We start from the raw sequence: 72,089 nt of genomic DNA, 5'->3' as shown, positions 1-72,089 counted from the left end.
GAAAGGGGGGCAGGGGCAACAAACCAACAATACAGGACTGGCAAGAGAGGCTGTGGCAATATAATAGACCATTGTGGGCAGAAGGAAGAGGCAGTGGTAGTACAACCATACATGCCAACAAACCCGTTTCAGCGAGGAAATGTCCAATGTTTTTAAGCTCAAATGGGCTTTATTTGATCTGTCTCCTGTCTACAATCTCCTCTTTTTCAATGTAACTCAAAGGGGAAAATCAATACCCCAGTTTTTTTTTCAAAATCTCCCTCTTACCAAGTTCAAAATGTTCGCAAGTATGGTACATTGAATCATGGTAGGCAGGAGGAATTGGGGTAGGGACATGGACTCGGATAACAGAGGACAGGAGGGACATGGAGAGGTGCACCAAACTGACCATACAGGGCAGGCATCAGGGTTTGCAGCAGCACAATACACCACACAGCACATGCGGGACAGGAGTGCAGCACAACAATCCATAGAAAGCAATAGGGAGGGGACAGGACCATGCACATGGAAAACAGAGAACAGATGGGAAAGAGGCAATGGTAGCTAGCTGACCATAATGGACAGACAGGAGAGAAAGCTGCAGCATAACAGACCATAAAGGGCAGGAGGGACGGATCAGGGGCATTACAATGGAACAGACAAGCAAGGAGGGAGGGAATAGGGGGTCTGGACATGGAAACAGAGGGCTGGGGGCAAGGTGGCAGGGCAGGAGCAGCAAGATGACCATGGAGGTCAGGCAGGATGGGCACTAGAAACAAGACACACCATGGAGCGCAACAATGAGACTATGGTGGCATAAACACAGACCATGGAGGGAAGGTGGGAGGGGGTCAGGGGCAGCTAGCTGACCACACAGGGAAGGTGGGAGGGGCCATGGCAGCACAGAAGACCATGCATGGCAAGCGGGAGGGTTAGTGGCAGCACAATGGCTATGATGGGCAAGAAGGAGGGTGCAGGGGCATGCACAAAGGACCATGGAGGATAGAAGGGAGGGTCAGGACCTGGGCACAGACAAGAGAGTTCAGGGGAAGGGGCCTCACAACAGACCGCGTGGGCAGGCAGGAGGAGCAGTTGCAGCACAACAGATCAGGGAGGGCAGAAGGGTATGGCAGTAAAATGGACCATGGAGGACAGGAGGAAGGGGATAGGGGCATGGCATGTGAAAAGGCAGGGTGGAGGTGGCAGGGTCAGGTTACAGTCATCTGACAATGCTAGGCAGGTGGGAGGGGAGTGGCAGCTCAACAGAACACTCAGAGTAGATAGGAGTGGCAGGTCCATGGAACATAGTGGGCAAAAAGGATGGAGCAGGGGCATGCACAAAGACATCGGAGGGCAGGGGGAAGGAGAATAGGGTCAGCAAGCTAAGCACAGAGGCTAAGCAGGAGGTCAATGATGGGCCATAGAATTGGGCAATGGAGGGCAGGAGGAGTGGACTGGTACATCATGCTAAATGGAGGGCAGTGGCAGCACATCAGACCATGCATGGCATTAGGGAGGAGGCTGGTCCATGGATTCAGGCAACAGAGGATAGGGAGGAGGTGGATGGGGCAGCAAGCTAGCTGTTCAGAGAAGGTGGGTATTAGGAACTTTATTGTTTTTAAAATGTGTGTCTGTGCGAACTACTGAAAATATGAACAAGTATGCAGTTTAATCTCACTTTTATTCAGGAAGAAGAGGACGTTTGTGACTGTGACTCCGGGCTCACTTGGCAGAAACACCCCCTGACCCTCCACCCCCATTGCAAAATGTAATGCCCGTGAAAAGGGTAGGTGGACGCAGTGTTATATAGAACATAGTCCTTAGAGCACGATTGAAAATGAAAACTAGATGTAGTATATGGTATAAACTATGCACCAAAAAGTGTGATATAAGATGAGCCGGGGCGTGAAATATAATATGCAATACATTGTGCGCAATGACAGATTCATTGGAGAGCGCGAGAAAGCACAGGCACTAGCGCGTGCTATGCAATATGCGCCTTGGAGTGTAATATGCACAGGGCAGTGTTGTGTAACATAACTAGTCTCTAAAGTTGTAATATAAAATATGTGCTGGGGAGTGTAACGTTGCATATGCACTGTGACAAAGATATGGATCCCAGATTGTAATATATATGGCATAGCGCTGTGCATTATAACATACACATCGAGGAAGGCACGTTAGATGGGGCAATATAACTCGTGCGAAGGCAATTGTGGCATGACATATTCATGGGGTGGTGTTACAGTGCACATGGGCTAGAGAGTGTCATAGGATACGCACTAGCTGGTGGAATACAACACAGAGGTGTGAGGCAATTGGCGGGCACTGGTGGGTGTAACACAGCATTGGGTTCAGCCAGGAGCACGCTGTGACTCTCAAATGAGGTTCATCTCCTTTCCAGAGAGTAAAATAAAAAGTATTACACATCCGGCGGTGGATGTGTTTTTTATTAACCGTGAGGGGGGTTTCTTGCATAGTTTGGTCGAATTTTTGTCGAATCCCTTTTGAATGGCTTGGTGTGCGTGTATATTAAATGTGCCCGTCAATAGCTACCCACGTTTGTATAAATAAACGACAAGGGTGTCTACTTGGAGAGTACCCACCGGCGGGGGCGCCGGGATTAGGAAAGGTAGGGCGTCAGACACGTCAGAGCTTCACTAGCGGTGTAAATACATTCCATGTGGATTCATTCTATGCATAGTCGCCTTTTAATGAATATCACACAAATCGTCATGGTGATAGGTACATACGGTTTGTGCAGCATGTCCTAGGTGTTTCTATAAATATATATATTTTTAAAATAATAAAAAACAAAGGCCGGCCCCGGGGGATGGGGTCCCCAGAGCCAAAAGTGGCCTGAGGAGGGGGGCAACGCAGCCCCCTCCTAAATAATTTAAATTAAAAAAAGGCCATGACCCGGGGGTTGGGGTCCCCGGGGCCGATTAAGGCCTTGGGAGGGCCAAATTTATTTTTTTCAACAAAAAAAATTAGGGTGCAGGCCCTGGGGGATCGGGTCCACAGGGCCAGTAAATTAGAAAAAGAAGGGGGGCCACACAGCCCTACTTCTTAAAAAAATAAAATAAATATAAGACCGGCATCGCGCTGGAGGCCACGCCCCCTCCTTGCAGCACTCTGCAAACGCGCCCCCTGGCCAGTTGTAAGTTGGGGAATTAATTCCCCTTCAATACTGAGGGTCCCTGAGGGCCAACTAGCCCAACAGGTATCTCCAGTGTGCGCCAGGGAGCTGTATTGCAGACAGGTGTTCTGAGGCCACGCCCCTTTTTACACCTCTATGCAACGCAGCTCTGTGGCACTTACTGGAGGTACCTAGTGGGCTAGTTTGACCCTAGGGACCCTTAGGATTCAAGGGGACTTAATCTCTCAACTTAGAACGGCCACAGGGCGCGTTTACACAGTGGTGAAGGGAGGGGACGGGGCCTGAGGTGACGTGTGCAAACAAGCCCTGTGGCGCGTTTTAAGTTGGGGAAATAATTCCCTTTCAATTCTGAGGGACCCTGGTGGCCAACTAGCCCACCATGGGCTTCCAGTAAGTGCCACTGCTCTGTGTTGCAGAGAGGTGGTGCAGGCCGTGCCCCTTTTTACACCTCTCTGCAATGGCGCTTACTGGACGTACCTAGTGGGCTATTTTTCCCTAGGGATCCTCAGGATTCAAGGGGACTTAATCTGCCAACTTAAAAAACGGCCACAGTGCATGTTTACACAGTGGGGAAGGAAGGGGACGGGGCCTGAGGTGACGTGTGCAAACACGCCCTATGGCGCGTTTTAAGTTGGGGAAATAATTCCCCTTCAATCCTGAGGGCCCCTGGGGGCTAACTAGCCCACCAGGTGCTTCCAGTAAGCGCCACTGAGCTGCGTTGCAGAGAGGTGGTCCAGGCCGGGCCACTTTTTACACCTCTCTGCAACGCAGCTCTGTGGCGCACACTGGAGGTACCTAGTGGGCTAGTTGGACCCTAGGGACCCTCAGGATTCAAATGAACTTAATCTCCCAACTAAAAACTGCCACAGGGCGTGTTTACACAGTGGTGAAGGGAGGGGACGGGGCCTGAGTTAACGTATGCAAACAAGCCCTGTGGCGCGTTTTAAGTTGGGGAAATAATTCCCCTTCAATCCTGAGGGCCCCTGGGGGCTAACTAGCCCACCAGGTGCTTCCAGTAAGCACCACTGAGCTGCGTTGCAGAGAGGTGGTCCAGGCCGTGCCACTTTTTACACCTCTCTGCAACGCAGCTCTGTGGCGCATACTGGAGGTACCTAGTGGGCTAGTTGGACCCTAGGGATCCTCAGGATTCAAATGAACTTAATCTCCCAACTAAAAACGGCCACAGGGCGTGTTTACACATTGGTGAAGGGAGGGGATGGGGCCTGAGTTAACGTGTGCAAACAAGCCCTGTGGCGCGTTTTAAGTTGGGGAAATAATTCCCCTTCAATCCTGATGGACCCTGGGGGCCAATTAGCACACCAGGTGCTTCCAGTAAGCACCACACCGCTGCGTTGCAGAGAGGTGGTCTAGGCCGTGCCCCTTTTTACATCTCTCTGCAACGCAGCTCTGTGGAGCTTACTGGAGGTACCTAGTGGTCTAGTTGGACCCTAGGGACCCTCAGGATTCAAGGGGACTTAATCTTCCAACTTAAAACGGTCACAGGGCGTGTTTACACAGTGGGGAAGTGAGGGGGCGGGACCTGAGGTGACGTGTGCAAACACGCCATGTGGCGCGTTTTAAGAGGTAGTTTAAATCCCCTGCCCTATTATATACTAGGGGCTTACAGAGGAGGTCATGCTGATCACAGGGGGACCCCAACGCATAGTGTTCCCTAGTGTATATAGGTGTTTTCACTGTATACTGAGTGTCTTTAACATAGCACTGACTGGTGATGTAATATGTGACGTCATCAGCAGTGCATTGCGGGCGCACGAGTTATAGTTAGCTGAACTAACTATAACGGGGGAATTTCAATGCTGATGTACGAGTGAAAAGTCCAGCTAACTATAACGCCCCTGAAACCTATGGTTTTTTCAGTGAATATATATATATATATAAATCAGTAAACAAAGTCGGGTCCTTCCGGGATCAATCCCTCGTCAGGTGGTGCGTTTACCGGCGAACCCAAAGCCGGTTGCATTAATGTCCGATCACAAAAGATAACGTACTCTCAGAGGTCAACTCTTTATTTCTTCAACAATCGCTACGCGTTTCGACACCAAATGTGTCTTGCTCACACGATGTTTGAAACTTCACTGAACGTGCATTTATACAGACATGTAAAAATAGAGGAAGTACTTCCACGTTTCCTAACACAAGATACCTATATGGCAGCCATTTTGGAACAGGTACCGGCCTCGTATTGTCACACATTGTATCGCTATTACAATGGCGTTTTGTAACTAATATTAGAGTAGATACTACTGTTGTTAGTGCCAGAGACATATTACTTGAATAAAACTAAGATAGAATACAGTTTATGCACTGAGTCTGGCACCGGGTGTACAATACATGTAGTAAACCCGAATTCAAGTTACCAAAACTCTATGAGTTACTGACACAGATTATCGCTGTACCCCACATTAGTATATATGAACAAAACATTCCAATTTTAAAATGGACTAGTGCCATTAGCATGTATGTACACATTAATATATACATAGTATCAAACGTATACCTATTGAAATACATGATACATTCGTTTACAGTTCTGTACACATCATTAGCTCGCAATTGACTGATCCTAGGGCCGTCATTCCTGAATAAATGGCTGAAAAATAGGATTGTATATATCTGGACTAGTGCCCATACATCACCATTGCCATGTATTAGTGAAGGAAACTACTTCTAGATACCAGCTGGTAAAATTGATTCCAAATTATACTTCCCACGTGATACCACAACATGGTTGCACTACAAAGGATTCCAAGTGTAATAAGTCTCAATTCCATGATACTAAAAAATAATTATGGAAGACAAATTAAACGGAAAAAGTTTGTGTGAAAATTATATATATATATAGAATCAAGGAGTGAAGTTCTTATCTTATTGGACGTGCAGTGGCAATCCTGGTGAAGAAAAGGGTAGGGAGCCCGTGCCGTGTCTTGAAAAGTGAAGGGTCCCTTCCTTTCCTCCTATACAATAAGAAAAAGAAGAAAGACAGTTAAAATCGAAGACAGTTCAAAATAGTAATCAATATTACAGTAATATTAAACAGTCTAGGTTAACATGAAGGAGAAATGACTGATAAAGGACACAGCTTTAGTCATCATATAGATGAGTTGCCAATTCCTCGTCAAGGTTGTGTCCCCCTGGAAATCTAGTTTCCAATTCCATTATCCATTTGGATTCCCTCTTTCTCAGGGACAATTCCCTGTTACCTCCTCTTTTTCCTACATTAACCTGTTCTATGGCAAAGTATTTGAGGAGGGAGTTGTTGGAATGATGTTTTTCATGAAAGTGTCGTGCAATGGGATAGTTATGGTCTAAATTTGTAATTGCTCTCAGATGTTCCTGAATTCGTTTCTTCACCATGCAGGTTGTCCTCCCTACATACCTGAGTTTGCATGGACATTCAAGTACATAAATTACAAAACTGGTGTTACAAGTCAGAAACTATGTTATGATCTCATTTTGTCTTGACCTCCCAATTTCAAAGTCTTTGACCATGTGGCTAGATTTACATGCTCTGCAATGTCCGCATGGGTAGAAGCCTTTAAGATTAAACAGGTTTCTATTAGGGGTTTCTGTAATATCCCCTTTCATCAGCATGTCTTTCAAGTTTTTGAAGCACGTCCCCATAGCAGTGCCCCACACCTGTTTGTAAAGCTCCCCATTAAACAAAAAGATGTTATTAGTGAGGCATACCTTCATCATATCAGCTAACATCTTCGTATGTTCAAGATAGCAGATGTTTCTTGCCTTTGTATAAATAAACGACAAGGGTGTCTACTTGGAGAGTACCCACCGGCGGGGGCGCCGGGATTAGGAAAGGTAGGGCGTCAGACACGTCAGAGCTTCACTAGCGGTGTAAATACATTCCATGTGGATTCATTCTATGCATAGTCGCCTTTTAATGAATATCACACAAATCGTCTTGGTGATAGGTACATACGGTTTGTCCAGCATGTCCTAGGTGTTTCTATAAATATATATATTTTTAAAATAATAAAAAACAAAGGCCGGCCCCGGGGGATGGGGTCCCCAGAGCCAAAAGTGGCCTGAGGAGGGGGGCAACGCAGCCCCCTCCTAAAGAATTTAAATTAAAAAAAGGCCATGACCCGGGGGTTGGGGTCCCCGGGGCCGATTAAGGCCTTGGGAGGGCCAAATTTATTTTTTTCAACAAAAAAAATTAGGGTGCAGGCCCTGGGGGATCGGGTCCACAGGGCCAGTAAATTAGAAAAAGAAGGGGGGCCACACAGCCCTACTTCTTAAAAAAATAAAATAAATATAAGACCGGCATCGCGCTGGAGGCCACGCCCCCTCCTTGCAGCACTCTGCAAACGCGCCCCCTGGCCAGTTGTAAGTTGGGGAATTAATTCCCCTTCAATACTGAGGGTCCCTGAGGGCCAACTAGCCCAACAGGTATCTCCAGTGTGCGCCAGGGAGCTGTATTGCAGACAGGTGTTCTGAGGCCACGCCCCTTTTTACACCTCTATGCAACGCAGCTCTGTGGCACTTACTGGAGGTACCTAGTGGGCTAGTTTGACCCTAGGGACCCTTAGGATTCAAGGGGACTTAATCTCTCAACTTAGAACGGCCACAGGGCGCGTTTACACAGTGGTGAAGGGAGGGGACGGGGCCTGAGGTGACGTGTGCAAACAAGCCCTGTGGCGCGTTTTAAGTTGGGGAAATAATTCCCTTTCAATTCTGAGGGACCCTGGTGGCCAACTAGCCCACCATGGGCTTCCAGTAAGTGCCACTGCTCTGTGTTGCAGAGAGGTGGTGCAGGCCGTGCCCCTTTTTACACCTCTCTGCAATGGCGCTTACTGGACGTACCTAGTGGGCTATTTTTCCCTAGAGATCCTCAGGATTCAAGGGGACTTAATCTGCCAACTTAAAAAACGGCCACAGTGCATGTTTACACAGTGGGGAAGGAAGGGGACGGGGCCTGAGGTGACGTGTGCAAACACGCCCTATGGCGCGTTTTAAGTTGGGGAAATAATTCCCCTTCAATCCTGAGGGCCCCTGGGGGCTAACTAGCCCACCAGGTGCTTCCAGTAAGCGCCACTGAGCTGCGTTGCAGAGAGGTGGTCCAGGCCGGGCCACTTTTTACACCTCTCTGCAACGCAGCTCTGTGGCGCACACTGGAGGTACCTAGTGGGCTAGTTGGACCCTAGGGACCCTCAGGATTCAAATGAACTTAATCTCCCAACTAAAAACTGCCACAGGGCGTGTTTTCACAGTGGTGAAGGGAGGGGACGGGGCCTGAGTTAACGTATGCAAACAAGCCCTGTGGCGCGTTTTAAGTTGGGGAAATAATTCCCCTTCAATCCTGAGGGCCCCTGGGGGCTAACTAGCCCACCAGGTGCTTCCAGTAAGCACCACTGAGCTGCGTTGCAGAGAGGTGGTCCAGGCCGTGCCACTTTTTACACCTCTCTGCAACGCAGCTCTGTGGCGCATACTGGAGGTACCTAGTGGGCTAGTTGGACCCTGGGGATCCTCAGGATTCAAATGAACTTAATCTCCCAACTAAAAACGGCCACAGGGCGTGTTTACACAGTGGTGAAGGGAGGGGATGGGGCCTGAGTTAACGTGTGCAAACAAGCCCTGTGGCGCGTTTTAAGTTGGGGAAATAATTCCCCTTCAATCCTGATGGACCCTGGGAGCCAATTAGCACACCAGGTGCTTCCAGTAAGCACCACACCGCTGCGTTGCAGAGAGGTGGTCTAGGCCGTGCCCCTTTTTACATCTCTCTGCAACGCAGCTCTGTGGAGCTTACTGGAGGTACCTAGTGGTCTAGTTGGACCCTAGGGACCCTCAGGATTCAAGGGGACTTAATCTCCCAACTTAAAACGGTCACAGGGCGTGTTTACACAGTGGGGAAGTGAGGGGGCGGGACCTGAGGTGACGTGTGCAAACACGCCATGTGGCGCGTTTTAAGAGGTAGTTTAAATCCCCTGCCCTATTATATACTAGGGGCTTACAGAGGAGGTCATGCTGATCACAGGGGGACCCCAACGCATAGTGTTCCCTAGTGTATATAGGTGTTTTCACTGTATACTGAGTGTCTTTAACATAGCACTGACTGGTGATGTAATATGTGACGTCATCAGCAGTGCATTGCGGGCGCACGAGTTATAGTTAGCTGAACTAACTATAACGGGGGAATTTCAATGCTGATGTACGAGTGAAAAGTCCAGCTAACTATAACGCCCCTGAAACCTATGGTTTTTTCAGTGAATATATATATATATATATATCAGTAAACAAAGTCGGGTCCTTCCGGGATCAATCCCTCGTCAGGTGGTGCGTTTACCGGCGAACCCAAAGCCGGTTGCATTAATGTCCGATCACAAAAGATAACGTACTCTCAGAGGTCAACTCTTTATTTCTTCAACAATCGCTACGCGTTTCGACACCAAATGTGTCTTGCTCACACGATGTTTGAAACTTCACTGAACGTGCATTTATACAGACATGTAAAAATAGAGGAAGTACTTCCACGTTTCCTAACACAAGATACCTATATGGCAGCCATTTTGGAACAGGTACCGGCCTCGTATTGTCACACATTGTATCGCTATTACAATGGCGTTTTGTAACTAATATTAGAGTAGATACTACTGTTGTTAGTGCCAGAGACATATTACTTGAATAAAACTAAGATAGAATACAGTTTATGCACTGAGTCTGGCACCGGGTGTACAATACATGTAGTAAACCCGAATTCAAGTTACCAAAACTTTATGAGTTACTGACACAGATTATCGCTGTGCCCCACATTAGTATATATGAACAAAACATTCCAATTTTAAAATGGACTAGTGCCATTAGCATGTATGTACACATTAATATATACATAGTATCAAACGTATACCTATTGAAATACATGATACATTCGTTTACAGTTCTGTACACATCATTAGCTCGCAATTGACTGATCCTAGGGCCGTCATTCCTGAATAAATGGCTGAAAAATAGGATTGTATATATCTGGACTAGTGCCCATACATCACCATTGCCATGTATTAGTGAAGGAAACTACTTCTAGATACCAGCTGGTAAAATTGATTCCAAATTATACTTCCCACGTGATACCACAACATGGTTGCACTACAAAGGATTCCAAGTGTAATAAGTCTCAATTCCATGATACTAAAAAATAATTATGGAAGACAAATTAAACGGAAAAAGTTTGTGTGAAAATTATATATATATATAGAATCAAGGAGTGAAGTTCTTATCTTATTGGACGTGCAGTGGCAATCCTGGTGAAGAAAAGGGTAGGGAGCCCGTGCCGTGTCTTGAAAAGTGAAGGGTCCCTTCCTTTCCTCCTATACAATAAGAAAAAGAAGAAAGACAGTTAAAATCGAAGACAGTTCAAAATAGTAATCAATATTACAGTAATATTAAACAGTCTAGGTTAACATGAAGGAGAAATGACTGATAAAGGACACGGCTTTAGTCATCATATAGATGAGTTGCCAATTCCTCGTCAAGGTTGTGTCCCCCTGGAAATCTAGTTTCCAATTCCATTATCCATTTGGATTCCCTCTTTCTCAGGGACAATTCCCTGTTACCTCCTCTTTTTCCTACATTAACCTGTTCTATGGCAAAGTATTTGAGGAGGGAGTTGTTGGAATGATGTTTTTCATGAAAGTGTCGTGCAATGGGATAGTTATGGTCTAAATTTGTAATTGCTCTCAGATGTTCCTGAATTCGTTTCTTCACCATGCAGGTTGTACTCCCTACATACCTGAGTTTGCATGGACATTCAAGTACATAAATTACAAAACTGGTGTTACAAGTCAGAAACTATGTTATGATCTCATTTTGTCTTGACCTCCCAATTTCAAAGTCTTTGACCATGTGGCTAGATTTACATGCTCTGCAATGTCCGCATGGGTAGAAGCCTTTAAGATTAAATAGGTTTCTATTAGGGGTTTCTGTAATATCCCCTTTCATCAGCATGTCTTTCAAGTTTTTGAAGCACGTCCCCATAGCAGTGCCCCACACCTGTTTGTAAAGCTCCCCATTAAACAAAAAGATGTTATTAGTGAGGCATACCTTCATCATATCAGCTAACATCTTCGTATGTTCAAGATAGCAGATGTTTCTTGCCTTTAAAAAGTGAACACAGGCTTCTATACCCTGGTTGTGATCAATGATAGTATAAAGTGAATTCACATCCAGGGTAATCAATATGAATTCCTCATCCCATGTTATGTCTGCAATTTTGTTAAGGAAATCCTTCGTATCCCTAACATGTGATGGTAATTGGACAACATATTCCCTTAAGAAAAAATCCACATATTTTGACATGTTCTCATTGACATTACCCAATTATGAAACTATGGGTCTCCCTGGTGGTATCTCAGAATTCTTATGTATTTTTGGGAGTAAATACAAAATGGGTAGTTTTGGAAAATCTTTTTTGAGAAAACAGTATTCCTGCCAAGTGATGAGCCCTTCCGCCTGCCAATTGGATAGTTTTTCCCATGTAGTGGTTATGCTACAGTTGTAAACATTGGTAGTGCATTTACAATAAAAGTTAGCGTCACTTAATTGCTTATGAGCTTCATTAATATACATTTGTTTGTCCCACAGAACAATATTACCCCCTTTATCCGATGGTCTTATCACAATCTTTTTGTCTTGTGCCAATGAAAGAATAAAGGCTCTTTGTTGTTTGGACAAATTCAAATATACATTGTTTTGTGTACCTATCTTGTGTTTATATTTGGTCAATTCCTTTGTAACCACTTCATGAAAAGTATCGATAGAATCATGAGGAAGAGTAGGAAAAAAGATGGACTTAGGTTTGAATGCTGTGCAAGCAGCACTATTAGTGGTAACACAATTTTGATCTTCTAATGATGTAATACTCCCAATGTCAGGAGTGAAATCTCTTAATGCACACATTGTTTCAAGTACATTAGCATCATCTACAGTCAGATTTGGTTGGGATAACGTTTCCACTTGCCCAGTAGAGTTGTCAGGGGGTCTATCATTCCTCAGAGTGTGCCATTTCTTTAATTTAAGTTTTCTTATGAACTTAAAAATGTCCACTCTAGTATTGGCATAGTTATATAATTCGGTCGGACAAAAGGTCAATCCCAAGCATAGTGTAGTTTGTTCCATGGGCGTTAGGAATCTTGAAGACAAGTTAATGATAGTTCTATTTACCATTGCTTCATCCATAATTAGTACATTTTCTTGTGTCCCCCTCTTTTGGTTCCCACGGGTGCTTTGCTTGTTTCTCCTTTGTCTGAGCTTGAGTCGTTTCTGTTTTGACCGCCCCTGCCTCTTCCTCTTCCTCGTCCTTGTCCCCGACCCCGTCCTCTCCGGGGTGTGGTCGGTTGAGCTTCTTCTTTTTGACGTCTTGTCCTCATGACCCGGAATTCATCTAAAAAAGACGCCGGTTTGGTTGTTATTTCGACTTCAGAGGAAGTGCTGGCTGTATTCACTGATATATCTGTGTCTGAGTCATCTGTTGGTATTATTTCTTGTGCTGTTTCTACAATATCAGATTTGCCTGATTCATTTTGGCTGTCTTGTTGTTTGTAGAGGTAGTCATATTTCTGACTGTAGGTTAGAATGCGTCCACTCTCATAATCCGCACAGTCCCTATGTAATTTCCTTTGTTTTCGCAACTTAATATCCTCTTCATATCTCTTAAGTCTATCTTTCAGATCTTCTTTAAACCTTTTGATATTCTCCTGATCAGTACTATTCTTGAATTCTTCTTCAATTGTCTCTAGTTCCTTGATTATTTCATCTCTGTCCTCCCATGCATACTTGATCAGTATGTTCAGCATGTTCTTGGAGCTTAGGGCCGAATTGGCTGCCCATTCCTCTAACATCCGTGGATTTCGTGCCTCATGTGAAGGAGTGATATATATTCTTAATCCACGTGGTATCATATCTTTGTCAACATAGTCCTGAAGGGAGATCGCCTCCCACCACTTGGATGACTCCTGCTTTTTCAGTTTCTCATATCTCCTCATTTTGATATTAAGCGAGTTCAAATCAGGTTTGTTGGATGTAGCCCCTACATGCGTCCCTTTGCCTGGGGCTCTTGCAAAGAGTGCCTGCGCCTCCCTTCGCCTTTCACTTTCATTCTCCATGTTGTTTTAAAATCCTTGTGTTAGTACAGCACGTTGTGTACACTTGCTAGCATGCGCGTTCTGGTAAAGAAGGGAAATAGTTCAGTGATGGTGAACTGCTTTCCTTAATAGTTGTAGATTATGCCAAGAGACCTCCCCGCCTATTTGTAGGCAGTTCCTGATGCCTTACTCTTTGTTGCGCTGGAATCGTTAAGGAGTGTAGACCAGTACACCTGTATTTGCGTGTAGTACGTGCCGCTACTAGGTATGGTACTGAAGTGTTGGTCTTTCCCGTTTTTCGTGTTCCGCCCCTTCACCGAGAAGCAAGTACCGGACCTCCCAACCACAGCGCCAAGAGGGTATCCGCCCGCGCACAATGTGCACGCTCGCCCCCTCCCAGGCAATAAATCAGGGGCCCGGCTTACCTCCGTTTTCACAGGCTCACGTCCTCCTAGCGATTCCTTTGCCCAGATAGATTCCGTGTTCTGCTCAGGCCGGCATACGATCCCTCCGTAATATCAGTAAACAAAGTCGGGTCCTTCCGGGATCAATCCCTCGTCAGGTGGTGCGTTTACCGGCAAACCCAAAGCTGGTTGCATTAATGTCCGATCACAAAAGATAACGCACTCTCAGAGGTCAACTCTTTATTTCTTCAACAATCGCTATGCGTTTCGACTACAAATGTGTCTTGCTCACATGATGTTTGAAACTTTACTGAACGTGCATTTATACAGACATGTAAAAATAGGGGAAGTACTTCCACGTTTCCTAACACAAAATACCTATATGGCAGCCATTTTGGAACAGGTACCAGCCTCGTATTGTCACACATTGTATCGCTATTACAATGGCGTTTCGTAACTAATATTCGAGTAGATAGTACTGTTGTTAGTGCCAGAGACATATTACTTGAAAAAAACTAAGATAGATTACAGTTTATGCACTGAGTCTGGCACCGGGTGTATAATACATGTAGTAAACCCGAATTCAAGTTACCAAAACTTGATGAGTTACTGACACAGATCATCGCTGTGCCCCACATTAGTATATATGAACAAAACATTCCAATTGTAAAACGGACTAGTGCCATTAGCATGTATGTACACATTAATATATACATAGTATCAAACGTATACCTATTGAAATACATGATACATTCGTTTACAGTTCTGTACACATCATTAGCTTGCAATTGACTGATCCTAGGGCCGTCATTCCTGAATAAATGGCTGAAAAATAGGATTGTATATATCTGGACTAGTGCCCATACATCACCATTGCCATGTATTAGTGAAGGAAACTACTTCTAGATACCAGCTGGTAAAATTGATTCCAAATTATACTTCCCACGTGACACCACAACATGGTTGCACTACAAAGGATTCCAAGTGTAATAAGTGTGACAATACGAGGCCGGTACCCTTTCCAAAGTGGCTGCCATATAGGTATCTTGTGTTAGGAAACGTGGAAGTACTTCCTCTATTTTTACATGTCTGTATAAATGCACATTCAGTAAAGTTTCAAACATCGTGTGAGCAAGACACATTTGGTGTCGAACGGCGTAGCGATTGTTGAAGAAATAAAGAGTTAACCTCTGAGAGTGCGTTATCTTTTGTGATCGGACATATATATATATATATATAGATATATATTACAGGATCTGTGTCCTTCTAAGAACTGATTATTGGGTGCAGTTTGTGTTTTTATCTAACACTTGTCTTCTGTTCCTTTTTCATATTTTCATATATAGTCAACTCATTCTAAAAGCCATATTCTTCTAAGGGACTCTGTAGAAACCATTTGTAGCTGGCGATGTGAAATTTAAAGCAAAGTAGTAAACTTTGAATTTTAATTACTAAGCCTACAGATTGTTTGCATCATCGCAAAGATCATCTGGGAGGGTAATAATGAGGGAGATACAAGTAAAAAAAAAAAGGATATGTTCTTGTGTAATGTAAGTGGTGCTCATGTAAAGCACCAAAATTCTTTCGGATCAAGTTAGCACTATATAAAGCTGCATAATAACTTGTGCTTCAAACAAGAAGGGGTGGGAGGAGCACGAAAACTAACGTTGCTCTTGTGTATCTTGTTAATGGTCACAACACCAATCTTTGTCCGGAGAATGTTTTGCTTCATTGCCCATTTCGTCAGGTATAAGAGAGACCCTTCACGCCCGCCGTCTCCACTTGCCCCCAGAAGAGAACCTTCAGTGGCATAACGTAATTCACTGCTACTTAAACATGTCAGCTAGAGACCAACCCGAGCTCCTTCTTTTGCTGGCGGCATTCCTAAAGTGTTTTTGCACAGTCATGCCACATGGGTCCCCTGCACCGTCTGTGCAGTTTTACTGCTTTCCTCCTATTTGCCTTTGAAAATAATACAAATCCAAACCAAATCCAGTGGATTTTTGTGGCACAGCAAATAAAAAGGTATGGACTTGCAATTCCCATTGTGGATATCAAAGTGGACTGAATTTCAACACTTCTACAAAACATTGAAACCTTCAAAATACTTTCCTATGTCTGTATCTCTGAACTGTAAATGCCCAGTGATGCCCATTGTGCTATAAATCAAAAAACGTTTGTAATGGAATTTAATGGTTGTTTCCAATTTTCACTCATCTCCTGGAATGCTTTATAATTTCTTACAACTTCCATTTTATTTTAATCCACATATTTTCATAGCGTTAGCCTTTTATCTTTAATTTTCTTTGTTTATTTGCTTTTAAAAAATGAATGTAACTCATATTGCACACAACTCTCTCTCATACTCACTCCACTATCTCGCTCTTACACAAGAATAAAGAATGTATACTATTAGTTCACTTCATATCTTTCTACACACTTTCAATACAATAACTTTCAAATATTACCTATTCTCCTTTTCTTTCACTATCTTCTACATACACAACCACAGCCTCTTTATACATCTATAACATTCGCTCCCCTTCTATCTCTCTTTCTCACACACTATTTATAGTATGTTGTCTACAGTTCATTTACCACTTCATACACAAACTACTTATCCCTCTCATTCTTACTTTCTAATTTATACACCTCTCACCCCCATCTATTCACTATAGCACATACTTACAATGCAGACATACACCACACACCACACAATTCCAACCCACACATTTCCACAACTAACAATTCCATTTCAAAGCACATAATTCCGCACCAAACATATATCCGCTCCACTGCAACAAACGAAACACAAATAAGAAACAAAATAATTTACAACACCAAAAACTAAACAGTTACAAATGCGAGACTGATTGCATTGCAAATGCTTGTTTAAATACGAGTATAATTTCAGCCCTGCACCAGGAATCAGAAATTGTTTCCCTGCATAATCTTATTGTACAATAGGTTGATGTAAGGGCCCCACACGGCGGACTCAGGGCATAATAAATCACCCATAATCGTATCAGGACCACCATGGGCTTCCCTGAGCTGCAGACACTGAATGGCAAGATAAGCGTTGTCCATAGAGAATTGATGAGGGTTTTTGCCCATTAAGCAATTGTCAGTCAAAATAGGGGTGTACTCTTAACTACAATGTACTGTCTTAACTGCTGATGGTGCGAACATTTTCAAACTGTTAGGTGCATACAATTCTGGAAAGTGTTTGACCCACTGATGTGGTTGAACAAAAACTATAAGGGGCTAGCATTGTTAAGCTGTCATGGCAAAAATTTGCCAGAAAATGTTTCTGTGTCTAGAAGCCTCAACAAGATCAAGCCAATTGGAATCAATCCAACCTTGTTTGTAAAAGGTAATCGTTTATTTACACTGGGATCTGGCTTCCCTAATTGGCTCACAATCTCCTGATTTAATGACCTTTATCAGTATACCTGTGGCCTTATGACACTCATTGCAAAACGATGGTAAAAACTGGATTGTGAGCAATTTGGAGGAGGCAATGTCCCTGGTACAAAACTGTTGTAAAACCCTGAATAAGACAGTATGAAGATCTAAAATGGGAATCTCATTGGGTGGACAATTCTCATACGGACCAAAGATTTTGTTAATTTGATTATAAATTTGCAATAATTGCCCAGAAGTGGGCTGAGCTTTAGAGGGAGTCAACTGAGCACAAGATGGGTTAGTTGCAGTTGAACCTCTTTTTCCATCAGCTTCTCGAAGTTCGATAGAAGAGAAGGTTTTCATACTATTTCATTTCAATAATCTTTATTCGTATAAAAGAATATCCATAAAAGGTTTTCATACTAAGACTTTCGTGATTAGCTTTGTCCTTGTAAAATTGAGTTATTTTACTTTTGGGAGCTTGAACCAAGGGCTATCTCTTTCCTTTGCTAAGGATGTCATCCATCTCCACAATCAAATCATCAATGTCCTGCAAGATGCAATTTTCAGCCATATTTCGGCTCCTTCCGGCACCCAGCAGGTGGTCAACCGCTTTTCATTTCCTCATGATCATATACCGACCTAGTACAATGTGTGGTTGTCGGATAATAAGCAGTCCACTAGAACACTGGATTAGTGCACACAAGATGAAGGAATTATGTTTGTACCCCAGATCAAGAAACAAAGATCTAAATAGCGTTACTCTCAGATTACAAGTTAAGCAAAATCTTACCAGCAACAACTGGAGCTTATCAGACACAGGGCCAAGGGAGTTGGGGTGGCTGCCCTGTCCTTTCTTTTCACTACAGTGGGGCTAGTCAGTGTGCTTTGTAGCACTTCCCTGCTGCTGGACCCACCTCCTGAACATAACCATCTCCAGGGGAAATATGGGGTGTTCAAGTTTTACCAGTTTAATAATTTTTTTAATTTTTCATAATTTTTTTCAACATTTTACATTATTTCTCATTCATTTCTATAGGTAGATAGGCTTTTTTTGTTTCATTTAAGCTGTAACCAGGTCACGGTAAGTTGCTGCTCTTTGTGGAAATAGGTAAGTAATTTTTTAAGGATTTTCTAAGGGTTTTTTGGGTAGGTGGTGCTTAGAAGGGAGATCTAGAAGTTAGTTGTAGTGTTGTTTGTGTGTTTGTTGTATATTTAGATGCAATATTAACAGTGTTTTTCACTAATTTGTAATTTTGGGTTTTCATACACCGTTTTACTAAAGTATTGTTATTAAGCCTGGGCAAAGCACTACGCTACGCTCGCATAGTTTGCGAAGTTTGCTCTACTTCGCACTACGCGAATTGCACGTAGCACAGTGCAAACACGTGTAGGGTAGTGTAGTGCAGCGGTCATTTTTTGCTTGCTCGCGGTCATCAACATCAAGTTGGCGACTGCGAGCAAGCAAAATGATATCCCGCGGAGACTTTTTCCTTGTTCGCGATCAGCAACATCAAGTTGCCGATCGCGAGCGTGGAAAATAAACCTCACGGCGAGATTCTCAACGCGGGGAGGTCAGGTTTCTCATTGCGAGTGGTCGCGTATGCTCGCAACCGCTCGTGATGAGAAACTACCAGTCCGCGTTGAGAAAGCTGCCGCTCGAGTAAAAATCTACTCGAGCGACAGAAAACTAAAGCTTGCACTGTGCAAGATGCAGTTTTCAATGAATGCACAGTGCCGGATCCTTGTCCGCACTGTGCAATCATTGAAAACGGCATCTTGCACAGTGCGAACAGGGTACTATGCAGTTCGCGAAGTGCTACGCGTAGCTCTCATAGTGCGAAGTGCACTTTGCGTAGCTACGTGTAGCGCTACTTCGCGAACTACGCCCATGGTTAATTGTTATGTCATGTTTAATTGCATTATATCACTTATATATGGATGATTTAGTGTGATGTATATGTTTTTGGGGGGAATGCACTGTGTTTTGTTGGTGTCTTTTCTTATTTACTGTACATGTTTTTGTCTGGGAACTTTTCCTATGGGCATTGGGAGTTTCGGGATTTTTGGGGGGAAATCAATTTTAGTTTTTTGTGGTTTATGTGTTGTAATTATTTTATATGATGGATTGAGGTTTTTTTTGTTTTAATAATTTTTATGTCTTTTTATTATCTTGGTCTTCATTAACATTGGACTTTTATTTAATTGTTAGACTGATGTAATAACATATATTAATTATTTAAATTAGATTTTTTGATAGTTTCTTGGGGCTTTGGGCTTTGGTAGGTTATTTTTTATTTTATATTCTGCTTTTTTCTAACATTTAGTAATAATCTACTCCTTTGTTATTTATGAAGAGTTTGACTTTAAATTGTAGGATGTTGTACATTCTTTTGGTGTGTTTGCTAAGTTTAGGGGCAATTTGGCTAGCAGATGGCTCCATTCGTAGTGTTGGTAGCTTTGCTCTTTTTGTAATGCTGCTATAAATGTACAGAGGGTCAGTTAGGTTCTGCCTAGCATGGATTGTACCATCCTTCCACTGTGTTGTTTGGTTTGACTTTCTGTGCCAAGAGGGCTGTCATAGACAGTCCACCATGGTATTTGGAATTTGGGTTTGCGTCTGTGTCCAGAGTTAAGTAGTCTGCTGACTCAAGAGTCTTTAAAATAATCACTTAGGTGGCTTTGTTTGTCTTCATTTTTTTGTTGGTGGCCGGGGCTTTGTATTAGTAAATTGTAGTGGTTTGCTACCTCTGTGACAGGGACAAAGGCCAGTGCTATTGTTTTTTTATTGACTGTTTTTAGAATATTCGATTCTTATTGCAGATTGTTGGTGGTATCTTTTTGATTTAAATGATAGTAACAGCCTAGTATGGCTGTGGGGGTAATTTTTTATAAAGGTTTGAATCATGGCTTGCTCAAAATCTATGATTTGTTTCTCAGGGTAGAGGTTATTTGTTTTATGTTTAATGTGGATTAAGAGGTCGTAGTAAGTGCTGCCTTGTTTATTTGGTTGTTGGGCATAAATAAAAGGGATATTTGTGTTTTGATATTCACCATGTATGGTGTGGTTGGTGAATGGGTTGGGTCACAAGTTATTTGCTGTAGAGAATATTAGGATTAGTTCCTTAATGTTTAGGTTATCATGTAAAAGGAAAGGCACCTTATTATATGTCACTGTTAAATGTCCCCAAATTTCTATGTCTTGGTACCTTCTAGGGGTAGGAGGAGCATCGTTGGTGTTTTTAAAAAATGTGTGCTATTAAACGCTTTCAAATGGGTATAGGTGGTAGTTGTTCTGGGATGTGTTCAGGCTCTTTAGCCAGTATATCTTTCAGGATTTTGGTTGTGTTTGCCTGCCTATTATCCTGCAATACTGTCTATTTCTGTCACATTTGGCAGACGGCTGTGCTCCCTTACATGAATTACAACATCATCTTTTGTAGTTACCCTGCTGTACCATGCATTATATTAATATTTGGTAAATTTCCAATTTATATTTTATTTTGATTCACTTTCTTGGCTGTAGATGTAGCCCATGTGATTAAATAACTACTTTCCTTTGTGCAAGATTATGTATTTTGCTGTCTCTGTCATTATGTCTGAAAGTAGTGTAATGGTATAAATAGATACAATGGGGCAGATTTATAACGGACTTGCGCCACTTTTATGCCGCCGTTGCGTCACTTTTGTGACGCAGCGGCGGTGTAAACTCTGCGCCATGTTGCGCCCCATTTACAACGTGACGCATATAGGGAGATGCGTCACGTTGTAAAGCTTGCGACACATGTGGGTGTACCTGCACAGGGGGGGGCGTTCCGGCGCAGGAACGCCTCCGAAAAGTGGCTGAGTGAAATCTACAAGATTTCACTCAGTCACTTCTCCGGCCATGCTGCGTCAAAACCCTGCGCCTGCTTGAAGCAGGCGTAAGGATTGACGCAGCATTGTAACGATAGGGCACCCCGAGCCTTGGTGGAGCTGCATCGCGCTTGCGACGCAATTCCAGCAATGCGCCAACCTTCCGCCATCAGATGCGTCACGCATCTGTTTATCCTTGCGCCACGATGCGCTGCATTGTAAATGCGGCACATCTATTGTGGCGTAAGGGTAAACTTTCGTGACACATCTTCCCTGGCGCATCCATGCTGATTTGCAGGGATGCGCCAGGGACCATAAATCTCCCCCATAATTTGTGCATGTTTGTTATTTACATGTAAATTTATGTTACTTCTATTTTGTATACTTGCATGTTCATTATGTTTAGATGTTTCACACTCTTTTCCAACTTTTCCATTGGAGGTGTTTTAATGTGCAACAGGTGCTTACTTTTCTGTTGGATGGAAAAAACATTAGTTTAATTTTAATTTGTTAGTAGTTGATAGAGGTTGAGGTTGTTAGGTTTATTTTGACCAGTTATTTGGTGAGATTATATTTTTTTATTAATTTATGTATATTTACTTATTATATCTTTTTGCTGGTATCTGATAGCTGTGTTTTTTTCCGTCAGTTTATCACTTTTCCAAAATGTAGTGATTTGTTTTAGGAAGACTATGCAAAAAGATCGAAATTGGAGAGTGTTTTAATATTTACTTGCTATTTTACAATGTTAAGTTTATTAACTAGTATGTTTTAAAGTAAATATAGGATCTAGTTGCTTGGTTAGGTAATTGTTGAGATGAATATATTTCTTCTTTAATGGTCTGCTCTGAAATCTGGGAGATTTTCCTGGTCTTGCAGTGTTTTTCATTTTTAAAATATTTAGGGGGATATTCTCAAGGACCTATCACCGAGTTAGCGGCACTTTATCACCGCCACAGTGGCGATAAATTCACCAAACTGTTCACAAGCAGGTGCTAACAGCCGATATCGCCAGTTTTCCGGCAATAGCAGCCACAAAAAACCTCGCCCCAGATGACACCGGCAACTAACGCTAATGAGATGCAGAGTAGGCGTTCCCGTGCAAAAAGCCACGACAACACCACTTCGCAACATTCTCAACGACCAGTCAGATAGGCGATAAGTTCACAAAACATGTGTAAAGGCACGTTAGCAGCAGGGATTTAACACCTCCTCTTGCCTGGTGTAAAGTCGGACGACAACCTGCACCATGAAGGGGAGCACAGCCCAGAGCCACACCTGCAGAATGACAGATGCCATAGAGCCACTGATCATGCAGCTCGGAGCCCCAAGAGGGCCACAACACCCACCGCCACCACCCCCAGGACCCCCTCCCCCCGAGTGTACCCCCAGACAAAGAAATATCACATCAAGGGGCCGATTCTGATCCTGGACTTTTATTTTACATACAAATCGGATCCGTTATTTGTTCCATACAAATCGTACCCGTGTAGTACGATTCGTACGGGAAAAATACATACAGATCGGCCCGATCCTTACAAATTGGATCGGGAAAAGCTGTACGACACGGACTTGTAAAAAAGACCATACAATTTGTAAAAAGGCTGTACAACCTGTCAAGTACGATTCGTACCGGGTTGTCAGCATGCGATTTGTATGGAAAATGGCCTGTATACGGGGAACGACTCGTACCGGGCTACGAAGCGAACCCCTATACCCCTCGTACCCTGGTATGACTTGTTCTGGGGGTACGACTCGTACCGGGGTACGGGTCGTATAGGGGGATGAGGTGTACAGGGGTCCCCCCACATGCGAGGCGTGTGTATGGAGCGTACCCCAACATCGCGCATGTACGCACCGTACATAAGCGATTTTGGGGTCCGCACCGTATATACGCACTTTTGGGGTACGGTGCGTACACAAGCGATTTTGTCATCGGTACGCACCGTACATATGCACCGTACCCCTGTATTCATGGGATGTACAACGCGTACATGGGGGTCCGTCTCGTACTGTTTTCGGGGCGTACAATGTTTTCCCGGCACTTTTTGGCTCCTGTAAAAAAAGAGCTGTACGGAGTGCCGTTTGTACGAATCGTACTTGACGGGTTGTAAACTGCTGCCGGGAATACATGTGAACGTCGCGTACAGGGCAATCCGAATCGGAATCGCTTGTATATACGAGTTGTATGGTCTTTTTTACAATTTGTATGGAGAGCGTCTATTTGTACGGATCGTACTTCCTAGGTTGTAGGGGAATCCTTACAAGTACAAGTTGTATGGGGAAAATGCTCCATACCACGATTTGTACAGCGTTTTTCCAGGATCGGAATCGGCCCCCAAGTGTACGAAATCTGGAACAAAACAATTCACCTGATGTCGCACTATCACAACAATCAACAATCATGTGTGGTCAGAAAAAGGCGAATCAGTCATTCATCTTTGAATTTCAAAACAAAACAATTGATTAAAATGAAACCAAATACAACTATGCGGAAGAGTCATGTCGTGTCTTCTCTGGACAATCTGTAAGTCACAGCCTGCAAGACAAAATTTAAAGATAAGAAGGTGTGTCATGCGCTCATCCAAGGACAGAGAGAGAGAGAAAGAGAGAGATCATGAAAGGGAGAGAGAGAGAGAGAGAGAGAAAGGAAGAGAGGTAGAGAGAGGGAGAGAAAGAAAGAGAGAGAAAGAAAGAGATAGAGAGAGAAAGAGAGAGAGAGAGAGAAAGAAAGAGAAAGAGAGCGAGAAAGAGAACTAGAAAGAGAGCAAGAAAGAGAGTGAAAGAGAAGGAAAGCGAGAAAAAGAGAGAAAGAGAAGGAGAGAGAGAAAGAGAGAGAAAGAGCGAGAAAGAGTGAGACACTGAAAGAGGGAGAGGGAGAGTGTGTGTCGACACTGCGGACCCAGGCCTTACTGCTCACCTGCAGTCCACCAGGTCCCTTATCTGAAACAGATTACTGATTCATGAATTGCGGAGTCTACATCATTGCACATGCCAACAGCGCCTGCGCACACAGTCTGCTGCACACCAGCCCCTCCTGCTGTACAGCGGTGATTGGCCATCCCTGCGCAACCAGGCCTCACTGCTCACCTTCCGCCAACGGCGTGTCTCCAAGAGGGCCCACCACATGCCGGTGCAAGCTCCAAGCCGTGTCCCACGACCTTGGCAGCCTCCACATCATGCAGACCCCCACCGCGTGCCATAAGGTCACACACCTGATTCTGGGTCTTAATTAAACAATGGCACAGAGCACATCAGTGCACAGGGCATCATCACAGGCTGCACACCCGCCCAGCTCTTTAGGTGCCACTAACTCTGTGAACTGCAAGGCCACGCCATGTGGCGGTAGGCCCGCGCTGCCCCCTGGCCTAGGCCTACACTGCGGTCCAGCGGGGCTCACACAAATCCCTACCAGTCCGGACCACCAGGGCGGAGCATCATCGCAGGCTGCACACCCGCTCAGCACTTATGGTGCCCCTACCACAGTGCACCGAAAGTCACCGTCCCATGACGGTAGGCCCGTGCTGGCCACAGGGCATCCGGTGCCACCAACTCAGTGCAACACAAGTCATGGACCCTCTATGATTGTGTGCCGTGATATGCCAGGCAGACGCAGCCATGTCACCTCCGGCAGTGGGAAAGAACTGGGAGAGGTAGCGACTTCGTCCACCCCTTTATACGTAAGCTGAGTGGGCTGGGTCGGCGTACACCAGGCCAGCATAGGGGTGTGAATAATTATCCCTGGGCTCTTGGCGTGGTTCATTTCTGGGCTGGACAGGAAACCAACTGATGCGTGTGTCTCTGTCCCAGTCAATGTTTCAATTTTGCATGCACCTGGAGGGCGGCTGCACTCAAAGGGATTGTACAAGGAGCGTGAGACCGCTCGGGATTCTGGATCATACATGCCAACTGTTGTGTGTGTTTTGCCAGTGGTGCACCATAAGCCTAAGGCCTAGCAACATTTCCAGCTCGAAAGCAACATCACATTTCCAGATGGCAAGCAGTTGTGGGACTAACATTAGGGACGAAAGCACCTTTGTCTCAATACATAATGCAGAAGGACATCTGCACCTCCGACCTTGGTCTTGCATGCTGCCAGCACCCCCTGAGAAAGATACCATAGCAGATGATGTCGACTCCCACACTACGCACAGCGCAAATGAAAGAGCAATGTATCCACATCACAGACACAGAAGTCCTGGCTCGAGGTACTCTTGCATTGAATGCCCTTCACCCTTATGTACACAATTATCCATGCGTCCAAAAATTGCACACACATACAACTCATTACTCCAAGCTGTGGCACATCATCCACATAACTGCCGCAGGCCTGAGGAACATCCCAGGCACATGCAGAACGTCTGTCACGTGGAACTGTACCGTGACTGAATGCTGCTTGTTAGTGTCTGATGCATTGGTCTGCATGTTGTGGACCTTGTCTTGCACGTACTGACACACACTTGCAAATTAAGCATACACAACTTCACTAGTGTTCAATTGTGATGAGTGTTGATTATAAAGACAAATCGTGTGCCTCAATGAGCATTGTCTGTACACAGTGAGGGATTGACTGACGCATTTCACTGAGGGGTGAGTCCCTATTGCCAGCTCCACCCCTTTGAGCCAGACATTGTAACATAATATAACATGACATGTGTATTTTGTAAAGCGTACGTTCACCACTATGAGTATCTTGGCGCTGAATAACAGATGTTCGGAGCTGGAGCAGTACATGGCCATGCAAACACCACATCACATTGTAGACCAGGGTAGGACCAGCCAGAGTCATTTAGGGATTGACAAGTACATCGGAAGAGATAGAGGACAGTCCGCAGTGTGATTGCTGTGTCATTGTAGAGCAAACAGAACATGGCAGTCCATGTTGAATTCCAAGGTGAGTGTCGTGGAGTGTTCTGGGGGACAGTGGGAGTTGCTGTTACAGGGCATGATGCAGAGGGCAGCACGAAGATGTAACAGGACATATAGCGGAGTGGATTGCTACTGTCTCATTCTTACTACTACACAGGTGGACTCACCTGCATATTCGTCCTCTATGTTATCTGTCTGACATGTGGGTGCTGATGTTTGGTCTGCAAATGTAACAAGGAAGGGTGAGGCTCTAATCAGTAAGGCTGAGCCAGATAAGCAATCAACAACAGAATTGCCAATACTGATAGTTCTTTTCAAACAATGAATGCCCAAAGGTGCACAGAATCAAATCAAAGGCACCCGGGTAGATTCTGTATCAAAAAACAACTTTAATGTAATTTACATCAAAGCAGACACATCTTTTTTCATTTAAATGCGAATGTCGGTTTCAAAAATACAAGAAAAGCACATTTCATCACATCAATAATTCATATAACAAAGCAAATAACGACACATTCAAAGGAAATTTTTTTTGACAACATCTAAACAAACATTGAGACCACATACAACACAAAACATAAAATGACTGGATGTTTGGTCTGCAGCACTGTGTCCCACTGACACATCAGGGGCCAGAGATGTGTGTGTGGAAGTACCAGCAGCATTCATCTGTGACTGCTTTGTGGCAGCAATGCCATGATGAGGATCTGCAGGGCATGGAAGATACCATCAACTTTTCACTGGTGTGCATCCGTGGCAGCCATTCTTTCCGCATGCATATGCTCCATCTTCTCCATTGTCCTCATCATCTGTGCCAACTCTAAGCTGACATCGCTGAGGCCACTCTGAGAAGGCAGTTGTTCTCCTCTCAGAGGCATGACTCCTGCGGTGTGGTGTCGGGCATGGATTGTTGGACATCATGGTGCGAACTGTGGGTGTCCGTTAGTGAGTGTAAGTGGTCCCTGATGTGACTCAGCCACCCACGTATGTCATCCAGTTTGGCTGCCATATTGGCGAACTCCACCTGCACATGTTCAGCCACCTCCTTCTGGCAGTCTAACACCTGGCCTTGGAATGCCATGTGTTCTTGGGTGAGGTGCTGGGAGCCAGCCGTGGTGGTGGGTGCTGCCTGCTGTGTGGTCTGTGCAGGGGGTGGGATCACCTTGATGCAGCTGGCCTGCACTGCTCCTGGGGGTGGGTGCAGAGGCTGCCCTCAAGCCATTGAAGGGTGTCAGAGCAAATGTTCATGGGGTCCTCTTCATCATCACTGAAGAGATGTCTGCTCTGCTCTGCAGGTGGTTTTGATTGGCCCTCTGCAATGTAAAGGGGAGATGCTGGTTGACAGTGTGTTCCATGTATGTTGTCGCATTGTACATGTTTACATACAGACAGCATAACAATGTGCATTGTGACGGTTTGGGAGTAGCTGAATATTTCATGCTGGACAGTGGACATTTGAACTACATCAGGGTTGTGAGGTTGTACACGTACATTATCATCTCACAGTTTCCTGCTATGCCAGATGTGATTGACCAGTTTCTACGCACAAGAGGAACCAGTTGTGTCCTCTGTTCTGCAGTGAAAGTGTTGGACTTCGTACCACATTGTCGTCAATGCTGATGTGCTGTTATTGCCATGTGTGTGTGCTGCATTGTGGGTAAGTCGCCCCGGCAGTTGTGATTTTGCTGCCCCTTATCCCTGTGGGGCGGTGTGCCTTTGACTTCTGTGCTCCTAAAGTGCTGAGATGTTGCAGACTTGGCTGAGTGATTTGGGCTCTTGGGCATGGTTTGTCCGCAGATGTGTTGTTGCCGTCAGGGGTTGTGTGGGCATGTGGATGTGTCAGGGTGTGACCTGCTCCTTTCCAGATGTGTTCCGCACTCAGCCACCTCAGTGTTGTGGCGTGCAGCATGTCATGATAATTGGACTGCAGCCATGCTATTCGTCATGCAGTGTCACTTGCATTGTCAGTGTGGCTCACAGACACGCGGATTTGCTTGTTTTCACATGTGTGCATGGGTTGGTTGTGGGATTGGTGGTGTGTGGGGAGGACACCTTTATGCCCATAGTGGATGTGGGCCTACTTGCTGTTTGTATGTGAGCTGCAGTGTGCCAAGGGGATCAGGGACATGCTCAAGAGTCATTGTAGGTGTGCAGTGTGCTCTACTTAATTGTGCATGTGTGCCATTGTGCCCATCTCCCCCCGTCCCTGTTCGGTACTCACCCTGGTGGTGTTGTGTCAGGTCATGTTGAGCAGTGTCCGGACCCCCAACTCCTGCCACTGTCTCCCCACTGATGACTGTGGACACTATTTCCTCCATCTCATGAAGCTCCTGGTGTTCCGCTGGACTGCCACCTCCAGTCTGCATTGCTGTCTGATGGTTGTCAGCGAGTTTCTTCTTGGTTTTGCACTTTGCATCATTCCAGCGCCTCTTGACCTCTCCAATTGTCCTCTTCCTCACTCCGACTGCATTCACCTTGTCCAGGATGTCCTGCCATATTGCATTTTTATTTGCCAATGGCACGTTGGGGGTGACAAACAGTTGTTGGTGGTGTTCTATCACCTCCGTGATGGTGATCCTGTTTTCCTGCGGACTGAACCTCATCTTTCTCGTCTTCTTCTCTTTGCCCTTCTGTGATCCCGAGGTCCCAGGCGGGTCCTCCTGGGGGCTTGTGGGGTTCTGGTCGTCCTCAGTACTTGCTCTGGCTTCCTCCATGGTGATACGCAGTTTGTATTATTTTGTTTGGGGTTTTTGGTGTTTTTATAGTGCATTTTCCCGCATGACGCATGGGAATTGCAGGCCTGTCACTGGTTATCACTGATTTTTGTAATGCGATTGGCCACATCGCAACTTTTTTCGCATTCGTGTTTCGTGTTTTTCCTGTGTTCAAGAAGGAAAGGAACCACCTCCCCAAGATTTTATAAATGGGCCTTGAAAATTAGGTCCCTAAATCCAGCAAACACTCAATAGGAGCAAAGCGAACAGGACGATAAATGCGTCAAACAGAAAGTGTCGATATAAAAATAATGTTTTATTTATTTTGTTTTTTTAACACATAAAGTATATTCAAATATTTTTAGTTGATGATTGCATATACATACATTTATTTAGTGTTGAATAATACAGACAACAAAATTACGTATCTAAAAAATAGTAAATGTCCCACACAAAGCTCAACTCATATACCAAACATTCATTCAACAAACATACTGCAAGCCAATTCCGGTCAATATGGAAGAAATCGTCCAGATATGATTGTATGGGTGGTAAGTTCATGTATCATCGAGATATCAAATGGGTGATACTATATGAACAAAAAGCCGAAAGTTCAGGCGCCAACGCGCGTTTCGGTATTGGACCCAATTGTGGGTCTCACCTTCATCAGGGCTACGACCGTTGGGAAGTGGGGCACAATAATAATACCTAGAGTTGATAAAACAAACATGAATAACCAACAAAAAATCAACAAATGTGATAGCAAATTTATATATATGACATATTCATATAGTATGTAACGCTTAGTCCATTCAGTTAAGCTCCATTAGGTGTAAGCGAAAGACGATAGCATACAAAAATAAATACACATTTATATATATCAGGTCCAACAAGGTAACTAAGCGGAGACTATGTGACAGCAGGCCTCCAGAGGGGAAAAGGTTATTCACCATGAAAAAACAGATCAATGTGAGAGACACAAAAAAGGATTTGGAAAATAGTGCACAGAAGTGTGAACTACATAGAAATAGATAAAACGCAGAATAGAAATTCACCAGTAGATTAATCCAAACGTAAGACCTAGAGAGAATACATACACTGGGATATTGAAAAATGAGTACAAGATAGCTGAAAACACTAGTTATAACATACTTTAAATTCACCCCACAGGATGGGGGTCAAAATAGCAGTCATCAAAAGGTTGGAATTGCTCAATGTATCAGGGGAATGCTCCGCTTCAATAAAGATGGCCATCCGAGTTCATTCCCAAATATTTATGCGAGAGTCCAGACATGATCAGCATATTCAGAGCAGGCTACACTTCAGGAGGCTTATAAAGTTGCCTTCAGATCTAGAAACAAAACATGGGGTAGGGACAGATTAACAGATAGGAGTTCCCTAGGTTCGACTAAGAGATAGTTATCTTTGTACTACTCAGAGACAAGAAACCTTAGACATAAAAAGCACGTACTTAAGAAACAGGACGTCGTCATGATAGAAGAGCAAAGCAATTCATATGAATAGAGAAGGTTTCAAGGCAAAAGAGGATCGTTAGGAGACAATGGTATTTGACCTCTAGGAGAACAGGATATCATTCAGGTCTCCGGGGGCTCCTGCAGCAAGCAAAACAAACAGGCAGGAAGTTACGGGATATATGAGGAGGTGAAAAAATAGGATAAAACTGTCGACGTTTGCAGGACGGTTAAAGATAGTTTTATCGAGTCATAGGGGATGTAAAATAAGAGTTACTCGCAATGCAAGATAGCCAACTAGATGAACTAGGCATATAATTAAATCCACATACAGGGGGTGACGAGGAGAGGAATTTGCCTTGGCACAACCAAGCCGTTCAGGTCAGATGAAAAATCACTACGTACGACTACGCTAAGAAAGAATGTAAATGACAACCCTGGCGGGGAAAAGGAAATACCTCCAACAAAGGTTCTGATACAGCAAAATCGCCCAGGGAACTCGGGGCTGCATACCTGCTGAATAATCCTGGAATAAGAGTCTGTAGATCCGTCGGCGATATGTCAGGAACACCCGTCCGGACGCCTAAGCTGAATACACAGACGGGGAACTTCCTTAAATGTGGGAGGGAATTCACGAAGGCCAATAGAAATCATCCTGGCTAAAAGGGCAGATGCGAGTAGAGAGAGGACTGTAAAGGAAGGATCAAAGAGTATAGCACAAGCACGTTAGCGGTCATATTGAAACAGAATCTGGGGCCAGTAACTGGTGACGTATCATATGTAAAAACGCAGCGCGCAAAGAATGCCATGCCGTCAACCTCGGCAATGGGGCGCATACCGGTATCCAATCATAAGATCTAACAAAGGATTCCAGTTTGGAGTCTAGAATGCGTAAACAACTTTACTTTAGATGAAAAGCAGGGAGGGCAAGGGGATTACATAATTTGCAGCATACTTTTGATGAAAAGAGTGGAGGGCGAGGGGATTACATGATGGCATTCTCCCACTGAATTATTTCGTTCAGCCCATGCTGCACTGAATCAAGAAAAAAGATCCAAAATGTCTCTCTCTTTTTTCTCAGGGATGTTGGATCTCTCCCGGGGGGGGTACGTATTTTTTCCAGGATGGACCATCTAAGGTCCTTCTCATTATGATTTTTGTCGAGCCAATGGCTAACAAGGGGGGCAGCAGTTTTTTTAATGCGAATGTTAGATTTGTGTTCTGTGGAAATTTAGTTCGTATCTGAACATTATCTGCGCCATCTTGTCTCTCCCCAAGCGCCACACGCAGAAAACACGCGACGGCCATTTTAGGCACCATGGTCTCATTGCCGATCGCCTGCGCGTCCCTTAGGCGCTGCAAACATCCCCCGCGCGCCGGCCACCCCCGCTCTCTCATACATAGGCCATAAACCCTCTCCTTCTGCGCGACCCTGCCATGGAACCACATCCTGCGCCTGACCAACACCTCCTTTCATCCCATACAAGGTCATACATCCTTTTGATAACCCTCTTCCTCTGCGCCCGATTGTCCGAACCGATCCCAGGCCATCCCCTAGCCCTGCGGATGCAGTTTATTGCCCCTACTGTAAGGGAAACACCTCACATCAAAGGGATTACAGTAGATCAAGGCCCCCACCCCCTGAGACCCGACCAGTCGCACACACCCCCGGGAATTGGCGGAATGTCCAGCTGTGTGATAGCCATCTCCTACTGTGGGCAGGGTGGGGAATTCCACTGTAGATATGTGTGGGAACGAGCTTGAAGTGGGGGTTCCAAGGATGTCTTTCCGTACATCAAAGTCTCAACAAGAATGTGTCACGTGTAATAAAGCAATAAACCTGTGTATAAGAGGCCAGGCCTCAGAGATGTGGTTAGAGCACCTCGAGACGATACCTTGCTGTCCGATCTGATGTGTTCTGCTCCGACGGAATAAAACTTTGTTTCCTGCCTTCCAGTCTCCGGCGCCTGCCTCTTTTGTTGGTTAATCATCGAATGGTATAAGAGGCGATTACCGCCGGGCAATACTTGAAAGGTTATCGACTGAAACTACCGCTACCATTTAACAATTGGCGTCCCAAACGTGGGGCCCATCAGCGACACGTGGATCCAATGGGAGAGGTCCCGACGACAGAGTGAACGACTGCAACGATCGGGAAGAGCTCCTGCCCGATAGACCCTCGTCAGGCAGCCGATCATCCGAACTTCACTGGTTCCGAGCAGACCTCTCTCTCGAGTGATCTACGGTCCTGACTGGGAACCGTCAGGAGTGCCGCGGCAAATACGGAGAGTAGAGGACGATCGGGCGCTGGAGGCGGAAGACGAGAAACTGTCCATGCGGTCCGGGTAAGGTCGTGTAACACGACAAATTGAGAAACGATTGATTGATTGATTGAAAATACTAGTATTGCTTATTTGATTGATTCTTTTTGAGATATTCGCTGCCTACAAACGGGGAAGAGTAGAAGTACTCTCTCTCCCTTTGCAGATAGTGAAGGGTAGGTAACGCAGACTTTTGTCCCCCTTTGTAACCTGTCGTGCCTATTTTTCTCCCCACTGATTGATTGTCCGAACATTGATTGTTTTTGACGAATAGTGCTTTTTGAGATATTCTCTGTTTGCAAATAACGTAGAATAGAAATATTCTGTCTAGTCTTTGCAGATAGTGAAGGATAGGTAACGCGGACTTTTGTCCCCCGTTGTAACCCGTCGTGCCTATCTCTTTCTCACCATTTGATTGATTGATTGTCCGAACACTGGTTGTTCGATATTGGTTCTTTGGAGGTATTCTCTGCTTACAAATAACGTGGAATAGAGATATTCTGTCTAGTCTTTGCAAGCAGTGAAAAGATAGGTAGTGCAGACTTTTGTCCCCGTTGTAACCCGTCATGCCTATCTTCTCCCCACTGATTGGTAATTGGTTCTTTGGTTCTGCCCGGACCGCTTATTAGAGATGAACCATCCGGCTCCACTGGAAGGCACCCCTAATAAGGACATGTTTACTAAATATGGACTAGTCACTGTAGCTTATAGCAAACTATGGCATAAATATACAAAGAAGGACTCCGAAAGTCAGTGGCCACTGATGGGATCCTTTGATGACCATAAAATAGAAACGCTAGAAATAGCTCTACGTAGCAATAAAACGACGCCCACTATGCTCGACAGTATCGGCATGTGGCGCAAAGAAACAACGCAACGGAAAAAGAGAGAAGAAGTAAAGGCAGAAAAAGAACTACGAAAGGCAGCTCACCTTGTTGCTAGAAAGTTAGAGGAAGAAATAAAGGAGAGAAAGGAAGCTAAACAAAAACAAGAATCTGAAACGTCAGGCCAGTGCCCTGTTAGGACCCCCTTTACGCTCTACCCTGAGTTGCCCTCCAAGCAACGGGCGAACAATGAATTGCTATTAGGTCCTCCGATCCTCTACATGCCCCCTCCATATGCTCCCTCCCAACCTATATGTACAACACTCCAACAAAGTAGTATGATTAAAACGCTTTAAAAACGTGTAGGTATATGCAACACTCCAACAAGGTAAACACGTTAAAACACTCTTTATTAAACAACTATTTACATGGCAGCCTGCTGCAACATCCATCCCAAAGCATTCACCGTCCGCTTGACACAGTCCATGCCCCTCCTTCCACGGAGTAGCAACATTGGGCTGCTTTGGTCAGTCTTTTAGTTGGATTTGGGCTATAAACACGCCTCCAAAATCCATCGGCCTGTGAGGCGGCATCAGTAGCGGACTGTTGTGCGAATAGGCCGGAGGCAACACGACGCGCCGAGATCCGGACGGCACCGTAGTGGTGTCCAGCAAGTTGTTGCACTGGTCTGACCGTCCTACAATGCTGCGCCGAAAGACGGCGTGGGGTGCCCTGGGGGGAGGCGACGCGAACGGGCCTCCCCCGCCTCCCCAGGTGGAGGCTCCTCAGTTGCAGTAGGGCACCCCTTAGCGTTTCACTCGTCGACCAGCTGAGAGAGCACCCCTTAGCGTTTCACTCGTCGACCAGCTGAGAGAGCACCCCTTAGCGTTTCACTCGTCGACCAGCTGAGAGAGAGCCCCTTAGCGTTTCACTCGACGGCCAGCTGCAGCAGGACAGCCATTAACGTTTCACCTGCCGGACGACCACCCAGGCGGAGGTTCCTTTCTGCACCAAGTTTCCATTAGCGTTCCACCCAAGAAGTGGGCCCCCGCAGTTGGTTGGTCGGGGGACCCACTCCGGTGGCTGTGGTGGATAACTGCTGCTGCCACAGGACTCTCAAAATGGCGGCCGGCTCTTTGGATTCGGGCCTGGTCCACTAAGATGGCTCTGGGCTACCTTGGAACTCGGGCATGGGTCCCACCCTTGAAGACGTCCTCTCAGCTTTGCAGATTCTACGGGAGTCATTGGCCCTCGACTCCCGCGGACTTCCGGTGGGGGCAACCGCCACTATTGCTCGATCATTCCACATTAACTTGTCTTTGCCCCGGGCGGCAGTCATCTTGTCCCCATTTGGTGCCGTGAGAGAGACTGATTCAGGGCGTCGGCAGAGAGACACGCCTGCTCTCCCGCTCTCCGAAGGACCACGGCGTTGCGGCGAGATGGTGGTGCCCTCATACTGACGCCAGCTTCTGTTTGAATTACCAGGAGACACTGTAGACTACCAACTCGAATCAGTTCCGGTGGAATCTGAGCATGACCCGGTAGGAAAAAAACTTTGCTTTCCCCACCTTCGAGTCACGGTTCATGCTGCCTGTTCTTTCTGTTGGCGTTAATGAACATTTTTGAACTGCCGAAAGGGATTCTGGTCCGGCCGCTAGTTAGTGGAAACATTTAGACTGTACCCTGGACCCACCCGACCTCGCCCCAAAATGGCGCAGATGTAGGAGGGACCTACAACTCCTCATGGCGTTCCGGTTACTTGGCATTGATGTTAAGGGATATGTATACGGTCTTTTTGCACATGGCGGGCGGGGGATGGGGAGGGTACTGACTGGGCATGCGAACAACCTTATTGATGCTGGTCTTCTCATTATTGATTATTTTTATTTTCGCGTTAAGGTAGTGTTGCTCATGATACTCGACGCCTCTTGCACCGTGGCCGGCCTATACGGTTGTAGGCCCGTATTTGTATACTGACATTTTCACAATAAAGGGTTTTCGAAGGAATTATGGAATCAGCGTCATAACAATCGCCTAGGTTGGTAAGGTTTTGAATAATGGCTATCATTCCCAAACAATAGAAGACAGATAATGCAGACCCTTTGCCTGAATTTTGGATTGATGAAAATTTGTATCCAGTACACCTGTCTTTTTCCAGAGTTGTTAGAAAATGGTTGACTGTAGCTTAAGGTATCTGCCGAATGTAAGGTATGGTATTTTGTCCCATAATATACGACTAATTGAGAAACAAATGCACGAAGAGGGAACTCGAATTTAGGGACAAATAAAATGAAGCATTTTTGGTATAGTAGAAAGGAAGGATACAGTACACAGAAAAAAAAAAAAAAATGCGAAAAGGATAGTCAAGATCTGTGGTATTATACGTTCCTGCAGCTAGTCTGGTACGTGGTAAGTAGAACTTTTTCGTGTTTATGCGCGCTGATGTGCTTTGAATGCTGCCGCCCCTTCTTTTCTTCTCTGTAGGTTACATCGGAGTTCCGACTGAAGAATGGAGTGGACATGGACCGCACCGTGCTCCATGTAGGGAAAGACATAGACAAACGCTGTGAGATGGTGCGTGGAGTGCAGACCATCACTGAGAACGTGAAAAACTGTATGGTATGACTGTGCGTACGTGCCCTGATTGTACGGTATGAATGTGTATTGCATATGCCTGGGTCGCTGGAGAGAACGTCTTTGTATGACTGAAATGCTTGTCTATTGATCAAGGGGATGGGAAAATAAGCCCGAATATGGTAACTCCTCGTTTGAAGAAACGACTCTCCCTCTCCCGGAAGCTAGTAAATTGGAGGGTGACTTACACCAGAAACTTGCTGTGCTTGATGTATGTACTGTTACACCCTATCCGGTATTTGTGTGTACGTGAACGTTGAATTTATGTCTTCCCCCAGCTTGTGTTTTTGTACGTAAAACTGACCCGTGCTGCTCTATGTTGTGTGTACACCAAGCAGCCTATTATCGTACGCGTTTGTCTCTCTCTCTCTCTGTCGTTTTATGTCGTACGTGTACCAAATAGCCTACTTGATGCGCACGTCTCTCTCTCTCTCTCTCTCTCTCTCTCTCTCTCTCTCTCTCTCTCTCTCTCTCTCTCCCTCGCTGAAGGCTCCCTTGCCCTCTTTTTGAATAGATGACAACACTGTACCTCCTCAGTATATGTATAATTGGCCTAAACACGACAGTGTTCGAACAAATTGACAGAAGCAAAACGACCGTATTTTGCCACACTACTACCTCTCCTTTCTGTAAATGATGGAACTTAATTGGCTGAGAAAGAAAGGACAGGTAAGACGACTGATGTCTCCCAATCTGGCCCTTATAACGGGAACTATATGTCAGTGGTTTTTGTTGTTTTAGGGCTCTAACGACTCCACCTCCAACGCTCAGAATCGCCCCGCCTATTGCACAGAAATAGAGCATCTAAACACCCCGTCCTTCCAGAATAGTCCCAGTTCTGTACTAGTCGTCCCTGGATATTTTAAGCAATACAGCTGATGACCTTGTTTTTAAAGATACATCGCCTAAAACTGATAAAGGTTAACTATTGTCTCCAGCAAGAAAAATGTTTAGCTTGTGTTCCTCCCCGAAACAGATATTTGTGAGCCCATGACAGTAGCACCTCGCACTTTTTCATAAACTTAGCAGTCCCTGGAGAAAAATATGAATCAACAGGGCTTGTGTTAGAAAGACGAGTCTCTACCGGAGAAGCCGGTTTGAATTTTGATAGACCAGGAAGTTGATAGATGTCAGACTTCTTGCCACGTTTATAAGGTACAGGAATCAACACCTAGCAGACCTGGTGATGGAAATTTGCAGGAACACTCGCAAACCTGCACCGCAGCAATGATTAATGAGTTAGTAGCATACACCGACATAAGAGTTAATAGACATCCACCATAGAGTGACCGATGAACGTTTCCCCGACTACTTGGGGTTGGGAGAGAGAATGAAGTGTGTAAACGTCTTCCCTACCAGTTCTCTAAGATTTTGTTTCTTGTACTCATTCCAAGATAACATGCGGTCATCGGAGGAGAGGGGTCGGACGTGATGCACTGCCTGGCTGCGGATCATGGAACATCTATGGCCTCGACCAAGGGGGAGCCACGGAGCAAAAAGATGCGGGACGAGGCACCATTCTCAGCATGGAAAGCGATAGAAAGAAGGGCTATCCCGAAGCCCCCTGCTCGCTGATCAGCTCGCACCTGAAGTCCCAGCCCGTCGAGCCCGATTGATGGGCTCAGTGCTAAAAGATTCTGCTCTCCTTGGTCCGCTTTTTGATCCGATCCCACTCCACCCCCTCTTCCTTCGGCCTCCCAAAGCACGCCCCTATCCCCCCCCTTTTTCATATGGGATTTTGAACTTGACTTGACAAAAGAAGAACGAAATGCGGGTACCTCGTCTCAAGGTACCTATGATAAGATCAGTTAGGGAACAGGACAAAACAGGACTGTGATCCGAGAGCAAAGAATGGTCACACCCTGCAACGTGAAATCCTGGATTTGAGCTGGACCTTAGCTCCACCGTCGGTGCTCAACAGTGCCAACGAAAGAAGAAGAACAATGAGAGCTTACCAGTGATGGCTCACTGTAATAGGACACTGGAAAGAAGAACTCCCTATTGGACATTGCCCCCCCCCCCTCTGACTGTAACTCATGTTGAGTTGAATTCCTCTCCCAACCACTTTCGTATTGACTATCTTCCAATCGAGTTTTCAAGATATTACATCGGTCACTTCCAACTGTACACTGACAGTTAAGAAACATTAACTTTGTATGATGATAATTGTATAACATCAGCCGTGCACATGACTATGCTGTCTAGTTTGATCCACACGAAGTCTAGGCCTTAAGTAATGTACGTAATATTCCTTGTTTTGCCAGAACTTTTTTTACTTTACGGTATCATGTTTGTGTTCAAGCGAGCTTCCCTCCTCCTATCTCCGGGTCTGACATATGACGCAGCTGATTTAATTTTGTATGCGCTACCTCCTCGCCTATCACATCAACTACATGTAATTATGTACAATTGTGTCAGATTATTCCTGTCTGCCCTAAGACTCTGAACTTTGAAGCAGAACGAATGAAAGCCCTGTACGAAGTAGAAGTACGTGGTATTATGGGGATAGATTCGAACTAAACAAGCTGGCGAGATATGTTAAAAGGGAGGACTGTGGAAATGTAGTTCGTTTCTGAACATTATCTGCGCCATCTTGTCTCTCCCCAAGCGCCACACGCAGAAAACGCGCGACGGCCATTTTAGGCACCATGGTCTCATTGCCGATCGCCTGCGCGTCCCTCAGGCGCTGCAAACATCCCCCGCGCGCCAGTCACCCCCGCTCTCTCATACATAGGCCATAAACCCTCTCCTTCTGCGCGACCCTGCCATGGAACCACATCCTGCGCCTGACCAACACCTCCTTTTATCCCATACATGGTCATACATCCTTTTGATAACCCCCTTCCTCTGCGCCCGATTGTCCGAACCGATCCCAGGCCATCCCCTAGCCCTGCGGATGCAGTTTATTGCCCCTACTGTAAGGGAAACACCTCACATCAAAGGGATTACAGTAGATCAAGGCCCCCACCCCCTGAGACCCGACCAGTCGCACACACCCCCGGGAATTGGCAGAATGTCCAGCTGTGTGATAGCCATCTCCTACTGTGGGCGGGGTGGGGACTTCCACTGTAGATATATGTGGGAACGAGCTTGAAGTGGGGGTTCCAAGGATGTCTTTCCGTACATCAAAGTCTCAACAAGAATGTGTCACGTGTAATAAAGCAATAAACCTGTGTATAAGAGGCCAGGCCTCAGAGATGTGGTTAGAGCACTTCGAGACGATACCTTGCTGTCCGATCTGATGTGTTCTGCTCCGACGGAATAAAACTTTGTTTCCTGCCTTCCAGTCTCCGGCGCCTGCCTCTTTTGTTGGTTAATCATCGAATGGTATAAGAGGCGATTACCGCCGGGCAATACTTGAAAGGTTATCGACTGAAACTGCCGCTACCATTTAACAGTTCACAGATCTTCATTCGAATTTCGCGGCCTGTTTCACCAATGTATATAAGATCGCACGGACATGCGATTATATAAACAACATTGGAGGTACGGCAGTTAGCCATGCCTTGAAGAATAATGGTACGATTGTTGGTACTGATGGTGTTACCAACGATGGCGTTGGAACATGCCTGACATGTACCACAGCGATGGTTTCCTTCAATGGGTTTAGATCCTGGAATAGAAGTCTGGGTTACTGTTTTCTACTCCGGAATTTTCCCTCTTATAAGAAAGTTTTTCACATTCTTATTGTGCCGAAAGACAAACAAGGGATTAGGGATTTTCATCCCATCATTGTCCATGTTCAATAGATGCCACGATGAATTAATGGTTTGTCTGATTCTATTGTTAATGTTGGAGTGTTTGGTAATATATACCAACTTGTCCATAAGATTGGTAGTCCTTTGTTCAAACATAGAATCTCTATTGAAGTATCTGGCTCGTTTGAAGGAGTCTTTAATGAGTTTCTGGGGGTAGCCTCGGCTCAGGAACTTGGATTTAAGAGTTTCAGCCTGGCGTAGAAAGTCTTTCATGTGGGAACAATTCCTACGAACGCGAAGGAATCGGCTAAAAGGGATATTATCCCTCTGGCTTCTAGGGTGATAACTGCTATATTGTAGCAGTGTATTTCTGGCGGTGGGTTTAATGTATAGAGACACACATAGGCTGTTAGGGTGGTGTTCAACCTAGATATCCAGAAATTCAACCCTGGTATTACTACAATGAGCAGTAAACTTTAGGTTAGCGTCAGCTGCATTCAGCCAGGCAATGAATTCATTCAGAGAGCTGTTGTCCCCGTACCAGATGAAGAAAATATCATCAATGAAGTGTGACCACGCTCGAACGTTCTCATAAAAGGGTGCCAAGTCGTTATAGATGTTAATGTGTTTGTATTTTCCCATATAGAGGCATGCTACGCTGGGAGCACAGGAAGCCCCCATACTCACACCCTGTATCTGGTGGAAGTACTTGCCGTTGAATTCGAAATAATTTTCATGTAGCACCATCTTCAAGCATTGAATAATGAATGGAGCATTGGTGATTGCAGTTTCCGTTGTCAAGATCTCTTGAATCACCGATAGTGCTCCCTCCTGGGGTATGTTAGTGTATAGGGATTCCAGGTCAAGGGTGACCAGGAGTTCCCTTTCAGGATCAAAAGGAGTGTTCTCGATCTTGGCAATGAAATGATCAGTATCTTTCACGTAGGATTCAAGATTGCTGACCAGAGGTTTCAAAAAGCTTTCGACATATTTAGAGACGGGTTCGATAGCCGAGCCAATCATAGAAACAATGGGTCTTAAAGGGGGGTCAAAGATGTTTTTATGGGTTTTAGGCACCCCATATATGCATACGGGTATAGCTGGGTGTCAGGAATTCAGCTTCCTTGGTGCAGATGAAATTCTCATCTACCGGCGCCTTCACCATCGATAGGATGCGTTGTTTGAGATTGGTTTTGGGGTTTCTCATGATGCGTTTATAGTGTCTGGTGGACGACAAAAGTATATTCATTTTTTCAATGTAGGTAGAAGTATTGAAAACAACGATACCACCTCCCTTGTCGCAGGGCTTAATGGTCAGTTGCTTATTATTTTGGAACGATTTCAGGGCTTACTGTTCAGTCAGGGGTAAGTTGTTGGCTTATTTAGGCACGCTCTTTAAAATTTTGGAGATTTTAGATGTAACAACCTTCTCAAAAATGCCCACCTCTGGACCAACAAGGTCTAGACAAGGAGTGAACTCAGAGGGGGGTCTGAGTCCAGAAAGGTTTTCTCCTATGTCTGGGGTAGGTCTATTCAAAAATAATTTTTTTAGCCTAATTTTCCTGAAAAATGAATGTAGATCCTTCATGAAATCAAATTTATTGAAGGAAGAGGTGGGAACAAATGATAAACCCCTCGAGAGGAGAGTCAAGGATTCAGTATCAACGTCGGGGGAGGAGAGATTAAACACTGGTATATTTACAGTGTTTTCCAGTACTGATTGTGTCTGGTTTGAATATACATCTGAGGTTGGCCCTGAGACTGATGGTAGTTCCTCATTCGAGGTGTTCTGGTTCTTGGGCGGAAATTGCCTCTGCGATTGCCTAAAAAATTATGATCAGGCATAGTTGGCCTGTCATAGGATTCATGTCGCGGTTGGAAGTTCGGGTTATAGTTAGTTTCATAATCAGTGGACCCTTCACCTTCCGAATCAGTTGTATCGGAAAAGGTAATTACTTTTTTGTTATTACCACATCTCATATTGCTGTTGTTGGGTCCATTTGTGTCCGACATGTTATAAAAGTTGGACATAAGGTATGGATATGTCCGTTCCTGTGAGAATTGCCTGATATCTTTTTTCAGTTTATCAGATTTCCTTTTTAGAAGATAGGTGGAGAAGGAATCCAGTTCTTGGGTAATTTCTTCTAATTTTTTAGTGGCCAATTCAACAGAGTTATCTGTTGTTAATCTCTCTTCTAATTCCTCTATTTCCTTGCTCATAATGTCTACAACTTCTCTCGCCGTCTCGATGATCAACATCATCCAGTCGCGTGAGCATCTATTAGAGATTAAAGCCCATTTCCCTAAAAATAATCTAATTTCAACAAAAAGTCCTGGGACATTACGAACTCGTAGTCCAAAAGGGATAGTCCCAGCTTTTAGATACTCAAGCATAAAATTAGCATGAGCTTCTGTGCGTTTTGATTTTTTCTTTAGATTTAGGAGTTTAGTCCATTCGCCTTCAAGACCCTTGGACAATGAAAATTGTCTATCGCTGTCTGCTGATAAACCTATCATGCGGGCAAAATCCTCGTCGGAAAATCCGAACGTTTTGACACTCTCCATCTTGTAGGGTATACACGCAGGTCCTACAGTATCTACAAATAAGCAAACACCAGGTACAAAAAGTTTTTAGTGAGCATATACATGCAAGACTTGAGAAAAGAAGATAAAGAGAGGTACTAATAAGACACACAGTAAACAGTGTAGCACATATCTATAGAGAAATAATCCGATAGACCCAACAGAAACCAAATTAGTTGTGTAGATACAGAAGATGAAAGAAAAATATAAGTATAGAGCGAGGTTCTCACTGACACATATCTCACCGGGAAGCAACCCCCACAAGCAACAAGGCTGTGACGGAAAAACCAATTACGAGAGGGGGACCCCAAAAGTACGATGAGGGGCAGGTGGTATCGGGGTAAGTACCAAAGTTCAAGAAGGACAGGAACAACCTCCCCAAGATTCTATAAATGGGCCTTGAAAATTAGGTCCCTAAATCCAGCAAAGACTTAATAGGAGCAAAACGAACAGGACGTCGATATAAAAATAATTTTTTATTTATTTTGTTTTTTTAACACATAAAGTATATTCAAATATTTTTAGTTGATGATTGCATATACATACATTTATTTAGTGTTGAATAATACAGAAAACAAAATTACGTATCTAAAAAATAGTAAATGTCCCACACAAAGCTCAACTCATATACCAAACATTCATTCAACAAACATACTGCAAGCCAATTCCGATCAATATGGAAGAAATCGTCCAGATATGATTGTATGGGTGGTAAGTTCATGTATCATCGAGATATCAAATGGGTGATACTATATGAACAAAAAGCCGAAAGTTCAGGCGCCAACGCGTGTTTCGGTATTGGACCCAATCGTGGGTCCCACCTTCATCAGGGCGACGACCGTTGGGAAGTGGGGCACAATAATAATACCTAGAGTTGATAAAACAAACATGAATAACCAACAAAAAATCAACAAATGTGATAAATTTATATATATGACATATTCATATAGTATGTAACGCTTAGTCCATTCAGTTAAGCTCCATTAGGTGTAAGCGAAAGACGATAGCATACAAAAATAAATACACATTTATATATATCAGGTCCAACAAGGTACCTAAGCGGAGACTATGTGACAGCAGGCCTCCAGAGGGGAAAAGATTATTCACCATGAAAAAACAGATCAATGTGAGAGACACAAAAAAGGATTTGGAAAATAGTGCACAGAAGTGTGAACTACATAGAAATAGATAAAACGCAGAATAGAAATTCACCAGTAGATTAATCCAAACGTAAGACCTAGAGAGAATACATACACTGGGATATTGAAAAATGAGTACAAGATAGCTGAAAACACTAGTTATAACATACTTAAAATTCACCCCACAGGATGGGGGTCAAAATAGCAGTCATCAAAAGGTTGGAATTGCTCAATGTATCGGGGGAATGCTTCGCTTCAATAAAGATGGCCAGCCGAGTTCATTCCCAAATATTTATGTGAGAGTCCAGACGTGATCAGCATATTCAGAGCAGGCTACAGTTCAGGGGGCTTATAAAGTTGCCTTCAAATCTAGAAACAAAACATGGGGTAGGGACAGATTAACAGATAGGAGTTCCCTAGGTTCGACTAAGAGATAGTTATCTTTGTACTACTCAGAGACAAGAAACCTTAGACATAAAAAGCACGTACTTAAGAAACAGGACGTCGTCATGATAGAAAAGCAAAGCAATTCATACGAATAGAGAGGGTTTCAAGGCAAAAGAGGATCGTTAGGAGACGACGGTATTTGACCTCTAGGAGAACAGGATATCATTCAGGTCTCCGGGGGCTCCTGCAGTTTTTCCTGTGTCACGTTAGTGTTAAAGCGGTCATTTGGCATGTTATCGTGAGACTATCACATGGTGCCGCCGGGTTGAGAATACAACATTAACACTGTGTTATTTTCCCGCGATAGACTGCGATGTGCAAAGTGGTATTAAGCAAATTTTGCAATAATTAACACACGTTCTTGAGAATATCCCCCTCAGTTGTTTAAATTAGCGTGCCTTTTACATGGTTGATTTCATTGTTTGTCTGATTTTATTGGTTAACATTGCTTACACTTTGATTTTATTGGTTTGTTTAGTTTTAGTTTCAATTTATTTATCAGTTATGTTCTTTTATTGTAAACGCTAATTGAGATTTTATTTATAATGTATGAAATACTGTTTGGCAATTTTTGAAATAAATGTACTTATATATATATTTATTAGGTTGTTGTCTAAATGTTTGCATTAAATGCAAATTTCAGGGGGGATGTATTGTTATGATTTTAATCATATGATTTATTGAGGTGAATGGTAAATATGTTGGTGATGTGTTAGAATTATATTTAATTTTACACATCTAAATAAAATGATTTAGGTTTATTTCAAATAATTGTTGTACGCAAAAAAAGAGAATTTTTTAATATTTAGTTTTGATAAATTAATTATTTTGGCGATATTATTGTAGTTGATAATGTGCGAATCAATATGTGTTTATTTAAAGGTGATGATCTTTTTGTTTCCAATATTTGTGTTTTCGATATAAGGGAAAATCGATATTCTTAGCAACGATATCTTTGTTATTGATATTTGTGTTTTTTCTAGTTCAATATAGGAAGTTGATACTTTTGTTATCGATATTTATTTTCTGATATTTTTGTGATTCAATTTTGTATGCACCGATATTATGTCAGTGATCTGAGTATCTCAAAGGTGGATGATGAGTACCACTGGGGGAAAATTCTCCCACTGACCACGTGGGCTCAGTTGCACAGGTGCACACAAACTAACATTTATTGCACTGCAGTTGTACCCACTGTGTATATCCATTGTGGGCTCAAATAAAATGATCTCAACTGATTTGCACATGACCTGGAAGAGAGAGCAACTAGAGCGCTACAAGTGACTTACCAGAATGGCACAGTGATATCTATAAGGAAGACGGTTTATCGAGTCACTGGATTCACTCTTTTTATTTCCTTCCTATAATTTTTCTCCTTCTGGAACGCAAAGAAGAAATTAGAACTTACATGGGATAACAAATGTTCTCCAAATGTGCAAATGTTACTTGGAATAACAAACGTGATTTGTCAATAAATATGGTCTGTCTTCTGCCCTCTTACTTTGAGTCAATATTTGTGATGGTCTTCCTCTGCAAATTTAGTGAAATTCTTGTTAAAACTTTACAACTTCAGTGAAGTTAACTAATTGCAGGAAAATAGGCCCTCTGCTCTATACTAGTATAGCTGACCTGATAGTAGCTCTATTCCAGCCAGAGTATTTTTTTCCATTTGCCATCTTCTTTCACAGCACATGGGTGAATTGTTGTCAACGCCCATTAGTAGCTGCAACTAGGGTCCAGAAGTGAGGTCCATGGATTTGTAAATGATTGAGGCTAGTAAACCAGCTATCCAGCATATTATTTGCCATATGGACCTGCCAATCCTGCAGCTGTCATCATTCTCTCTCTGTCACGACTAGTAATGTTTGACTAAAATCACGCAATCACGTAATCTTTTATCTTCATTGACATTTCAATATTGTATTCTCTAACAGTTGACGGGCCTCACATTCATTTTGTAAGCTGTCAGTGTGCTGCAGCTCACATTTTCTGGGTGAATGAGTTCTTGGATTCTTTACATCTAATGTTATTTGGTTTGCAATTAACGTTGTGTGTTATGTTAATATTATTTGATGAAACTGGTTTGAATACATCACTGTTCATTAGCTTTCTGCGAGAAAGTCATTAATGGAAAGTGAATTCATTAATTCTATGCTAATGAGCGTCCCCGTTACAAGATTACCTCATCTAACAAATCTTGTCTTGAAATGCCTTCTAGACATACTAATGGTTCTGATGAATGCCAACCAATTTTTCAGGACGGACTGTGTCTTCATTCAGCTATAATTACAATTATTTATTAGTCACGATGGCGCTACACATTAACAGAATGAAGACAGTACATTTTACCAGCTGGCATTTGGCTGCATTTGCTGGATTTCGAGTAGGTTGCACGTATCTGACTTTATATTTTTAGCACTAGGTTCTCAGATACCGAGTCCCTGGGGTCTGAGAAATGTACCTATATCATTCTGCCTTCCGCACTTCAGAAGGGTTGCATGGAGCCTGCCTTTTCATCGCTGAAAAGGAACAGTTTCGTGAGGATTGAAAAGTACATGTAGGTGCATACTAATAAGCCCCTTGCGCCCCTGGAGTGTCATTTTTGTGACGCTCCGGCAGCGCAAACTGCAAAATCATATTTATGACATCTTGCAAAGCCACTTTGCATGGCTTTGAATGACCTCTTAGATATGGATTAAGACAAGGTAGCACAAATTGCAGAGTTGCCCAACTCTGCGCTAGAGAAGCGTTCCATGGGCGTTGCAGTGGGTGTTCTCATGCAACACCCATGGATTTTGCCGCTTTGCAATATTTACAAAACCATGTACACCTGGGGTTGGGCCAAAACCATACGCCTCCCCAAGGGAGGTGCAACAAGGTGAAAAAACGGTATTTATCCTCCTTTTTCTTCTTCTTTCCATGTGTGCTGCATTCTGCACCACACAGAAAACACCTCCCAGGATTGTTTTTGTGCAGGAAGGTGTCCCTTCCTGCACAAAAACAATCCAGCCAACAACAGAGGGTGCCTGCATTGGTGCTAGTCTACTGAAATGGTGCTAGTGCAGGGGAAAGGACAGGAAGGCACCGTATTGGATAATTACATATCCTGCTCTTTCACTTTAACGTATTGCAGCGCAGCAAGGTGACTTGCTGTGCTGTCTCACGCCAAAATCCCATAAATGAGGCCCTTCATTTTTATTGTGCTTATATAGTTTGTTGTTTGAACCTCATAAAAGGACTGCACCATATACATAGGGTGTTTTTATATAACAAGGAAACATTTATCAATTTTTAATTGCAGCTTGCAATACAGTTGACAATGGGGCAACACTGGAAGAAGATGTCATATCATAAATTGTTTTAGCATGTCAAAATCATTTCTAAATGCCTAATTTATGCAGAGTTAATGATTTAGCAAATATTGAATAATGCCGGCATGGTAGAGTAAAGTGAATGTGGTCAGTGCAATATCAGAATGCTGTTGATTGGTAGCTCTGGTCGCTGACGTGCAGCCGCTCCCTAGCATTAAATCACAATGTTCCTGTTGCTCCACTGGCAATAAGACGTGAATAATCATCATAATACCGTACTCAGTTTTTCAACCATAAAAGTACAAACAAGCACACACAATACATAAAACATGAGATAAATAAACATTTCAGAACATAACAGAATAAAAATCCATCTCTAGTTTCCTGTATTGTGTATAATAAAAATAAATCTCATGAGCAATAAATATATAGCTAAATAATCTATGACTAACAGAAAAGAGAAAGATTTAAAAAAAGACACAGATAATACAAGTCTCACTGCATAGCTTTAGACCTAACACACCATGCCCAGAAAAGATATTTTGATACTGCACAGACCACCACCTGGGATGTTTCTGTACATAAAAATCGCCACAAAATGTCTACATCCAAGTTGCTTCAAAGTGGAATAATCCAGGCTTTCCTGGAACGCACATACCGGGGACAAAAGAAAAAAAAATGTGCCGCAGCAAAGTTTCAAGAATAGCTGCCTAAGTGCGGATGGGGTAATGTAATCTAAAAAAAAGCCTAAAGTAGGAATGGGGTTTAAAGTCCAGAAAGTTGTCTGCAAGTGACCCCTCACAAACATTCCTCATTTCAGTATCCTGCATAAAGCCCCAAAAAGCATCTTACAGGATGTTCTTAGAAAGATGTTTCAGAGAACGAGAAGGCCAAAAGTCGCCTAGGCCAAGTTTATATACAAGATTTATGACTGTGTACAGCCACTTGATTTTACAGAAATTATCGTTACATTGCCCCATGTCCAGAAGATCAGGCGGGACCCCACTATTTCAAGAACTGCTTGCAGTTTCTCTCCAGGGACAAAGTCGAACACTGATTTAAGGTCGACAAAGACCAGATAGAGGTGTGCCTTTTGGAGGGCAACCATCTTCCAATAAATAGTTAAAAACCTAAATACCTGGTCAATAGTATTAATCCCCCATCTAATCCCACCTGATGGTCCTCAATCCAAGCATCCAATTTCCCCCAACCTGTCTGGCAAATACTTTTTGTGATATGTCTATCAAACGAATCGGTCCCAAGATTGTGGGTAAGTCCTGAGAGTCCTTTTCGTGAATCGGGATGATTTCAGCCATCTTCCAACTAAGGGGAATATTCACCCCCATTTTCAATGCTCTTGCTTGCTGAACGCAGAGTTTTTTCTGTGGTTTGGGTGGAGCATTTAAAGCTCCCACCAAGCCGCAACAAACAGCTATGGCCCGGTGGTGGGCACCCTGGGACATTGTAGAAGCTGGCCCTGGGAGGTGGCGGTCCCAAGGACCATCTAAAGCTCAAGGATGGGGAGAGGCATGGCTTCCCTCCATTGCAAAATAGCCCCGGGGAGGTGGTGTTCCCCAGGGCTATGGGCAGGCTTCGCGCCCCCTCTTAATGTGAACAAATTGTGCCAGGGAGGTGGCAGTCCCAGTCGGCCCACCCACATGCATGTTTTGTAAGTGCCTCCAAAAGGTCACCTGTACGGCTGGGGGGCGGTATGTGCCCACCGCATTTTTTCTGAACATTTGCCCTGCAGATGTGGCAGTCCCCGGGGCACAGGGTGCTGTTTGGGCACCCCCTGCATACATAATAATGAATGCCTCAGGGAAGTGGCGTCCCTGGGGCTTTTATACACCGAGGTGGGGGTCCTAGTGTGCTCCCTTCCTATTTTTATCTTATGCCCCCTTGACCTGGCCCACCCGGGGGCCATTTAAAAGCAAGCATGAGAGCCAGCGCTTGATTTTATTTCCTTATTATTCTAGTGAATTCGCAAATATGGTTGCAATTTGTTTTTAATTGTTTAAGGGGCCTTGGCCAAGAAGGCGTTAGGGTGAGACGTGCCTTTAATTCTCTCTGACGGGAAACATCCATTATAACGCAGTCATGACAATGACCTACCTTTACAACGCAACTGTTACAACGCAACTGCCTTTACATCGCACGCAATTACAATGCGTGTCATTACAAAGCATGTCACTACAACGCATGACATTACAACGCATGCCATTACGACGCATTATAAGGTAAGTAACGGAGATTTTTTGAGTATTAGGGTTTTGGGATAAATGGGAATAGTAATTTTTACCCCCACACAATCCAACACTTTCCCTACTGTTGCACTCACTGAAGTGGGAATAGTAAGTGTTTCCCCTACACTATCCAACACTTATTAATTTTTACCCCTACACTATCCAACATTTACACTACTGTTGCCCTCACTGGAGTGGGAACAGTAATTTTTACCTCTACACTATCCAAAACTTACCCTACTGTTGCCCTAAAAGTATTATGCATTGTAATGGTATGCGTTATAATGGTATGCGTTGTAATGGAATGCATTGTAATGGTAGTTTTTAAAAATGTGTTGTAATAGCATGCGTTGTAAATGCAGTTTGCAGGTGCGATGTAAAGACTGCATTGTAAATGCATGCGTTGTAACGTCATATATTCCTCTCTGACCCCATGGAACATTTGCAGCTAAGAGCCTTCCCTCCTGGCTCCCAAAACAATGGGGACACATATGAGCCGTAGGGGAGTCCCCCACTGCAGGAGTGATGTCAGTGACACCGAGAAGCACAGCTCTGGGGACCCGAAACAGATGCCGGATGTTAGATTTGGGGGTCTCTAGTTGGCAGCGGTGGGTACCTTTGACAAATAGGGACCCTTGCGTCTAGTCAGGGTAAGGGGGTACACTCCTAAAATAACCCCTGCTCACCCCCTTGGTAGCTTGGCACGAGCAGACAGGCTTATCTCAGAGACAGTGTGTAAAGCTTTTGTGAACACATACAGTAATCAAGTGACAACACTACAGATGGACACCACACAAGTTTTATATCAAAAATAAGTATTCTTTATATAGACCTATCACAAGACCACAAACAACAAAATTCCACAATACTGTACTTTAAAATGGGAGAATTAGCTTAGTTCTCTTAAGATGGTAAATGCGACACTCAGAGTTCAATCTACCTTAAGATGCGTAACGCAAGACAACGAAAGTGTTGCAAGGACGGCGATGCATTGAAGATCTTGTGCAAAGAAACAAAGATGGCACTTTCTTCTTGATGCGACACACTTCCCGGTGATGCGGCGGCATCTACTGTGACTGCGATCCTCTTCTCTGGCGATGCGAGATGTTTCCTCGCAATGCGAGCCACGACAGGCCCTGCTACACTCTTCCCGGTGATGCGGCGGCATCTGCTGCGACGTCGATCCTCTTCTCTGGCGATGCGAGGCGCTTCGTGTTGTGAAGCGGCAGCGGCAGTTCAGCAACACGCTTCTTGTTCGTGATTCGCGCTTCCAGCTCCTTGAAACACGCAGTCCCTCAGAAAGCCTCAAAAAACAGCAGGCACTTCCAAAAAACTCTTGGGAAGCTGGTGGGTGAAGTCTGTTGTCCCTGAGACTTCAGCAGGAGGCAAGCTCTTTTCCAAGCCCTTAGAGATCCTTCGCAAGTTGAATAAAGTGCACACAAAGTCCTTTCTCCTTTCTTTGGCAGTCAGTCAACCACTGCCGGCCAATTCCCCCAAGCAGCACTTCAGCTTAGGGATAGTCTCTCCTCAGTTTCTTCTGGTTCCACTCCTCAGCAAAGGTTTCTTCTTGTTTCCCAAAGTGATCTAAAGTTCTTGGGTTTGGATCCCAATATTTATACCCGGTTTCTCTTTGTTCTCTGAAGGCAGAGAAGCCTTTGCCTAGTCCAAACTAGTTCTGGTCAGTCCTAAAGCACTTTGTTGACAAGACTCCTTCTTTCCTTTCAGAGTGCAGGGCAGGGACATCAGACGCACCACAGGAGGTGGAGCCAGCATTGTGGAGGGAAGGCACAGCCCTATTCAGGCCCTAGGTGCGACCCCTCCCACCCATCTAGATGCAGATCTCTCTATTCAGCCCTGTGCTGACTCACCCTGTCTCCTGGAATTTCCCCAGCCTCTGTCACTCAAACTCCAGACAAGGAATACACAGCCTAGTAGAGGCAGGGTTGGATGGTTAGACAAGAAAATACCTACTTTCTAAAAGTGGTATTTTCAAACACAGAATGTTAAAACCAACTTCACTAAAAGATGTATTTTATCATTCTGAGTTCAGGCATACTAAACTCGAATTTCTTCCATGTTCCCTGAGTCAGTTAGGATTATAAGATGTAATAATCAAACTGCCCATTCTGGCCTAAGGGGAACTGGGCGCCTTGCAATAGTGAAAAACGAAAAGGGCTGTAATTCCCTATTAGGACATGCCACACACATCAGGGCTTGTCCTATCATATACTTGCAATGCACCCTCCCCTTGGGCCTACCATAGGGGTGTCTGATTTGAAGAAAAGGGAAGGTTTAGCGACTGGCAAGTGGGTGCACTTGCCCAGTCAGCATGACAGTACCAGACTGCACACAGGCTCTGCAATGGAAAGCCTTAGACACACTTTTTCAGGCTGCTTCCGTGGGTGGCACAACCAGAGCTGCAAGCCCACCAGCAGCATTTAGATTACCAGCCCTGGGCACTCCTGGTGCACTGTACTAGGGTCACAAGTAACCCAAATCAGCCAATCATGGAATCACTAATTCATACCTCAATTTACAATAGGGAGCACTTGCACTGTGGCACTGGACAGCAGTGGCACAGTGCCCAAAGCATCTAACACCAGCAAAAACACATGATGCAACAGCAATAAATGGAAGGGAGACCCACTAACACGGGAGGAACGCATTTTCTAGCCATCAGCTGCAGTTGGATGTGGGCAACCACAGAGAGCGGGGTCTTGGGCGGCTGACCACTGGAGGGTGGCAAGGCTTTATACAACTGAGTAGGTGAGCCCTTCACCTAGGCATGCTATAGTGAAGGAGATGGTGAAGGTGAGAAGGGCAGCCGACTGCAAGGTATCGGGGCCTGCTGATGCAGCAGGGGTTCAGAGAGAAAACGCAGGCGATCCATCCATTACCAGTGCCTGCAAAGCCACTAGAGTGTGAGTGAAGACAGAGAAGGGGAGAGCCCCTCCCCAGCACCTGATGAGTTGAGGCCATCCACAATAGTGCAGGACTCCAAGTGGCTGCACCCTGCCTCTCCCATGCTGACGCCGGTGGCATCCTGATAGGAGGACCTGGTCACGTGATTGGCTGATGGGAGCTGCCTGTGAACCGTAACAAGTTCGTCGACCGCCTGTAACTGTGGTGGGCTGATGAGGGGAAAACACAGGGCGTGAACGAAGGTAGGCTGCTCTCATTTGTACCTGCATGGCGGCAGGGGGGTGAGGGAGGATTGAGACACAGAGGGTCCTCCCCTGATTCTGGAGGTCCAGTTGCCGGCCACTGAGGAGCAAAACTCGGAGCAGCTGTCCCCTACCATGCCCACAAGAAGAGCAGAGAGGTGTACGCAACAGTGCCAGTGGGCATAGTCCACTTGAACCAGAGGCACTAGGACAGGAGGCCTGGCGCAGAGGTCGTGGTCCACTTGTTCGACCAGCAGTGGCAGCCAGGAGAAGGTGGCTGCAGGGAGCGCAGCAGCATACGGTGTTACAGAGATGGCCCTGAGCGGTTGTGGAGGTGGTGGGATGCAGCCAGGAGAGGAAGAAGAGCTCTGTTCTGTGCCCCCTCATTGCCTAAGTCTCGCTGGTGCTGGGAGGAATCAGTTGCCTGAGGCCAGAAGAGGGGCACCCAGGACGGAGTGAAAAGTGGGTTCATTGACTGCGGCTCCTGGAGTGCAGGAGGCAGAGAAGACTGAAGCACAGTCTCAAGGTGGCTCATCCGCTCCTGAAGGACTTGAAGGAAGACAGAGGTTCCTGGTGCCTTGGGTGACCCAAAGAGGTATTGCACCTACCTGAACCAAATCCAAAGGAGAATAGCCAGACAATCAAAGGGAAACCCCACTGGGAGTGCTCATCAGCGGTGGAGTCCGACTGAGTGGAAGACATGTTACTGTCCTACTCCCTCCTGGGATGAGGAAGAGGACCTGAGTCATGGCTGCCATGCGTTCCAAGAAGGATGTGTCTCTGAGAGACATACTTACGAAACAGCCAATCATGGGGACACCGTATGGGCCTGCACCTTGCAGCACTGGGCAACAGAAGGGGGCAGAGAACACAGATGGCCCAGCCACAAAGACATTCATGGCTTTGCTTTTCTCCTTCCTCTGAGAGGACCTACAGGGAATGCAGGCTCAGCTCTCTGCAGATTTGAAAGGAGTACAAAGGGACCTGGAGGTGGTTGGAGATCGAGTCACGGGGTCTGAACCCCAGCAGAATACATAAGCGATCACACTCTACTCAAAGCCTAACGCAGACGTACTCCTGGTGTGGAGGAATGGCAGGTTTAGAGGGAGGGAGGAGAAGACAGGGTGTTGTTTAGTTAGCAGTTTCATTTCAGAAGTTTGCTATATATGTTTAAACTGTCCTTTTATCGCTGCCAGACTCCGGGTTGTGGGCACATAGCTGTGTATTGTTTATCTTCATGACATACACAGTCGGCCAATGGTTGTAGGAAATATGTTGTGTTTTACTGCCCTATGGATCTTTATTATTAAACAGAATTGTTCCATAAATGCTTTTAAACCTTGGCAGGATTCCTGGGAGACCCCAAGACCAAGGTTTTGGGGTCAAGGTATTCCTACTCATTCACCTTTTCTTTTTTTAATACTTTTTTCGGGACTTAGCTGAAGTTGTGTCCCAAGATAGCTGTCAACACTTCCTGGTTGAAGAGGTGGCAAATAATAAGAGCTCTGCATTCCCTGCACCAGCACTTTATTTTTTGCGATGTTGTCGCGGCCAGAGATATCACGAAATGTATTTTCTTAAACTGCTCAACAACTTCTGAACACTTTTACACCAAATATGAAAAAGCGGAATCTGCGTAACCAAATCTACCTTGCTGCTAAATTTGGTGTAATTCCGTCCAGCAGTTCGGGCTGTAGGAGTTCTGCCAAGTCCTAAAGGAATTAACATGGGAAAACACACTTTATTTTAGCCCCCTTTTTCTCGGCCCCCACTTGACAGATCACCCTGAAACTTTCCTTGTGCAAGAATCAATAGCACACTTTTTTCCAGAAAATTTCGTGAAGATTTGTCAAACAGCGCCAAAGATATAGGCAAGTCAAAAAACACTTTTACTATTTATAGCTATCTATCTCTCTCTCTCTCTCTCTCTCTATATATATATATATATATATATATATATCTACATCTATCTATCGAACTAACTATATATATATATATATAGGTAGTTATAGTTAGGACCAAGTTTCCATAGGAAAAACATTGTTTGTTTTGCTTATAACTGTGGCGTCGCTTAATGAATCTTCATGAAATTTTTCAAACTAATTCTTTGTTCATATCAGCTCCTATGTTGAAAGTTTGGGGGTGATTCATCAAGAGGGGGCTGAGAAAAAAGGGGGGGTCCCAAAACGTGTTTTCTCCATGTTAATTTCCATAGGAAACTTTAGACAAGGCTACAGGTCGAATGGGTGAACGGAATTACCCCAAATATGGCAGGGAGAAGGGTCTTGGTCTAGAAAGCATGTTTTTGTTTATTTGGTGTAAATCCGTTCAGTAGTTTTGGAGAAGTATCCAAATTTACAGATATCGATATTTGGGAATTTTGCCATCTGATTGGCTGAGGCGTTACGAGCCCGGGCTTGCTGCTTATTGGCTGCGAGCGGTGCGATCGGTTGCAACTAGGAAGTGTTGGCAGCCATTTTGTGATTCTGTTGAAGCGAGTAAGGGGAAAAAAGAGTGAAAAAAGTAGGAAAGAGGACGGTTGGAGCACTGCAACCTCTGTGGCGTGTTTAGGGTGTGCTATACAGGGGTGTGAAGCGAACTACTCATCCCTACCAGGCTGAAAGTGCTGGGCTACGGAAATTAAGTGAGGTATTGTCTAGAGTCTCATGCTGCTAAGCTGAGCTGCTGCCGGACTCTGGAATTAAAGTGTGAGTCCAAACTGTGTGTCATATGTTGTGAAGTCATGTGCTCTGGCCGCTGTGCCACATCTGTGCAAGTAGTATCAGCATGTAGTTATACTAACTCGGAGGAACTTTTGTTTTGAATATTGTAAGTTGTGTATGGTGTTTAGGGGGTGTTATACAGTGAGTACGAAGGTAAATTTGCGCTTATCAAATCAATTCGGTATTTGGAAAGTGCAAACTACTCACTCGTATGGGTCTGATTGCGCTGGGGGTGTAAGCTGAGCTGCTGCCGGACTCAGGGATAAAGGCGCTGAACTACTGACCCCTACCAGTCTGAAAGTGCGGGGTACGGAAATTAAGTGAGGTATTGTCTAGAGTGTTATGCTGCTAAATTGAGCTGCTGCTAGACTCGTGATGAAACCGGGAGCTCAAACTGAGTGTCCTTTGCTGTGAAGTTATGTGCTCTGGGCGCTGTGCCACACCTGGCCAAGTAGTGTCAGAAATATATTATACGTAGTAGGAGGAAGTTTTGTTTAGAACACGGTAACTTGTATATGGTGCTGGTAAGTGATCTGCAGCACTTGCAAAGGCAGTGCCCCCAGGACATGCAGCAGACATGCAAGGTATAGGTGGACGTGAATGGAGTCGACCATGTGTTCGGTATGCCCTGCTATGCGTCAGTGGCTCTGCTTGTAGCTGCACTGGCTTGCCGTGTGCCAGTCTTGTGGATGAAATGGCACAGCTTGGTGCAATGATCCAGGTCTGTGTCCAATGGGTGCAGGGCAGGGTTGTGGTTGGAGTACGTGTGAAGGCCATTTCACGCACGCTAACTAAGACAAAGGACTTTTGAGTGTGGGATGTCCATTCATTGTTCTATGGGAGACGGATGCAAATATTATCGTATCTGTTAGGGGGGCTGGCTACTTGCAAGTTCCTTCTCGGAGCAGCAGATGTGTTAGCGCAAGATAGCTCAGACAAAGAACCTTTCATCCTTACAGTAACTTCTCCAGGTGCATTCATACACGATGTGTACAAAGGCCGGTTGTGGGTGTTGTGGGATGTCTGCGACCCTGGTCATCATGGATGAGATGCCCAGCACGTGGCACATGGGCGGGTTCACTCTGTGCTACATTGCCAAACAGCTGCTCCTCCCTCCAACGAGCCCCTACACTTTTGTGCACTGCGCTGTCGTATCCCGTGCACTCCTACGGCACACCTTTGTAATGTCTATTGGCGTATGTCCTGCGGCATTCCAATCACACCGTGACACTGCCATTTGGAGGTGGTGCATGCCACTTTACAAAATCGACTGCTGCGGCCCTAGTGGCAGCCACAGCAGAACACAGAGACACACTTACCGCACTTCTTGCACACAGACATGTGTGAGACACCCCGTTCCCTTTGCCACTTGTCCATGCAGGAGGATGCGTGCGTAGCTTCATCTCCAGGCTCACTGCCAACACTGAAGTGACATGGTAACGTCCGCAGAAGACAGCACACTGTGATGTTGCAGGACAGGTGCCTATCATGCTAACACAATGACCACACGGAGATACTTGCTCAGATGCGAGTTCGGGGGGTGTTGGCGGTTCTGGAGTTGTTGCGAGGAGTGTTATGGCCCTCATGGGTATCCGTGTATCATGCTCATTAGCTCTATGGCACCTGTGGGTGTTCAGGTGTGGCTCTTGGCTGTGTTCCTTTTCATGCTGCAGGTAGTCGTCCTGCTTAACACCAGCAGAAAGGAGGTGTAAAATCTCTGGTGCTAACGTGGCTTATCGCAGGAATTCGTTTTGCTTCGTACTTTTTTGGCTTTCGTTGTGAAAGTTGTGATGTGGTTTTTTCGTGTACAGAAAAATAAAAGAACTGGGCAGTGTATCCAGCACCTGACCCACTATTCCCAATCAATATAAATACAAAGAGATTTCTTTATTGATTTTGTGTGTGCACTAGTGTATATGCACCCACTACCACAGTGGAATTCAATACAGGATTTTAGTAATTAGAATAGATTGCAAGGGTGCACCTCGTGTGTTTTTACATGGGAACGCCTACTCTGCATCTAATTATCAGCAGTTTAATGCAACTAAAGTTAAGATAAATCTAACATACTATTCAGAAGTTGGTGCAAACTGCAGACATCACCAGTATTCCCGTGATAACTGCCCCAAAATGTAACACCATGGTGGACACCACCAAATAACAGTAATAAGAACAAGAAAGAGTGACACAGCACTTAAGTAACAACCAAAAACTTTATTGAAATTTTAAAAAACTGAACACAAAACAACAAGGCGAAAGACTCCTGTCGGGTCCATCAATGTCGACAACACAGCCTGGAAAATAAAGCACAAAATAAGGACGTGTGTAATGCGCATATCAGAGGAGTGAGACACAGAGAAAGAGAGAAGGAAAAAAAAGTCAGAGAGAAAAAGAGAGGGAAGGAAAGAAAGGGAGTGAGAAAGGGAGAAGGGAGAGAGAGAGAGAGAGAGAGATAGAAGGAAAGGAAGGAAGAGCGTGAGAGAGAGTGAAGAGAGGGAAGTGAGAGAGAGCGAGAGAGACACTGCCACCCCTGCGCAGCCTTGACCAAATAATTACCTGCTGCCACCGGAGTGTCTACCAGTGTGCACTCCACGTGCCCGTCAAAGCTCCGCGGCCCGGCAGATCTCACAGATGTCACTGAGTCCTGAGTCATGAATGGCGGAGACCACATCAGCTTCTCATGGCCTGGCAGATCTCACACATTTTGCTGAGTCCTGAGTCATCAATGGCGGAGACCACATCAGCTTTTGGGGCTGCTAACCCTGTGCAACGCAAGTCAGTGCCACGTGGTAGTAGGCCGCTGACGGCCAATCAACTTAGGGTGCGACTAACCCTGTGCAACTCAAGTCGGCGCCACGTGGTGGTAGACCCCTGATGGTCACATCAGCTTCGGCTGGCACTAACCCTGAGCAAGTCAAGTCTGCGCCATGTGGTAGTAGGCCCCTGACGGCCATGCAGCTCAGGGTGCGACTAGCCCTCTGCGCAACTCTTCGTGGACTATGATTCAGACTCGTGAAGCGTCCGCCATCCAGTCACCACCGGCAATGAAGGATGTGACGTTGTCGATGCATTATATTTGCGTGGTCACATGGCCTGTGACGCATGTGTCGGATGGGTGTGGTGTGTGTGCAAACCTGCTCTCGGGGAGTAGCAGTGACATGTTGACAATTAGAGCACTGACTTGCACACCAACAGCGAGTACGCCTGTGTCAGGTAGCTATGTGGGGGGTGTTAAAACATGTTTTCTCAATGGATTTTCCATAGGAAACTTTAGACAAGGCTACAGGTCAAACTGCTGAATGGAATTACACCAAATTTGGCAGGGAGCAAGGTCTTGGTCCAGAAAGCAGGCTTTCTCGCATCGAGTGAAAATATAAAAGAAAGGTCTCAGGGGTAATTTAATATACCGGAGCTCTGTTTCTGCAAGATAACTCTTTCACGCTGCCTCTGCCCAACATCACCACTTCGCAGCTATGCCGTTAGAAGCCAGTCCGTCGGCTCATAGCTCTCTACCTTTGCGAGCTAGTACGCTACTGTGCCTGTACCTCTGCAAACTACTACGGTGCTGTTCCTTTGTGTGCGGACAGCTCGTAGTACTGCGTCTGTGAGTCAAGCGGATGGGCAGCAGTTGTCCCTCTGCGAGTCTGGGTGCTAACTGTTCATAACTCACACTACATAAGCATTGAAAAACCATTTTGTGATTCAGTCCGTCAGCTGGCATCTGTCTGAGGCATTTCTGAAAACATATCGGAGTTCTTTCTGTGAGAGATACCCCTTTCATGCTGCCTCTCCCCACATCAGCAGGTAACGCACCCTCTTCCCACATTACCAACATACCCTCAACAACCTTCTTGGGCCCGGAAGTGTCCCTGTGTGGTTGGACAAATAAGAATCCTAGTCTTTTATAGGTTTACATATGAAACATTTTATTTAAAGAAAACAACAACAAATAAAACTGAAGGGAGTCTGGTGCTGTGGTCCCTGCCACGAAGTTGGGGTCACTGCCATTCAGGACTCAGGACACAGTTCCACATGTGAGATTGGCTTGTGTTGAAGAAGGTTAGTGGCACCACGTGTCAAAATTTCAAATTGCAAACTCTGTTGCCCACAGTGTAGACTGTTGTTGAGTGTTTGTTTGCACTTGAAGATGAATTTGTTGATTGTACTAAAGGTATAACTGATATAAAAAAAAAGTTCTTGAAGCAAGGATACTAAAAGGATATTATGTAGGTTTTAGGCCTGTGATAGTTACTTGCCTAGTGAACTCTGTAATTAATGAATCAAGATTTAATTTTAATTGTGAGCCTTACTGACCGCAGTGTATAGAATACACTGTTGAAGTGTATGAGCCTGTGATGCTGCTTGGTGCGGATGAACCGCAGTGGGAGCTATGTCTCTTGCCTACTGCATCATCTGCAATTGTGACTGTATCTGAATTGTGAGTCCTGCTGACCGCAGTGTAGGCCAGAGGTAGCGGTGAGCAAGGGCCCACAGCCACATGCATAGGTTGGTGGTCACTCCCACGAAGTTGGGGCACTGCCATTCAGGACTCAGGACACAGTTCCACATGTGGGATCGGCTTGTGTTGATCAGGGTTAGTGGCACCACGTGTCGTCGGCCTTGCATATGGAAATATACGTAACTGATCAAAAGGAGTATGCTGCTGAGGTCGCTGCCACGGACTTGGGGTCACTGCCATTCAGGACTCAGGACACAGTTACACATGTGGGATCGGCTTGTGTTGAACAGGGTAAGTGGCACCACATGTCGCTGGCCTTGCATATGGAAATATGCCTCACTGATCAAAGAGAGTATGCTGCTGTGGTCGCTGCCACAAACTTGGTGTCACTGCCATTAAGGACTCAGGACACAGTTCCACATGTGTTTCACGGCTTGTGTTGAACAGGGTTAGTGGCACCACGTGTCGCTGGCCTTGCATTTGGAAATACGCCTAATTGAGCAAAAGGAGTATGCTGCTGTGGTCGCTGCCACGGTCTTGGGGTCACTGCCATTCAGGACTCAGGACACAGTTACACATGTGGGATCGGCTTGTGTTGAACAGGGTTAGTGGCACCACGTGTCGCCAGCCTTGCATATGGAAATATGCCTAACTGATCAAAGGGAGTATGCTTCTGTGGTCACTGCCACGGACTTGGGGTCACTGCCATTCAGGACTCAGGACACAGTTACACATGTGGGATCGGCTTGTGTTGAACAGGGTTAGTGGCACCATGTTAGTCTTGGGGGTCTCTAGTTGTCACAGGTATGCACTTGTTACAAATAGGGACTTCCTCCTCTAGTCAGGGTAAGGGGGGTACACTCCTAAAATAACCCCTGCTCACCCCCTTGGTAGCTTGGCACGAGCAGACAGGCTTATCTCAGAGGCAGTGTGTAAAGCATTTGTGAACACATACATTAACCAAGTGACAACACTACAAATGGACACCACACAGGTTTTATATCAAAAATAAGTATTCTTTATATAGATTTACCACAAGACCATTAAACGACAAAAACACACAATACTGCTACTTTAGGTGGCAGAAGTTTGCTTAGTTCTCTTAAGTTCTTAAATGCGACACTTTAAGTCAATGTACCTTTCGATGCGTTGCGCTTCCACGACAAGCAATGTCGCAGCGATGGAAATGCGGCAAAGTTCTGGTGCAAAGAAATAAAGACGTGAAGATCTTCCAGATGCGATACGCTTCTCCAATGTTGCGAGAAGACTCGACTTGATGCTTCAGCTGCAGCGGCGACACCCCTTTACGCGATGCGACGACAGCAGCTCCAACGGCGGCACGCTTCTCCGTGGATGCGAGGCGCTTTTCTTGATGCGGTGCAATGCGACAACTACGATGGCGACACGCTTCTTCGTCGATGCAAGACTCTTCCTGGATGATGTGAGACGCTTCCGCTCGATGCGATGCTGCAGCGGCGACACACTTTACGAGATGCGACGACAACAGCTCCGACGGCAGCACGCTTCTCCTTCTTGAGTCACGCTTCCAGCTCCTTGCAACATGCAGTCCCTCAGAAGGCCCAACAACAGCAGCAGGCACTTCCAAAGAACTCTGGGGAGCTGGGGGTGAAGTCTGTTATTCCTGAGGCTTGAGCAGGAGGCAAGCTCTTTTCCAAGCTCTTGGAGATCCTTCACAAGTTGAGCAAAAGTACACACAAAGTTCCTTTCTCCTCTCTTTGGCAGTAAGGCAACCACTGCAGGCCAATCCCCCAGGTTCAGGGATAGTTTCCCCCGCAGCTTCTTCTGGCTCCTCCCTCAGCAGAGGTTCTTCTTGTTTTCCCAAAGTGATCTAATTTCTTGGGATCAGGGTCCCAATACTTATACCCAGAAATCCTTTGTCCTCTGAAGGCAGAGGGGCCTTTGTCCAGTCCAAACCAGTTCCTGAGCACTCTGTTTACCAGACCTCTCCTTTCCTTTCACAGTGCAGGGCAGAAACATTCGACGCCCCACAGGAGGTGGAGCCAGCATTGTGGAAGGCAAGTACAGCACTGGAGCACTTTGTTGACAGGATTCCTTCTCTTCATTCACTGTGCAGGGCAGAGACATCAGCCGCTCCCCAGGGAGTGGAGCCAGCATTGTGGAAGGCAGGCACAGCCCTATTCAGATCCCAGGTGCAACTCCTCCCACCCATCTGGATGCATATCTCTCTATTCACCACTGGGACACCTCACCCTGTCTCCTGGAATTCCCCAGCCCTGTCACTCAAACTCCAGACAAAGGAATACACACAGCCTAGCAGAGGCAGGTTTGAATGGCTAGACAAGAAAATGCTTACTTTCTAAAAGTGGCATTTTCAAACACAGAGGGGCCGATTCCAATCCTGGAAAAAGGCTGTACGAATCGTTGTACGGAGTGTTTTCTCCGTACGACTCGTACACGGTAAAATTTCCGTACAACCTAGGAAGTACGATTCATACAGAAAGCCTATTTCCGTACGTTTCGTGCAAAAGCCTGTACGGGTCAAAAAATCCAACGATTCTGATCTGGAACAGCTTGTATGCGATGTCCGGACGTATTCAAGCAGCGGTTTCCGGCCCAGCAAGTACGATTCGTCCCTACGTCACTCCGTACGGCTCTTTTTTTACGGGAGCCAAACACAGCCGGAAAAGCAGAGTCCTACGCGAACCGCTTCACAATGGAGCCCCGGTACGCGACGTACACACCATGAACCCCATTGCACATGTCATCCCGGTCATCCTAGCCTACGACTTGGTGCACCAGACCCGACGCACACGCCGCAGAAGGTGAGAACAACACCCAGGGGCCAGGGTGGGGATGAGGGGCAGGAAACATACCCATACCCAAATCCAAACCTATAATATGGAGCCCATACATTACCACTAGGGTCTGGTCACTTGGGGGGGCGTGGCCAGCAACAACGGAAGTGGACATGTACGTTGCGTTGCACACGTATCCCTACGGCACCAGTACAATTGTGATACGGACCGTACACAAGCAATGAATGCGTGGGTACAGTGCATTTCACACGTACCCCTACAGCACCAGTACAATAGTGATACGGACCGTACACACGCAATGAATGCGTGGGTACGGAGCGTTTCACACGTACCCCTACGGCACCAGTAGAACAGTGATACAGACTGTACACACGCAAAGAATGTGTGGGTATGGTGCATTTCACACGTACCCCTACGGCACCAGTACAATAGTGATATGGACCATACACACGCAATGAATGCGGGTGTATGGTGCGTTTCACACGTACCCCTACGGCACCAGTACAATAGTGATACGAGGCGTACACACGGCAGGAATGGAGGGCTACGAGTCGCACAAGGATGTCCATCAAGTAAGTCATTGCATACTTTCATGTGCAGGCTCTAGGTGTGTCAGCCAGTGATATTGCACAGGTCCACTCATCTAGTTGCACAATTGATGTGTGATGACCTGTGGACACATGTCATGTGTGATGGGGCACTATGTGGCACACATCACCTTGCCACTTGCCACTTGCCACATGTGTGTCTGTAGTCCAACTGTGTCATGCACAGCAGCAGTGGGATGGCACAGTAATCACCACCCGCACCTGTCTCCTGATGCCAGGGACAGGGACACTCTATCAACTGACATGTCACGATCAGCGTGCCCCTATGTGACTATGTCAGGTGTGTGTCATGTGTTCCCATGAGCTTGCTGTTAGTGTTCTGTCAACTGCATCTGCTGTTGGTGCATCCAACATGGGTCTGTGTGGAGATGGGCATGGCACAGATCTACGCACACCATGCCACATGTGGATTCCCACGGCTGTAAGGTCTGTGTGCATTGGACATCATATTTTCCCAGGCATACATGTCTGCGTCATCTCAATGGCTGTGTTTATTTGTTGTCACGTGTACCCCTTCATCGCTATGTGTTTCCTATGTACATTTGACATTCCATGTGACCTGTGCGTGTGCCTTGCAGTCAACTGTCGGGATGACATGACATCCTTCCAATGCAGCTATGTGGATGTGTGTCACTCCGGTGATATCACTGGCTGTTCACTCAGACTTGCCCCCAGCTCATTTCAGGGCATGTCATGTAGACTTGACAATCAATAGGTGTATCTGGCTTTTCGTAGGAGTGCCAGCAAGCTGGCATATGTGTCCTGGATGTATTGCAACCACCAGACTCCATAGTTACCTGATGTTTAGTAGCAGTTTAGCATGTGCTATGTTCATTGACATTGATGTTGGCAAACTCTCAATCTTCATTATTCCTAAAAATGTCTTGCAGGGAACCGCCTGTCCCAAGACCAATGCCAGACTTGGCTGCCATGAGGGAACGTGCCTGCATCCGACGTTACAGATTCACTCAACAGTTGATTGAGGACTTGACCGACAAGCTGGCACCACACCTCTAACCGCGACACAGGTATCCTACTGCGCTGACCCCAAAGATGAAGGTGATGGCAGCCCTACATTTTTTTGCCACAGGTACGTTTCAATTGACCATAGCTGATGTTGGTGGGATGTCACAGACAATGTTCAGCCGTGTCCTGCGTGATGTTTTGGCAGCCATGTTGGAGCACCTTGATGAATTCATCAAATTTCCTACTCCTGGGAAGTTGACAGATGTGAAGGGTGATTTCTATGCCCTGGGAGGGATGCCCCATGTCATTGGGTCCATGATGGGACACATGGGGCTTTGGTACCACCACAGGCACAGGAGCAAGCCTATCACAACCGTAAACATTACCACTCAATAAATGCCCTTGTGGTGTGTCTTGCTAACATGCTGATTTCCCATGGCTGTACACGTTTTCCAGGATCAGCACACGATGCCTACATCATGAGGCATAGCAGGGTGCCACAAATGATGCTGCGGCTGCACAACGAACAAGCATGTCTTGTTGGTGGGTATACTCTGTTGGTCCTGTGTGTTGCGGTATCTTTGGCTCTTACAGCATCTCCTGACCCACTTATTTACATGATGTTTCCATGTAGGGGACTCTGGATATCCCAACATGCCATGGCTAATGACGCCTCTCCGCAACCCAAGAACAGCTGCAGATCACAGGTACAACAATGCACACGGGCAGACCAGGCGAGTGATTGAGAAGACGTTTGGACTCCTGAAGAGCCGATTCCGGTGCCTTGACAAGACAGGAGGAACCCTCCCATATGCACCGGAGAAGGTCTGCAAAATCTTCATTGTGTGCTGCATGCTCCACAACATGGCCGTTGAGAAGGCAGTGCCACTCATCCTTGATCCTGATGAGCAGCAACACCCACCCGTGGAGGATCCAGGGCTTGGTCACGCGGCAAGTGATGAGGAGGAGGAGGATGATATCCGGAGTCAGCTCATACGCAACTTCTTCTCATAATGGTGAGTCACTGGGTATGAGTGTGCAAGCTTGTAGAATTGAGTGGCATGTGTTGCAATGTGTGTGTCCAGCTGACTGAATGCAAAGTGACTTTGATTTGTGTACTGATGTGTCACTCGAGTGATGATGTCATGCCACACAGTTTTGCGGAGAGACATTCTTTGAAATTTGGATGTGTCCAACATTGTTCATGTTTCGTAACTGACCATGTGTGCGGCGAGATTTGTTTTAGGTGACTTCTTGTGTGTTTGTCATTCCCAGGTTTTTGCGGCTGTTGTCTGCTCGAGTCGACTTTGTCCTCCTGCTATTCGTCATGAGGATTGCAACGTGTGCTGAATCAGTGTTCCATGCACGGACATGTGGAAATGTCAGTTTGGGTAAGGATTGCAGCAAGGCTTTTTGGTGGTGGTACGGGTTGGTAATGTGTGGGGACTGCTTCTGTGCATGTTGTGGTACCATGCATACATGTCTTCTCACCATGGAGCATATAACATGTAGCATCACTCCCATGACATGATAGTCACCCTTCTTGACAGTCTTCTGTAGTGAAGTGTAGAGTCTGATGAAGGCATCAAAGTGCGTAAACCTTGCCGCTGAGATTGCTGATGCTACGGGTGGACATAGTGTGGGACATCACAACAACAGGCTCTATGGTGAATTGCAGCCTCTCCGTGTGCAGCAGGATGTGTTTAGCTCATCCCCTTAACTTGTGTGCCAGTTCATTGGGATTTACATCTGTGTTGTGAAGGGGGGGTCCAGCGTATGTCCCACATGTGTTGTCAACTGACCTGTGAGTCTGTTCGTATGGATGCATTTCCCTTTGTGTGAGTTTGTGCCATAAAGGTGTTCAGCACAATCCAAAGTGCCTCATCTCTGTCACTGCAGATCTCTTGCCAGTTTGCATGCTTCATCTATGGCATGATTGTCAAAGATTGAGCATATGAGTGTATGTGTACTTCAGCAACATGCATGCAGTTCTTCATGGCTAATAATCTCTATTGTGCAGGTTGTGTATGTATTTGTGCAGGTTGCTCCCCACAACGGGACGTCAACTCCTGCTGACGGTGTGTCTCCTGTGCGCAGCTCCGCATTTTGTTGCCTGATCCTGTGGCCGTCATTTTTGTTGATTCTTCATACATTTTCTCGGAGTGACCCATGAGTAACGTGATACTCCTTCCTTTACATACACCTGTTGCACTGTGCCTTTCTGACCTCCTTGTCTTTGTGTGCTACTTTTTGCCTAGTTTCTCACCCCTTCCGCCTGCTGCAGCCTCACCTGCAGCACCGCCCCACCGAGTTCCCTGATTCTGCAACCCACACACCTCCAAAATGCTCCTCCCTTCCCCCCTCCACCCATTCTTAATGCAGCCAGCAGCTTGTCTGTGCCACTGTTGCGCCAACGCCGTGCCAAAGGCAGGACCGTCTGCGCCTGCAACGTGCACAGTGCATGACCCTCTGGTCCTTGCATGACCCATGTCACACAACAGGCTCATGCTGCAGCCATCCCTCCAAGCAATGTCCACCAGACAAGCAACCGCCTGCTATCAGGCAACCCCTAAGCGCACACACAACACCTTTGCATGCTGAGTGTGCAACTCCAACTGCCTACATAGCGCTGCCCCGCCTACCAGACCCTGTCAGAACAACCAGGTCATGTGCCTCCTACTCCACACCTGCTCCGTCCACCAGCACGCCATTGGACTCTGTTACCTCCTCAACACAACAGCCTCACACATCACTCTCATCTACAGATCTCTAGGCCTACATCCACAAATCCCCAAAGCCATCAACACGGACATCTGCACGCACGCCCACAGATCCACAGGCTACATGTGGCCGGGGGACAGTAACTTCTGCAGACCCAGAGGAGAACCACACCACCATCCATCATTGGTCCATCAAAATTTGCATCCACATCTCCGACAAGCAACACACTGCCCCACACCCCGTTACCGATCCCCCAAAGATGCTTGATGTAAGTCACCCCAGACAAGCTGTGTGGGACACTCGAACCAATACCCCTGCCACACCCTGCAACCTCACACACTGGATCAGCAACTGATCCAACAATCTTGTCACATTGACGGACTTTCCTGTGAAGCACAACAACAGTTAAGCCACCTGGGACAAGGCAGACCTACTGGACTCATACAGATCTAGCCGGACTCTTGTGCAAACCTTGCAACACAAAGAATCATCAGTTACCTTACAGCCCTGGAAAACGCCACACACAACCATCACCATATCATCAGCAATGACAAGTGGAGATCCTTCAGATAGGGCCGAGGCAACACAACACACGACATAAAGGAGCTCATCAGCATTGTGAGTGGACTGACAGCAGCTCTTCATCCAAAAGACACCCCACCCTTGCAAGGCAGATCAAATCCCTTGCAACTTTCTACCACTGCGAGCTCATGGACATACACGACAGCCTTGGCACACAGAGGCAGACAGCACTATTATCCACAGGACAAACCCCCCTCAGGTTCTGGACTCCCGTCAGTAGCAAATACACCACCTGGCTCATGTGCACCATCCACTCTGGCTCTCCATCTGGCACCTTCCCACACAACATCTCAACCACATCATTCCCCATCCTTGAAGCCCACGTCCAGCACGTCATGAATGTCTCCTTTGAGTTTGCCACATTCCATGGGAGCTGGAGGCATGCAGAGACCCAGGCCCTTCTTAAACAACGGACGGCACTACCGCAGGTTCTCCTGGAACATCACCCTGCTTCCCTACCCAGCAAATGTCATCAGGAAGACACTCAATGAGCAACTGACAAACTTCCTCCATGCAAACAGCTCCAGGCAACCGGCACCAGACCATCTTCCACAGTAATCACACCACTGCAACCGTCATAATTGCCACCACCAATGACAACTTTGCCCTGCTCAACAATGGTGAGACCCCCCCTTGACCTCTCAACGGCATTGTACACCATGTGCTACCACACTGTAAGCTCACACATCTCAAACACTGGTATCCAAAGGAGGGCCCAGGATTAAATCAACAAGTAGCTCACCAGCAAGGCCCAGGGAGTCAGCCTCCACCCTTCCGCATGTGGTACACTGGGGTCATCTGGCCCATGCCCTAGGTCTCATCTGTCAGCGTGACGATCTTCAATGTCTCCATGACCCCCTCTCCACCATCACATGCGCACACGTCCTCATCATCATCTCGTATGCCATTGACACCCAGCTGCTCCTCACCCTCACCAAAGACCCAGCCATTGCCAGATCCAACCTTCAAGAAGGCATGAGATCTGTTGACGAATGGCTGAACATAAGCCACCTGAGGCTGGACTTGGACAGGGCTGAGGTCATCATCTGAGGATTGTCCTCTTACGGCTGGGTCAACTCCTTGTGTCCCACCGGCCTGGGCACCGCACCAGCACCCAGTGGCCACACACGCAAGCTGGTGTTCATCTTGGACTCATCACTCACAATTACCATGCAACTCAACACCATCTGTACCTCATGCTGCAACACCCTCCGCATGCTGCAAATGATCCACAGATAGATCCACTCCAAGGCAAGACAGACCGTCCCCCAGGTCCACGACACCAGTCGGGTCAACTACAGCAACGCCCTGTACGGAGGGACAACAGCAAAACTGCAGGAGAACTTGTTCACATCCAGGGTGCATCCGCACACCTCATCTTCAACATCCCCCGTCCCAGCCACATCACCGTCCACCTGAGATAGCTACAATTGCTCACTGTCTGCTGCAGGATCACCTTCAGACTCCTCACCCACACTCAGGAGAAGGGGTGGGCGGAATTATCGGAAGTGCCTTTTGCCAGATATCGCGAAACGGCACAAAATCTCCACGATCTCGCGATATTTCGCGAGATCGCGGAGATTAGTGCTTCCGGTTGGGTGCCCTCGAGTCAGCTGTCTGTCATAGTGGGGGAAAGGGCGGGAAGACGATGCCCACCGCTGGTGTGTGTGGCGGGGCTTCCATGCAGTTCACATGCCGCTTGTTTAAAGGGCCAGAGACCGATCAGAGCAGCAGGCGAGGAGACAGAACCTCCTGGTGTCAGGAACTACACGGGATTGCGCTTGAGAAAGTCGTGGATGCACAGAGCTCCATCGAGGATCACAGCTAATTTTTGACGGGAGAGATAAGATAACTGGACTTGGAGCACTTTCTACTGTCTAATCAGTAAGTGCTACCTTGTTGGGTAAACGTATAGTGCTTTTCCTACACTACAGCTGCGTAAAGGGCCAGAAGAGTTGTCTACAGTGACCATGTGTGTCTTTAATTTTGCCACGGCGCCGACGGGCCCAGGGGTTGCGTGAGTCAGCTGTCCATCATAGTGGGGGAAAGGGCGGGAAGACGATGCCCACCTCTGGTGTGTGTGGCGGGGCTTCCATGCAGTTCACATGCCGCTTGTTTATAAAGGGCCAGAGACCGATCAGAGCAGCAGACGAGGAGACAGAACCTCCTGGCGTCAGGAGCTACACGGGGGTTGAGCTCGAGAAAGTCGTGGATGCACAGAGCTCCATCGAGGATCACAGCTAATTTTTTACAGTAGATGTGGGGAGAAAAGCACACCTGCCCAGCCTCGACCTAGCTACTCCCAAATGTTTTGTGCTGATTAATGCGTTACTGAATTTGAGCTCCAACTCGGGCACCTGCTTTATTTATATCTGTAAGTGCTTCCTGTTGAGGTTTAATTTTTGTGACAGGAGCATCGTGCCAGAATGAATCCTGTCCTGCACCTGCATATGTCCGTTCCGGTCGCGGATCGCGGAAGTTTCCACATTTTCGCGTTCCGTGCGGAACCCTAAAATGTCGAAATGTCGCAATTTCCGCGAGCGGAACGGAAATTCTCGCGAACCCCTACTCAGGAGGCAGACCACAACCCCAGACCCAAAACCGACCTTGGACGTCTGTCATCCAACACCCCGTTGGCCCAACTCCGTGCAGACAACCTTGCCCTGGCCACCATTCATCACATCCACAGAACAACTGCATGCAGGAGATAGTTCTCTCACCTCGCCAAACAGACCTGGGACTCCCTTCCCGGGCACCTCCACATGACCCATGACCTCTACGCCTTCATGATACTCTTCCAAATTGGTCTGTCCGAGCAATATTGCAAGCCCCCCCTCAGCAGCTTGAGGCCATCATGGGTGAGTATTGGGCTCCATGTCTGTATTTGATGATACATTGTGACCCATGTGTGACTCAGATCCCAGTGTATGGATGGCTGGAGTTAGTTCCACACTCAGGCATACTTTGACATATCCCCACACTTATGTTGTGGGCTCATGCAAAATAACTGCAACATCAAATGTATTTTTTTTTTTATTATAGGTCTGGGGCGTGATTTTTGCAAGAAAAAGGTGCAATACAGGGACCATAGATTCCAAAGTTCCCAGGGGGAGGTGGGATCCTTGGCATTTGAAAGCAGCAGAGTCCAGACCACAGTGTTTGGCATCATTGGTCAGACTGTGACCAGCAAGTCCATGTGGCAGAGAATGTCAGTCAATGAGGTGATGCTGTTGCACATGAAGGCCAGGTGCCAGGCCAGGTGACCTAGGAGATGTGGATGGCCCGCTGCCTCTCATGGTCTTTTCCGTGGACGACCCACCTTCCTCATCGGATCCTCAGATGCATGCCTTGACGATGTTAGGGATTTTCCATTGGACAAATCTTCTTCCTCCTCCCTCCCTGTGGCTGGTGGTGGTCTTCGCCTGGTGGCACAGGGAGGGTTGCACATGTTGTCTGCGATCCGACAGAGTGAATGGCTTATGTCCCTTTGCACCGCCAGGAGCTCAGCCAGTCTTGCCTCCATCCGTCCTTGGTGTTCTTGTTGACTGGCATGTTGCTCGGCCTGCTGGTTCTTCATCTCTGTGATGGTCCCCTTTATCTCTGTGAGTGTCCCAATTACCTGGCTGATCTCCCTGGTGTCTCGTCGGTATGCCTCCATGATGTTGTGTATGTGTGACATACTGGTCTTTTCAGCTGGCTGGTAAGGTTCTCGCCTCCGCCTGCCTCCACTCCCACCACCCCTGCCCACACGAGCCTGGCCTGCCGTTGTGAGCACATCGGGTCTACGGGACCCCTGAGGGATGGCAGTGGTGGTGTTGTCTGCCTCCTCCTGGGTGCCCAGCGAACCTTGTCCCTCCTGGTCAGACTGGCTCAGTTGTTCACTGTGGGCAGGGCTCCTCGGTGTCCCCTGGGATGTGGCAGGAATGGGGGTGGTGGTTGGCACAGATGTTCCTGAACCAAGTGCTGCAGGGGCTTGGACAGCAGAGGGTCCAGGTCGGTCATCCGCGGAGTGTTGAGAGGCGTCGCTGCCGGTGGGATCAGGTTCCTCCCGAGCCTGGGACTGTGATTCTTCACCCCCATTGTTGGGGGGAGATTCCACATGTTGCCCTGTGTGTGAGACACAGTCAATGTTAATGCTGTTTCATGCAACATCCATGTTTTATACACATTCTAGTTGGCACTGTTCCTCCAGGTAGTTGTATGTGCCTACCATTCTCCTCAATGTTCACTTGTGGATGGGTATGTTGCGGGGGACAGATTGATATGTGTTCCTGAGTCTTTGACTTGTTGATTTTTGGCTTGGATGCTTCTTCTGCTATGTATTGGTCTTGTTGTGTTACATGTTCATTGTGACAGTGGGTAAATCCATTGCCTGTCCCGGGGGTGTCTGCTTGTGCAAGGGGTGTGTGTGACAGGTCCTGCTGGTGGGTGTTGTGTGATTTTGCACTGGGGCTCCCAGGTGATGTAGCTGTCCCCCCATGAAGCATGCTGCCATGACAGTGAGTGTGAGTTCCTGTCCTAGATATCTGACCTTGTTGTCTTGGTGTTTGTGTTTGCACTGGTCACAGGAGGGCCTTGTGCTGTCTACACCAGGGCCCAGTGTCAGCTATCTTGTCAGTACTTTCACAGTCCCTTTGCATTGAGCATGGTCCATGGGTATGTACCTGGGCCATATGGGATGAGGTCAATTGTGTCTGATTTGGAGTTCAACAATGCGTTTTGTGACACCCACCCTACCAGCATAGCGGACATTCATTCTTGGGTTAGTGCTTCGTGTAGCATGGGACATAGCATGGCCTTGCTTTCTCAATGGGGCATACACATGTTAGTGGCATTGACGTTGTTTTTGACTATGGTTCTGGCCAGTGAGTGTTTGGAGGTAGTTGCGTGCATTTTTTGTA

At 46.0% G+C, this 72,089-nt stretch overlaps 1 long non-coding RNA gene across 2 annotated transcripts; it reads right to left on the bottom strand.

Moving 5' to 3' along the window:
* Positions 1 to 28,867: 28,867 nt before the first annotated feature.
* Positions 28,868 to 30,546, bottom strand: LOC146855194 (uncharacterized). Of its 2 annotated transcripts, none has more exons than XR_014980799.1 (3): positions 30,481 to 30,546; positions 29,648 to 29,846; positions 28,868 to 29,203 (listed from the first exon to the last, which is right to left on the bottom strand). It is a non-coding gene; the product is annotated as an uncharacterized LOC146855194 (long non-coding RNA). The 2 variants fall into 2 exon arrangements; XR_014980800.1 differs by lacking the exon at positions 30,481 to 30,546 and adding an exon at positions 29,967 to 30,101.
* Positions 30,547 to 72,089: the final 41,543 nt, after the last annotated feature.

This window comes from Triturus cristatus, chromosome 4_1 (assembly GCF_964204655.1).
Source record: "Triturus cristatus chromosome 4_1, aTriCri1.1, whole genome shotgun sequence".
Lineage (NCBI taxonomy): Eukaryota > Metazoa > Chordata > Amphibia > Caudata > Salamandridae > Triturus > Triturus cristatus.
This window is presented reverse-complemented; position numbering and strand designations above follow the sequence as displayed.